The 72089-nt window shown below is 38.6% G+C and overlaps 1 protein-coding gene and 1 long non-coding RNA gene across 3 annotated transcripts in view; one reads left to right on the top strand and one right to left on the bottom strand.

Moving 5' to 3' along the window:
* The window catches only part of LOC113953154, a 4798-nt gene extending 4145 nt beyond the window's left edge, over nucleotides 1–653 (top strand). Inside the window, exon 4 of the long non-coding RNA XR_003529759.1 lies at nucleotides 1–653. This exon is cut by the window's left edge and continues 361 nt beyond it. This is a non-coding gene — a long non-coding RNA (uncharacterized LOC113953154).
* A 29998-nt stretch (nucleotides 654–30651) lies between these two features.
* On the bottom strand, nucleotides 30652–47863 carry INHBA (inhibin subunit beta A). 2 transcript variants are annotated; one of them, XM_027656025.1, is made up of 3 exons: nucleotides 47782–47863; nucleotides 44643–45169; nucleotides 30652–33761 (listed from the first exon to the last, which is right to left on the bottom strand). In XM_027656025.1, the coding sequence occupies exons 2-3, from the start codon at nucleotides 45028–45030 to the stop codon at nucleotides 32875–32877; spliced, it is 1275 nt and encodes a 424-aa protein (XP_027511826.1). In that variant the 5' UTR covers nucleotides 45031–45169; nucleotides 47782–47863; the 3' UTR covers nucleotides 30652–32874. The 2 variants fall into 2 exon arrangements, with proteins under 2 accessions (XP_027511826.1, XP_027511827.1); XM_027656026.1 differs by lacking the exon at nucleotides 47782–47863 and having other exon boundaries at nucleotides 44643–45328.
* Between the last annotated feature and the right edge of the window lie 24226 nt (nucleotides 47864–72089).

The raw sequence follows: 72089 nt of genomic DNA, 5'->3' as shown, positions 1-72089 counted from the left end.
AAAAGAGTAAGTCTTTCCTTTATCAGAAAATCTCACTTTGTGCTGGTATGAGTGTTGTTTTGTTTGGGAGGGGGTGAGATTGGTGTTTTTGGATCTTTTTAGTTACCAGTTACTTATAGTGAGTATTCTTGCTCTGTTATCATATGCAGTAGGGTTTAGAACAGTGAATGTTATTCGTCTCAATATTTATAAAAATTGCTTTCGATTTTAAGGTTACACAGGCAGAACATATCATACAGCTGGGCTGAATATAATATCCACTGAACTGCTTGTGAGATACAGGATCAGAATCTCACTGAATTATTGACATGGGTCAGAACCAACTCGCTGTCAGTGTGTGTGTGCGTGTGGGGAAGGGCTGGGCCCAGATCTGCAGGTCTGTGGTAAGGCCTGCGCATCAGGCCTGCTGAGGGCACAGGGTACAGCTGGAAGGTCCTGCAGCCCACATGGTGGTTCAGCCCATGAAGAGCCCATGGCATCACTGAAGGTGGTGCAGCCGGGCTGTCAGTCAAGGCAGACCTGCCTGGTAGCCCACCCACACCACGCCCCTGGAGCCTGTGACTGCCTGCAGCACACCTCACTCTGGCCTGGAAGGCACTGACTGGATATCCTGCCTGGGAGGGAAAACTGAACTCAGTAAATACATGAGACTCCATGTGAGCTCTGTCTCTCTCTTTTCTCCTGCTGCCTGCACCACGTGAAACATCAGATCTTGTCTATAACCATTTTTCCTGTCCTCTCTCTCCTTCTGTCTTTCATCTCTCTTTCTTTACTCTTTTATCTGTGTTCTTCTTTTACTCTTCCTTCCCTTGTGGGTAACTTAAACCAAATGAACTGTGTTTTACTAAAGCTGGTATATTGATTATTTGTAGCGGGTTTTTTCTGTGGAATGGGTTTTTTGTGATTAGTGTTTTAGTGAAATATTTTTTGTTGCTTGTATTTTACTCCTGTAAAACCTTTTGCCAAAATATCTTATTTTTCTCACTAAATTAAAAGAATTTCCCTTAGAGAAGTATGTGACTCTTTTTCCAGATGGAAATTCGAGGTTATAATGAATCAAAAGGCTTTTAATAAGTCTTAAATAAAATGTAACCACTCTGGGAAGGTAATGGCTTAAAATCTGGAGTGTAACACATATGTTTAGGAAGTATATGTCTATGTGGTCTCTAGATCTCTACTCTTTCTCCATCTTTCCTCTTCCTACGGTCACCAACTCACCTCTCCTAGTTTTGGTTTTAATGAATCATTTCTATAATTTCAGAGATTCACAGAATGTTCTGAATTGGAAGGGACCCACAAGGGACCCATTGAGTCCAACTTTTAAGTAAATTGCCCATAAAGGGATCAAACCCATGAGCTTGGTGTTATTAGTACTATGCTCTAACCAACTGAGCTAATCTCAAGGTCCTCTTGAAGATAAAATTTTGGACTAATTTTTTTCCTTTTTTATTTTTGTAATTTAAAAAAAATCCTAGCTTTTGTGCTTTTGAGACAGGTATCTATTTATAGCCATCTACTTAATTTCATATGCTTTAAATTAAATCCATCCTGCACAGCTACACAGGATTATACAGCATTTATGACATTTTGACTTACTGAGATCATAAACAGTAACAGAAATAGCAGAAGAATCACAGCTCAAATAAAAACAACTGAAAATGAGAGCAAAAATATGCAGCAAACTGAACAACTGACTGCAGCCCCCATTCCCTGTCCCTGACTTGAACTAAAGGAGAGCCAGAGCTAATTCAAAACTGCAGTTGAACAAATAATCCGTGAAAGATAAAAAGCAGCCCTTTGAAGTTATACAATATAACTCTTGTTTTCCTTCCTGACTATCTTGGGGGCAATTCTCCTGTCAGTTCATTAGAAATGGCTAATCTGCATATTTTGGTATATGAATTGCTGGCAACTATGTTTTGCATAGTTATTTAAATGAGAAAAAGGTTAGCTGAGTAATTGAATGTAATAAGATTCTCCATTGATGATAAACACAGTGGGCCATAGGCCCAAGCTGAGAGGAAGAACTGACCTTAGCAGTTTTACAGTGCTAGTATTAATGTGTAGTGTAGCAAACACCAACTGGGCTCTGCTTCTCATATTCAGAGAAGGAGAAACAATGTAGCATCATGTTATCTGGTGTGAAAATACTATGCTCCAATTTAACTTTGATTAGTATGATCCTAGTGAACAGAAGTCAGGTCAGATCAATTTGAGACCAAAATTGTTTCTCAAGTCCACCTCAAAATGTTAAAGCTGCCTTTGCCCTCACAAGGGTATTTTGAGGATTAATGTCCTGTCAGCACTTTGAAAATGTAAAGTGTTAAGTATATATTATTATAACCCTTTCCATTTATTACTTTTATTGATGGTCTCGTGGTTTCCATGACACTATGTTGATTTGAACGGGATTTTCCTGCAGTGTGCATTTCATCCCATGAAGAGTAAAAAAACAAATAGTTCTTTTTAGGCCTTGTGCCTTGTTGGATAATATCCAGTTACTGGGGGACTTGTTTATGACCCACTATCTCTGTGCTGTGAAAGCCTTACTGCAATACATTATGCAGCTGTTTGTTTTCAACTTTGTTTTCTCAACTGTATAAGCTCTCTGCTGCTACTGAGACCTATGTGCTGCTCCTAACTGACTCCTAAGGGGTTCCTGAGTGAAAAGCAAACTCACCACCCACTGAACTTCTGTATTTTTTACAGTAGGTGCCTTTTTCTCATAGCTGTTCTAGTGTGTTCAAGGAGTGGAGCTGAAGCCAGGCTTGTCAATCACTGGCAATCAGGGAATATCTTGCTTGTTGAAGTTCAGTCTAGTTTTTACTGCATCCTCTGGCATTGGCATTACAACCAGACCTCCTGGTAGCCAAGCTTTTCTCAGGAAAATCCCAAACTTTATTTCAAAATTTTAGATTTACACTTTGGATCTGTAACATGTCTGTCTAACTCCCAGCCAAGTCCCCAGGTGGCATTTACTTTTGGAGCAGTTTGCCTCCCCAGCTCTGCTTTCCTGCAGGCTTCAGGGATCAAGTTAGTCCAAGAAAAGCCACAGGCGTATGAGCCATATGTGCCTTTTGCTTCCTCCTCTGTTGAGAGTCTCAGCAGGAAGGTTGGCCCTGATCTGTCAACAGTGTTCCCTTGGCCTACAGCCTCAACCAGGTAGGTTTTCCTTGGCCCTCATGTCCCCTTAAGAAAAGACATAAAGAGAGTTGGAAGCCACAGCTGCAGGACTGCCAGGCCCCCTCTTACAACAGGCCGTGTGGCAGGGCAAAAGTGCAGCAGGTTGTGCTCGAATGTATGGATGATTTGCTATACAATGCAGACACAAAAGCTATCTAAGTCTGTGTTGTTGTCACGCCTCTGACATCTTTAGGGCCTGCATGAGCTGACATGCTTTTGACTATATCTCTCCACACCTTTCTCCTCAGAGGTCCAGGATGTTTGGTGGTGGACAAAGCCAGAATGTGTTGCAAAGAGTCTTGGACCTACCACCTCTTTAACCTGTCATGTACCTTGCTGAATCATTTCACAGACTGATATTTTCAGGAGAAACACAGATCCACCTTTCTTCTCTGAAATACGGGGGGGGTTTGTATCACATAGAACAGCAGAAAAATGTAGGTTGGAAGGGACCTTAGAGGCTCATCTAGTCCATTCTCCTATTTAAGTCCAAGAAAGGCCCATTAGTTAGTATTCAGCCATGTGGAACATACAATATGGGTTCTTTACCAAAAATCTATCCTCAAAATTTTTTAGACTGTTTTCTTAGCTTAGTTTTGCTCTCTTGTTTAACCTAAGGAGAGAATAGAGTACAGAGAGAAGAGGGGAGGGGAGGGAAAGCTGATAATGCAATCAAGAATGTTTTGTTTAGCACCTTTTGGAATAAAGCAGGAGTGATCAATATTGAAACAGCAAAACCTCAAACGTGATGATTCCTCTAGACCTACAGCTCTCCAGCTCTGTCAAAGCAATTTCACTAAGGCACATGCAGAAGAATTGCATGTAGAGGTAGCTTTCTTGCACAGCTTCAAGGGCCAGCAGCTGACATCTTTGGCTATCGGGACAGTCAACAAAAAGCACATGTAACCCATCTGTATCTTGTGACCTCACCTGTGAGTTGATAAATGATGTAAAGTTCAGAAAGTTCCTTGATCTGTGTGTTCATAGTCCATGTTTTCCATTGTTCCTCAAACTGATGCTGAGATAGCAAAGAAACCCAGGCGCGATGCATGCCACGCTGTCTCTGGGATTATGACTGTCAGATCAGGTGAAAAAAACCCAGATCTTTAATCTTAGACTTGCCAAAGAAGAGAAAAGGATTCCTATTCCCTCCAGGACCAGATAGAATTACAGTACTGTGTAAAGGAAGTAACATTATTCTATGGATCCCAATAGTTAAAAAAAAAAAAAAAAAAAAAAAAGAAAGGAAAAATATAGAAGTAGAAGAACTTTGAGGCTTTTTGGTTTGTTTTATTTTCTGTGTAACTCTAAGGCCATTGTTTAAGTAATATATTCTAACCAGTGGCATGAATTCTCCACAAACAAACACAAATGTTTAGGCAGAAGGTTTGAATCTCTTTCAAGAAAATGAAACTATCTACAACTTGGAATATTAAAGACAATATCCTTAGGATATTGTTCATGTGTGTCAAATCCTGAAATGTCACAAAAGAGAACATTTAACCTTCTTTACTACCTAGAGTAAACCTTACAGTGGGTAACTCTATATTTCTTGTGCTGTAAGAATACCTTCTCTAACAGGACTCTGTCATGTACTGTTAACTCTGACACCTAATCTTCAGAATTGTCATAGTATTCATTCTTAAGACACAGGAGAAATATTTCTTGAACTTACTTAAATATCCAACTAAGTGTTTTACAGTAGTATGGGTTTTGGTATCTGTGGTAATAGAACCACGTCCCACAACCTGATATGTACTGGGCAGTCAGCTGGCCATTGACACATTAAATACCTCTGATGCTGTAAGGTGGTCAAGATCATATTGTATTTTTTTCAGTTTCTTTTTTTCTTACTTTCATATTTTTTTTCTCCCCTGATAGATTTTCATAAAATCTACATTGTTTGAATATACATACATAAAAATTGTTTTCCACCCTTCCACTTCTTTAGATATCCATATGAATCCAGTTCTTACAAACTGTACATGCTAGTGTGAAGGAGAATGAGGTTATTTACCCATGCACATTTTGGCATTTTGTTATTTTAAGAAGTAAGATTCTAAAATCTCACTTTTCACTGGAAAGAAGTATAATCCTGAACAGAAATAAACATCGGTGTCCAAGGATTGAAGTTTGTTCTGGAGTAGAAGCAGTTCTTAGTACTTTTTCCTGAAGTATAGTTAACAAGATTCATGATCCGGGAAAAGATGTCTGAGTTAGTCCAGCCGTACAGATTACATCAGAGAGAATGTTGGAAGGCAGGGGATCCTCTGGTGTCAATGTTGTGAATGGTCAACTTTTGTGCTCATGCACCCAGCACATTGAAACAACACCCCATGGAATGGACTTCTATGTTGTGTTACTTAATTGCAATACATTTGCAGTTGACCAAAGATTAATATTCCTGTGTTTTTGTTTTGCAGAAAGACTGAGATGACGTTTATGTTGTCCCAAATCACTCAGCAACAGTCATTGTAACCATGTAAACCCTTTGATTTTATGTCAGTAAAATATGTTTCTGCCAAATGTTGAATTGGGTCTTTAAAAAAGTTTTTCCACGCTCTGGTCTTTCAGTTAAATAGAAGGCTTTGAATGGACCCCATTTCTGTGTATTTTTAAGTTCTTGCAGTATCAGAGAAGAGACTGTAGATTTCTGTCTTAGCCTTTAAGTATAGAATAAAACAAAGGGATAAATGCAAATCTGACTTTCTGCTTTATGACTATGTAAAAACATTGGGTACAGACAATGAGAGTGATGTATGACAAATGTGAGGAAGATTACAAATCACCATGTGCAATGCAACTTAGTTTGCTCTTTCTTTTTCAAGGAAATCCAGGCAGTTCAGCAAGACTGTCAAGTCTGGATTATAAAATAAATAGTATTAAAAGGAGAAGGTAACACTTGCCATTGTTTCTGTGTTCACTATATTTGTCCAGTCTCTGGAGAATGATCAAATCTCCTTCCAAATAGTAAAATATTTAAAACGAAATAGCTTTAATATATATGTCTGTATATGCCAAGATGGGTCAAATGCTTTATGAAAGAGATGTAGAAGTTCAATATATCTTTCCTTTTACCTTACTTGTTGGAACAACCCCAAGTTATAGTATCACAGAGATGGAAAAGACCTATTAAATTATGCATTTCCTTGCCACTGAAAGTGTACTCTCAGTATATAGTATTTTCTATCTCAGGCTCTTAGGTATCTACCCTTTCACTTGAAGACTGAATTTCACAGCACAATAAAATCAGTGTTGGAAATTTTCCCTACTGCCCCTCCTAAAAATAGGTTTGTTCATTTGTATTGCCTTATTCACACCTGTAAGCCACACTTTTCTGTCCTTCCTTCTTGAGAATTCAACTACCAAACTCCTGCAAATTGTCATGATATATACACCAGACTCTGTGAAGTGAGAAAGTGTAAAAGAAAAATGGGAAATCTGTTTCTAAGCTGAATTTATGGACAAATGGTTACATTTTATTACATGTGAAATATTTTACTCCTCTTTCACAAAATTTCTCATTTGTGTCCATTTATAACTCTTTGGACCAATTGTTATCTTTCTCAGTGTCTTCCCAAATGTTTAAATGACTCAGAAATTAGAAGGGCAATTTCGCTGGTACAGTTCTACACTTGAAATTGTTACAACAGTAGTGCAAATTTGACTTTAGAAATTGCTCAAGATGTGTGTTTCTTTCATGGAAGTGTGCTACCTTGTTTAACACGAGCTCTACTTCCTCGGATCATGGAAAGAGTTAACTTAGCAAGCAGAAGCCCTAGTGAGCATGCTGTATGCGGAGCTGGAAGAGGTTCCCTCACAACTCCATACAGTAAATGTAGTTTTGTGGGCTTTATAACTTGCCTTCGATCACTGCTCTATTCTTTCTTTTCATACTTGAACTTAATAATTTTGATTGTTTCCCTTAAACCCTTCATGGTACATAATGTGAATTGTATATGAATAGTTAAAAAAGACATTTGAAAGGCACAAAGAAGTTAGATGCAAACATTCTAAATCTTGTTGTTGGAGAAGGGCTGTATAGTTAATTAAAAAAAAAAAAAAGGAGGAAGCCTCCACCAGTTTGCATGGGAATTTGTGGGACGGCTGCCCGTTGTTAAATTAAGTTCATCTATTAATTTCCAAGTATTTTCACCAGACTACTTACTCTACTTTTTGCAGTGGATACCAGCCAGGTTAAGGATTTATAGCCTTCTATGGCTACTCTTACCAACACATAGCTCTTGAGGAGGTGTTCAGTGTGTATAAAGAATCTTTAAAATAAAACTTGTTTGCTGTAGGCATTCACTGCTCTCTCTTTCCTTTCTTTCCTTTCTCTCTGCCTCTCCACTACCTTAATTTTTGTATGGACTTGGCTTCTTTGTTCTTTCATGACTAATATTACCATCTGTGACATTACATACCAAGATAGCAATGCAACATATTAAGCACAGGAAAACCCGGAATGTTTGAGCTCATCCAAGCATTTGTTGCTTAAAGCTCCAGCATTACTTGTAGCCACCTGAAGCATCCCAAAGTTTCTAAAAACACATTGCAGTAAATCAGCAGGTTTCTGTGTTGTTATTGAAATAGAGATATAAGACCTTATTGGACCTGCCTTCTTGAAAACAATCTCGGCAACTTATTTGCAGTTTTATTTCTCACTAAAGGCTCGTAAAAAGAGCTTTCATTTTTATGGCATTAGCCTAACTACCACCTAGGGCAACTCACTTTGGGAACTCCTCAACTCACTTTTTTCAAGATCTCTTACTCTACAAGAAACGTACCACTCCTAGATCATATGACCTATGACCATAGCCTGTGTGGACTATGCTCTCATGTATCAGGGGTCCAACAACCAGGCTCCTAAATAAGTGCTCATCTGCCAACTTCTACCCTTCTAAGGATGGGGAAGGGACAGCAGGTGTGAAATGTATCAAGACAAAAAATCATGACATGGACAGGTCTCAAGATGCAAGATCAAAATCAGAATGAAGGTCTCTCCTTGTACTGCTTCTCTTATACTTCTAGACAGATCCAAATCTTATTTACCTAATAGGCATTGCAGTAACCACCAAGATCTGATATTCTGAGAGACAGCTCTTTCCCTCCCATTACTGATTCTTCAGACAGTGAGTTGCTTCACTGTTTATCTGAAAACCTGTAGTTATCTGCAGACATCAACCTATCCAGTTTTAATTTGCATTAATAATTTTCCGCTTCAAGTTCTAGTACTTGCATGTAGAATTCAATATTTTATAATTGTATGTTCACACTATATCTTAATTGCATTATTGCATTCTACTTATTAAAATAAAAGGGATATATATAGAGCGCATAGTAATAATAAAATAATGAATAATAAAGGCCAATGAAAAGTTAGGAGTGTTTCTGTGTTTTAAGTCTGTTATCTCCTTTCTGATTTGTCCAAATTGCCCACTAGCACACGTGAGGTGGGAACAGGCTTCCTCCCCTTATCTGCTCTGCCTGTAGTACCCACAACTCCTAAGGGCCAAGGAGTTTATGAATCTACTCCTCATAGTGCCATGAAGGTAGGTTGACATTATGCAGGAGTCATAATGTCAACATTATGAACAACTCAGGGAACAACTGAGATTAGTTCCATTGGATAGAACATGGTGCTAATGACACTAAGGTCATGGTTTTGATCCCTGTATGGGCCATTCACTTAAGAGGTGGACTTGATTCTTGTGGGTCCCTTCCAACTCAGAATAAATACTCTGTGATTCTGTGAAACATACAACTTCTGTAATTAAGGTGGATCCAAAGCTGCAGTTTTTTTCTCTCTTACTAAGTTAAATAGGAAACCAGAAAGGAAGACTTGACTTTTACAGTAACTTAATTAACTTTGATTTGATACTAGGCTAGGCAAGCACAGAGATGCAATGGCAAGTTGCAAGCTAACCTTGCTAAAACACCTTTCCTGTGTTTTGATATACAAAATATGTGTGGGTATGTGTGTTATAACACAATATTTGTATATTATTTTTAATTGTCCTCTGTCTGGACATTTACAAGCCTTTCTTGTCTTACATGACAAATAATCTAGTAGTTTCCTGTTGAAAAAAAGCAAATAAATGTAAATATTATTTCTGTGTAAGTCATAGAAATGAGAGAAATACTAGAGAAGAGAGATATAAAAAGAACTATGGTAATGCTACTATAAGGATTTGTCAATTTGATTAGGCATTATACACTTGGAAAAATATGTAATAGTTGTATTACTCAGAAGCAGGAAAAAGTGAGCTGGAGCAAGGAGAACTGGAAGGGCAAAACAAAAGGGAAGAATAGAGAACAGGGAAGGAGAGAAAGTGTGCTTCAACAGAAATCCTCTCAGCTTTTGCCCTGGGTCTGCAATCAACCTTACAGGGCCAAAATGTTTGATAGTAGTGATATCACTGGCCTGTGTTTTGTATGGATACTTGGTCATTTATGACGACTGTGTTGATACATCATATGGTATGTGATTTATAACAACTGTAGGGTAACTGATATTCCTCTAAGCAGGAATTTAAGGATAACCGATGTGCACATTAGATAAATGTGTGCAGACTCACACGTGCTCAGAGTGCACCCATAGGACTGTATATGAAAATCTGTCTCTATAGAAATTGACAGAAATATAGGTGATGACCCAAGTGTGGATACATTTTCAGTCTGTAGCACACATGTATTAAAATATGTGTGTAACTTACTATAGTTCTTTGCATTACAGTAAGAGATATAGAGTGATACAGAAAGTGCATTCAGTATTCAGTTTGTGTATGTTTTTCAGTCCTATCTATTTCTTGTAGCTTATAGCTTTAAACATTTGCTGTAAGGGAAATACTGATGTTATAGCTATAGATGACTCAAAAAGACAAGTGGCTAACTTCTGCTGTCCACCTGTGTGACCCAAAACCACCTTTGGGCACAGTTAAAGATGATAGTAGCTTCTGTTTGTGTACTGTCTTTCTGGTTCAGGTCTTCGGTACCCCACCAGCTGAGATCTTACCCAAGGAGATGGGGGTAGATGCTTTGCATGGCGGAGTTGTAGAAAAACCTTCAGCAATGAACCACATTGCTCACCACACATCAGATGTTTCTCACCCCACTGCTACCCCCTCCCTGTGGACCCCAGAGCAGGGCAGATGAAGCACAGGAGGCTTTCCCCTTGCTGTAGTCGTTTCTGGCCCTACATGCCCGTGGGGAAGCAGCAGCAGCCCCTGTGGAGATGGGGCTGGGAAAGGCAGGTGTTGTTCCCACAACCAGAACCCGGCTCCCAGGGGTAGAAAGTGGGGGTCAGGAAGTTAAGAAAGGTCGGCCAAGTCCCACTGGCTCTTCCTAATCCTTTTTTCCACACACAGCCCCTTGAAACTCCCTTGATTCCTCCCAGTGCAGTGTCTGGGGGAGTTGCTCTACTGCTGCAGGATTCAATTTATTTTTCTCGCTTCCAAACTATGCTTCTGCAGAGTCTCAAGCCAGTTTTGTTTCAGCTTGTGTCAAGCAACACACAGGAGAGATGTGGCTCTATTACACTGATTTGTTTTTCTTTTCCTTCCTTTTTTTAACCTTTTTTTTATTATTATTATTTTGACAGGAAATCTTGCTTCTTTTTCTCTTGCATAAGTATGATGTAACCCTGTGAAAACAAATACAGTTACTTGTTGTTTACATGTGTAAAACTGAAAGGAGAGTTTTGCTGATGAAGTTATATCTGAAGGCTAGAGTTGTATAAAAAATTTATTTATTTGTATTTGTTTGCTAGCCAAACCAAAAAATCAACAACAATAAAAAAAAAAATCTTTTGGTCCACCCAGAATTAAAATTTGTCTGTTTTCTTGCCAAACAGCAACACACAAATTTGAAAGAAATGTCATTTCAGGTCAGAAGACGTTTCATGTAGGCTTTTTAACATTCATTAAAGATGAATATAGGTAAATTTCAAAAGAAACCCTTAATGCAAAATGAGAACTGGAAAGTTTCTGTTTGAAAACAATCAATATACTCTTTTCTGATGTTTCAAAATGTTTCTTTTAACACAAAAATTTCATTCTGCAGTTATAAAGATTATTCCTTGCAAGGAAATTAGAACAAACTTTTTGATACTGATGATGCTTCCTTACATAGGAATGGAAAGTTTAAAAAGTGGTTAACTAACAATCTTCTTATGTATAGCTGGAGACTATACTTTTTTGTTGTGGTTTTATGCAAAGCATGCAGGCAGTAAACCAAATTAAAATAGATAGACTATAGTGTCAAGGGAAAGTTTTATCCAAACAAAATTTAAATAAATTCATGCATTTCATTAAGTTAAAAAATCAAAAAAAAAAAAATTTTGCACATATGTAATGGTCTCAAGATTTTGCCATTTCTCTTCCACTTTTAAAACAATAAGACCCAAATGTGGATAAAATCATCTTACTCTTCCCACTCAAAGCAAGCAACTTTTTCCAAGTTCTTATGCTGAGAAAATGTGTTTCTTAGGAATTAATGTTTAAAACTATATAGAATAAGTGTTTTAGTACTCTAGTTAAGGAAAAATAAACAACTGCATTAGCTAATCTAAGTTCAAATAAACAGATGCATAAGCTGGTCTATTTCAAAGCAATACAGAACTGAACAGAGACCATTAACACTCAAAACACTTGGTAAGGTTCAGAGATTGTTAACCTCTTCAAAGCAAAATGTGCTTAGGTCTTGTATAGCTGCACTGAGGGAGTGAGTAATAACACCCCTATGTAGTGGTAAGCTGTAACTGCAAATTTTCTGTGCGTGTATGCTAGTGCAGAAGGCAGCTCACATGAACTTAATTTTAAAGATGAAGAGAGCAAAAAATGTGGTCTCATTTATTTTTCACTGCAGCCAGCAAATTTGACCAAACATAGTGATGTCCAATGCTCTTTAAATCTTAGCAAAAGAATCTAAATTTTCAGGAGCTTTAAATCCCATGTGCCAGAGAAAGACCCTTTGAGATATTGCCCAAATATTGTGACATGGTATTGACCCTTGCTTATTCAGCTCTCTGTATAAATGATTTGTGGATCATGAAAAAAACTTTCATGAAGGAAAATCCTGGCTACCTGCACAGCTTAGTCACAGAGATGGAAAGCACAAAATCTGTGCTTTGGTGCATTGTGAATTTTTAAACAGATCTCTCCAGTTTGTCCCAAGTCTACAGACTGTTTCCACACAACACTCTCACCCAACAACAACAAAACAAACTGCCCCCCCCCAAAACCCCCAAACCAATAAAAGTCAAACAACCACAAAAAAGGAGACTAGTATTCTAAAATAAGTGTGTGTGTGTTAAATACAGAGCCATTTGAAGTAGCAGAGACTGAAATAATTGTATATAGGTCTCAGAAAACATAAGAAATAAAAGGGCCTCATTAGGTACAATAGTGTTGATATCCTGATGGGAAACAAAAAACCTGCCAAAGTCTTCTTTCAGGCATTGTTTTGCAAATGTTCTAAATGCAAACCAGCATGGCTTACTTTATATAAAATTTTGATTCAATAATTTTTCTTTATAGTTCTATAAAATAATACAGAGTATTGCTCAACTTTTTAGTTTCTTGAGGGGAAGGGGAGACATTTAACACTTTCTGAGAAGCACCCAAACAAGATTTGTTTTTTCCTTAGGAGTCCAGCCCAGGTTTTACTCAGATTTCAGTACAAGCCAGGCTAGGATTTAGGTGTTTCAGCCAGCACTAAGTGACTATACATACAAATGTAGGCATGATCAATAAGGTTTCTAGTTACAGAGATCACTATTAAAACCTTTACAATTAGCATTTGAACATAATTAACATTATTACATGATTTACAGTATCCCCACACTATGAACACCGCAGTAGATAATAAGGGAAAAGGTTGAATTGTAAAAATTTGAATTTTGTATTCCTTAATAGGGAGTCTCGGTGCTGTGATTTAAGAAACTCCCAATAAGTGCAGAAGTTGCAGGAGGCTTTACATGGGAAATGAAGAATAGTATTTCTTTTTAGAGTCTCTTAAAACTTTGTTCCACTTATGAAATCTTCTACAGTCTGTACTACTATAACTTAAATAATCTATACTATAACTCCAAATTTACATATTTTAATTACTTTCTTTTTTTTTTTCTCACATAGAAGCAACTGTTTCTCCTGTTGGAAGAATTCCCCTTGGAAATTTCAATTTCAAGAATCAATAAAAATGCTGTAAGAACTCCTGACAGGTTTGAGGTCAAAGCTTTTAAACAGGTTTCCACATTTGCCAGGTTTTACAGCCCATTTTAAAAATATGTGCTAAAATCAAAGAAGCCCAGCTGCGCTGAAATGATAAACATGACTGGGGATGCTTCAGACTGTGGATGACCTCTTCAAAACAGAGGAATGAGGCTTGACTTTTCAGGGAAGGGAGAGCAGCAATTCTGGCACCCTAGGGACTTCCTGCGTTGTTTTAGGTGGGTACGCACCTTTTTCCAAAATGTGGGCCCAGGGAATGACCACTTTACACTAGGAAGCCATAAGCTACTTCAGCTGAGATATGGTATCTCTGTGTCACCCCACAGCTTGCAGTGTAGACAAGTCCTGAGTGTTTTTGAGCTGTATGAATATAACCACAAGCTGAACAGTTTTGTTGTTCAATACAGTTTTGTGCTGTACTTGGAAATTGAATTTATAAATACCTTTCCATAAAAGCATCCTAAGGGTAACAGATGCCTAAAATACATTGGTTCCATTATCAAGGAGTAGATTATTCAAGCTGAATACACAGTATCAGAGTTTACTGATTTGTATATAATCTACATTCTTAACATTTTCCCGGAGTGCTGTTAGTTTGGGTTAGTGGGACTTACTGTACTCTCAGTGCTGAAAGATGAATAAGCCTGTCAACTGAACAGCATAATAAATTTGTTAGGCTGCACATGTTGTGCTCCACCTCTCCCTCATTCTCCATCATGTATAATGTAGCCTAATGCAATATGGCAGCTGTTAGCAGAAAAATGATGCAGCAGCCATAAAAAAGTGATTTATGTCTTACTACCAAAGCAGCTAAAATTAAGAAGCTGGTGTTTGGGAGGGCAGCAAACAAGTGAAATGTGAAACACAACACACACACACACATATATATATATAAATAAATAAATAGATATATTTGTATGTATTAATGAAACATAGGAAGCTGTGAAATGTTAGACTGACAGTGAAATTCTCCCTGGGTATCCACTGCAAGGTCAAATTAATAAAGGGGTAATTGATGGTGATGGTTGTGGATGTTCAGAGTTGCCTGCATGTCACAGTTGCTTATGCTGGAGTATTGGAAGCATGTTAAATGTATCTCCTGACATGAACCCAAAGATCCTTACTACCAAATTGCACAAGAAAAGCTAATTTAAGGTGGCAGCTGGCAGAAAGAAAACATATCGAGCTGAAAAGTTGTTCTTAGCAGCCATAATGTAAAGAGGAAACAGTGGGATGGGAGAAATTACGTGGGCCTCATTCCTCTGCTTCGCTTTTCTGCTGGTATAAATTCACCAGTTTAAGGCTGCAGGCACGGACTAGGGGTTTCATCCCTGGATGCTGAAACTCTGAGCATCAGAGAAAATTCTTTATTTGGTTTACAACATACCCAGTGTGACTAAACATGATCGTGTAACATCTTGTCAGTTTTGCCACTGAACGATGTAACACATTAATCTAAGACACAGTGAATTATAACTACCACATCAGATTACTCCTTGGTTTCTGTTCAACATACACTGTGTGTATATATACTATAAACACACATATGTCTATGTACGTATATACTCAGGCTGCTGCTAAGTGTGATATTTTTGCTTTAGTGGGTGGCACTATTCCTTCTCAGTCAGTACTAAACTAGTTCTTCCCCCCATGGTGCTTAATGAATAGTGGAATATGGTCAGGTCAGAGAGGTTAATAGCCCTACTTTTGTGAAAAGTGCCAGTGGATCTTTCTTAGCAAGCAGTGAGAACCTCACATTAAATACCATCTGAAAGACAGCCTGTGACTTGCTCAGAATCACAGACTGGGGTGTAGCTGTAATGCAGAAATAGGGGGAACCATGCTACATATTTAAGTGACTGAGTCATCCTGCCCCCACAGATATTTACCAGGTGCAGTGAAACTTTGCTTAAACAGAGTTACAAAATAATAACCAAAGGGAGTATAGGCAGAAAAGAGCTTCTCTTGAGCACATTTATTTTTTTAAGAAATATGAGAGAAACTTTTACCCGATTGTGTTTAGTTGTAAATAATCTGGATAGGGATCTCTCAGACCCTTTGCTGTCTTATTCTGGGTGCAATAAGTACTGAATAAATTGGAGCAAGCAAGACCTGCGGCAAAAATGGGCACATTTTTTGTTGTTACTAGAGGCCTCATCTTGGACGATTCCAGTCCTTTTAGGAAAGGGCTATGGAATCCTAGTTCCTATGCATTAGATCCTGAGTCACTTTCTATCTACCAGGATAGAGATTATTTTAACAGGATGTTTTATGTTTTGATCATATCCATGATAAAGTGCAACAGCTAGGAGGACTCCATTTTGTGAAACTCTTTTGAGCTTTTGCCCAGTCTTAATATTGCACTATAGGGGGATACTGTAACTACAGATCATTTCTGTACCTAAAGACTTGTTAGGTCACTGCTACCATACTGAACTTTTCAATCACGGTTCAAATCACATCGAGGTCCTTAAATAACCATTTCCCAGGAACATCAATGCATTAATGACACATTATCTTCTACCATACTGGTGACTAGTTTCCTCAGGATTCAGCTTCATACGTGGCTCCTCTCCCCTCCCCAACCTTTCAGTCCAATTCTTCATGTGCAAAGGAGCCCAATCTGTGCTAGCCCACTGGCAGTGACTCCTATCTCCACAAGCCACTTGAGGATTAAAATACCAATCTTTGATACATGGTCCCATTTTAGAAAAGCATATATGGTTTGGGTTTATTTTTGCAGCACTGCTTTATGCCGGGGGGAAGGAGCATGCCTTGCATTGCCATCACAGGAATAGGCTGGCTCTCTGCAGCAACATACCAAGGAGTTCATGCTGCTTCTGCACTCGGGACTGGCTTTGTCTTTGCCCTGAGCACCATGTGTAGGGAACCTGTAGCTCCTAAACATTGTAAAACAGCTTTGGAACAATCCTGTTGCACTGAAGCAATGGGCCAGAGAAACATGTGCCTAGCTCAATGGTATTCTTAGGAAAAAGACTTAGCAAGGACAGCAGGATTCGTCTCACTACCTATGTGGGATTGAGATGCCTCATAACTGTGTCTCACCATAACTGTTTTCACACCTTTGTGGTTAAATTCTACTGTGTAATTACAGTATGATACTATTAAACATAAACTTTCTCACCAGTTTCTCTGCAATCTCTCTATTGGAGGATACGAAATAGTATCTTTACATTTCTGGTAAAAAAAAATTCATAAATCCCTTTGTTAGCCAATATTGAAATAGTGGGTTTATATTTGTTATAAACGCTGTTTGCTTACTACTTGTCTCTGGAAAATTGTGATTGTTTCAGATGTCCAAACTAGATGTTCAGAGTAATTCCAAGTGCACAGCAATCAGTCAGACACTGGTATGGCCTGTTACCTGAATAGATTCCAGAAACCAAGCACGAATCATTTTAGGAATTACTTCAGTTGTCATTGCTTAGTGGTATTAAAGGTGAAATGAGGAAATTTTAAAATAGCGAGAAGCAAGATTGCATAATAATTTAGGTCAAAAAGTGAGTAACACGGCACATAGCTGAGATGTTAGATGAGCAGAATGTAGTGAGTGTAGAACAGCAACCAGCAGGCATCATTGCAATAATTCTATATTAGACTAGCCATTTCTTGAAATTCAAGTAAAGTGTTAGCATTGCTGCCAGCAACAGTTTTTACAAAGACAAAATTTGATGACAAAGGATGGTTTGTATTTCTGTGGGCACTGATTAAAACGTATTTGGAGAAAAAAGGTATAAGCAATATACACATATTGGAAAGCTGAAGAAATTGCTTTTTCATGAAGTGTAGCAGTTATTGAAACTGCAATAGAAAGAAGTGACTGCTGGCCACCACAGAAACTAAATTTTGCCCAATTAGAAATGAGTATTTGATATCAGAAACTAAAGCAGTGCAGGGAAATTGAAGCAGGCTGTACTTCTTTGCCTTTCTCTTTTGGAATGGCTGTAAAACATGTATAGACCATAGCAAAGGGCTTTTCTTGTGGCTGCAATCTCTGCCATTTCTCCTTTCTATGCCAAATAACACAAAGACATTCCAAAACTGGGCAAGTTTTTGTCAAATACTCCTAATCTTAAAGAATTATGATTACGTGGAGATTTTACTGAACCATCATTTTTTTATTATTGTTATATTTCAGTTTGGTCAAGTATGCTGCTGAGAAAGAGTATGTTTCTACCTGTTTTCTATCTTTCAGTGGCAATATATTCTTTGGTTCTGTGTCCTTCCAGCTTTGTATGAATCACTAAAGCACCAAATCCTTTACTTTTCAACAACTCCTTTAGTGGATGCAAACCTTCCTTTGACAGAAGCACCATAACTACCTTGTTTACGAGGACAAGGACTAGGGCTCCATGTAATTTTTCATCTAAACAAATAAATAAATTTATATGCAGCTTTACTTCCAAATCAGAACTCTTAAGCTGGTCTTCAAAATCTGTCTTGTTCTGCTTACTATATTTTGGAATACTTCTCTGACTTCCTGCCTATTTACTCTCTTGCCTGATAAAGTATATACAGGCATTGCCAGGATCAGCATTATAAGTAGTATAGGCTCCTTCCACCCCAGAGTTTTCTTCAATGACACCTTGAACATCCTTGCAGAGTTGTAGAGCCTCTGTTCACACTGGCTGAAAGGACCTGAGCTTGGATCAGGCATCAGAAAGCATTTCGAGAAGCTATATGCCCGTGCTTATGTACCTTTTTGCTTTATGTACCTTTTTTTTTCCTTTTTCTTTTCTTTTTTTTTTTTTGACTGTGTTCAATGAAGGATATTTCTGTGCTTGTTTATTCTTAAGTTGGCTAGATCCTGATTTCAGTCATCCTGGACTACATCAGAAGTAATACAAATGCAGTAAATCGAATCTCTTCTGGTGTCCCTGAGATCAGGTCTGACTCACTTCTCCTATACCTACTTTTTAAAATCAAATCTGTTCTTTTTTTCTTTAAAACTGTCATTATGTTCTGCTGTACTTTAAAGTGTAGTATTACTTTGAAAAAAAGAGCATAAAAATGACATTTCAGGGTTCTATATTTGTCTGACAGTTGTTTCTGTTGCAGAAGTGCTCATTTTACAAGTTAAAAAGCTGTCTTTCCTAATACGGTGTTATGATTCAAGTTATTGACACACCATCATCAGATTCTGCGACCAGTGTAGGCCATATTACATTGTAAAGCCTCTGTCTGCTTGCACCACCCTGTCTTCTTCAAATCATGCCCCTGGTAACCCCGACAGACCTTTTGCATTGCATAAGCACATTGGAGGTCTAAAAGGACACAAAATGCAAGGCAAACATACACTGCAGAAAAAAAATGCAGCTCAGGTTTTGTGTTAGAATGGCAGGGATCACTACTATTAATAACAGTAAAACTTTATATTTCCTACCAGAAACAAACATAGATCCACTCAAGGTTATTCTTTGGGGGCCAGGTTTGAGGCATAGAACTTTCAGTACAGAGATCTGGTCACCATTCTGCTAAATGTACCAGAAAAGCTTTAACTTTATCTCAGTGAGAATCTAAGAAAATCAAGACAGTACCTTTCAGTTTTTCAGAAGTGGTGATCTGTTCAGCTGCTTTGGCAGGAAATGTGTTTCTAAGGATGCATAGGCAGCACTTGGCTGGGAAAGGGGTTACCTGAAAGTGATGGATGTAGCACCAAGCAAACTTCCACATATCCTTGCAGTCAGAGGTCTGCCTTTCATTTTATTTTATAAAATATATTAACCAATTTGGCATTAAAAGTACAACCTTTGTCATATTGAGAATAACAACATGTTATACAAAGGAACTAAGACTGGAAGTTGAGGGAAATTAAAAAAAAAAAAAGGAAGAAACAAAGTAAAAGTGAAGACATGGAACAGTTATGTTTAGTGTGTGGGGGGAAAAAGAACCCAAATCTTTCCCCTCCATTTTTGTCTTCTTTTTTTTTTTTTTTTTAATATACATGAAAATGCAACATTTGGAAAAATCTACACATGTCTAAATTTAGGGTCTGTGTTACTTTACTCTGCATTTCTTTATCACACTTTAGTCATCCATATATCATTTTGTAGAAAGCGTATGTGGCAGGCTGATGCATGTCTTATTTTATAAATATTTATTACCCACTGGTGTGTTCCTGTCTTTGAAGTTACAACCACTTCTCCTTTTCAGTCCGTGTTCCCTCCTTTTCCCTGTTAAAAAAAAAGAATCTTGTCAAACAATTTTGTTTATGTGGAAATGCTATGAAGACTAGTTTAGTTTTGGTTTTTGCCTCATCTTTATTTTAGCTTGCCTTGCTCCCCCCCTCATCCCCCTTACTTTTCTTTTTAGAAAGTGTAGGCCCAGAATATTAATGTAAACAACATGATCTCTGTTGCTATTGCGTGAATACAGCAAGGCAAACCTGGCTGTTCACAGGCTCATGTGCCCATTGGACTGTCTCCCCAGGGATGCCTTGAAACAGTTTGAAGGAAATATGACTGGCCTTTGAAGAAGGCTCAAAGACAATCATCAGAGGTTGCAACTGCTCAGCAATGAGGATAATACAGTTTTGTGATTTAACAGGAAGGAATCTTAAAAACCTACCAAACAAAATAAAACTCAACAACAACCAAACAAACAAATAGTTGGCTGCATCAGAAGGATAACCAAACTGTCTGGTTTGCTGCAGCATAACTTTAATTTTGTCTTGTGACGTGGAGTGAATTCTTTCTGCACACACAGGATCAATGTTTGCTCATAAGATGATCCACCATGCTGTTCTACCAGAGAAAGTGTGGTATTATACTGAGGTAAAAGTGACATAACTAACTGAGAATCAGAAGTAATCAACTTTTCCAAGCAGAAACATGATGACCTAAAAGTTATGTCTTATTTTTCTTCCGTCCGTCTATTCCTCTAAGGAAATTCTATGTGAGGAGTTAGAGTGAGCTGTACTCTGAGAGAGCAAAGGGAGGCCCAATTGCTCTCTTGAGCTGTCTATTGAGAGTTTCTGTTTTACCCTAGTCTGCCATTCTCTTTTGATACCCAAAACCATGCCTGTGTTTTCCAGTTATACCAACCAGTCTAGCAAAGCAACAAACGCTGTCTTGACTAGCAATCCCCTAATGTTCAGTTTGCTTTTCTTACTGGTGATGAGCATTTAGCTCACACTGATCATTATAATGCTCAAGTCCCTTCTTGAGGAGTAGCTCATTTCTATGCAAGTGTTGAAGGCCAGGTTGGATGGGGCTTTGAGTAACCTGGTCTAGCGGGTGGCATACCTTCCCATGGCAGAGGCTGTGAACTAGATGACCTTTAAGGTCCCTTCCAATGTGAATCATTCCATGATTCTATGATTACTGATTTTCAGCTGTTCTTTCATTATTTTGTGAAGTTCTTCAACAACTCCATGCCATCAGCCATTTTTCATTCCTGTTTTCAGATTTTCATGCTCACAGCACAGTCCCTAATGCTGAGCCAGACACTCATAACATCTCTCCTTTCCCTTCATCTATTTTAATTAAAAATTAGGAAAAAAAAAAGAGAAATAAGTTTTTTGTGTGTGTGTTGTCTTCTTTATTGCATGATGGGTTGGTTTCTTTAGGAAGAGTTAGTCTTTGTAAATTCTTCCTGGAAAATCCAAGCTGACTATATCAGTGTGCTTTTCTTTCCATGAACTTGTTGATTCCTTCAGAGAAATGAAGCAGGTTTCCCACATAACAAGCACACATTGACCCTTATTGCACTTGTCTTCTTAACCTTTTAACTCATTCTTAGATGTTTCTGTCCCTTTCATTTTTTCCTCACTTAAATATTACTTTATCCTGCTGACCCATCATACTGGCTTTTGGGGTCTTTTCCAGTACTGTGACTGTAATACAGTATCCTTAAATAGTCTGCAAACTGCTTTGAAATATTTTGCTCTTTCAGTTCTGCCTTTCAGCTTCTTGAAGTCTTTGTAGGTTTTTGCAATTTCTCTTTCTGAAAACACGTTCTACTGTAGCAGAGGTAGGTAGAAATATGGACAAGTACAACTTACCTTCTTCCTATTTCAGAACAATGTTATGATAGTAGATTATTACATTGGGTTATGCATAGAAGTTTTCTTCTTTTCTGCATCTGTCTAGATGCTCTCTGAAGAGCTCATGAGTGATAGGAAAAAAATTAATCTCTGCATCATGACTTGATGTCAATGTTACTGCATGGGAGTAATTGGAAACACCCCCTGTTGCTGTGTTTCCCCTCTTTGCAATCCCTCTACTCTTCCTCAGATGCTGCAGACCGTCTCGGTACCTGCAGTGGGTAACTAGCAGGGCAGGTCTGGTACTGAGCTGCTTCTGTTTGGACTTGGAGATTCTATTTGTAGAGAATGTCTCTTATTTGTTGACATAATTAATTTATTTATCTGATCTTTCTTCTTCCTGTCCAGACGTGGGGGTGGCAGAAAGCTTCTATGCCTGATAGTATTTTTTTAGGCTATGGAAATAGGAATGGAGGAGCGAAGCCTGAAGCCTAAACCTAGAGATGATTTCGCCACAACAGCTGTGTACAAATGACCAGGCCGTCCACTGAAAGCGTGAGAAAGGAGTAGGATTTGCATGAAAAGGTATGTGTTTGAAAGCATGCCAAATTTGAACCTGATTCATACTAAGATAGTTTTCCATTGCTGAGAAAGGCCTGAATTGCTTCTGAGGGTTATGTCATGTGTTAGAAATTTTTTTTAAAAATTGAAATAGTGTGATATCTCAGTTGTTAGCCAATCTGTCCGCCCAGACTTCAGATACATTTGTAGCCTTCATACACTCTCATGATGGCAAAAACAATGAGTGTCTAAAGTCTGAAAGTGGTGCTGTGTCTTCTTCCTGCAGTGTGTTGTTTCTGAGGCTAACATGACCCTGGGAAGAGACGTGTCAGTGAAGAAGACAAACAGCTCAGTTGAGACCTAAGATTTCAACCTTTGAATGGATTCCTTCAGTAGAAAGACTGTGTGAAATTGCATTCTGTATCTGGGAATTTTTCTACCTCTACTCTGATTTCAGTTATCTTCACGTTTTCCAAAGGCATTCAACTCTGATCACTCTCATATGCAGTTCAGTAAAGTGCCCATGTCATCTGCCACCTTACTATTTGCTCTTTTATACTCAGTGATCTTTCTCAGAAAATAGGACTTCATTTTACTTTCATTTAAGCCATCCAGGTCTGTAATGCCCATCTGACTTCATTAAGATTGAGACAAGTGCATCTTAATTCAGCCATAAGAGGCATTCTTGTGTGTGTCTAAGTTGTGGAGGAGCGGTCTGCTCAAGAGCCCCTCTATGGGGCTAGTATCTCTTCCTAACTTTGCTCTGAATGATTTTTGTTTGTTTGAATTAAGCTGTTACGTTGGTTTTGTCTGCTGTTATACGACATTCTGGAAGCCAAAACTCTCTTGATACACGTATCTATCTTCTCAGAAACAGAGTAATTTTTTCATGTAATAGAAACTATATGATTCATATCTATAAATATTGATATGAATATATAAATATGTAAATAATATCAATAATTCATAGAATCATAGAATAATAGAATGGCCTGGGTTAGAAGGGACATTAAAGATCATCTAGTTCCAAACCCTCCAGCATGGTCAAGGACACCTTTCACTAGACCAGATTGCTGAGAACTCCATCCAACCTGACCTTGAACACTTCCAAGGATGGGGCAGCCACAAGTTTTCTAGGCAACCTGTGCCAGTGTTTCACCACCCTCACAGTGAAGAATTAATTTCTATCACCTAATCTACATCTACCCTGTTGCAGCCACTCCCCCTTGTCCTATCACTACATGTCCTTGTAAAAAGTCCCTTTTCAGTGTCCTTGTAGGCCCCCTTCCGGTGACGGTTGCCCTGAGGTCTTCCTGGAGCCTTCTCTTCTCCAGGCTGAACAACCCCAGCTCTCTCAGCCTGTCTTTGTAGGAGACATACTCCATCCCTCTGATGATCCTGGTGGCTCTCCTCTGGACTCACTCCAGTAGGTCATGTTTTTCTTATGTTGAGACCCAAGATCTGAATGCAGTACTCCACGTGGGGTCTCACAGGAGCGGATTGAATTTGCCCCTGTGTCCACGAACTGCAGTGTCACTGTTCAAAGGCAAAATAAACCCATTTCCTCTCACAGTCTTTACAAGACAAAGATACATAGATACTGTCTAGTCATGTGGACTTTTCTTTCAAACCTTTGACTTCAGGTGCTCGGAGTTGCTGGCTGTCTGATGGGAATGGGAAATCTCACTGTTCATTTAACTCTGTCCTGCAGAGAGTATTTGGGACTCTATTGTAGATGATGACTTTCTACACTATTTTTCCAGCCAATGCAATTCTAGCAAAGCTGATGAGAAACAGTAGCAGACAGGAGAGATGAGATCAAATGGTGGCATTGTGTGATAGAGCTCTTTTGAAACCAGGAACCACACAGAGGTCATAGAAGCTGGGCAGCAGATATTTGCAAGCCATGGATTTGATCACGGTGCTATATTTCTATCAGCAGCACAGGGGAGGACAGTCAATCTGATACCTAGGCAGGACTTAAAATCAGTCTGTGTATCTCCAGGAAACAGAAAAACTTAGGTAAGAAATGAATCGCTGAGGACAGCCATAGAACTACCAAAACTTTGACTCTGTTAACCCTATGACAAGCATACAAAGAATCATGATATGCACTGAAACTAACCCAGTGACTCAATAGCTCAAGTAGCAGTGTGAAGATGCTCCTCTAAGGGAGGAAATCCACACTAAGTAGACACAATCTGTGTATCTGTTTTGAAAAATCATGAGATGTTATCTGCTGTTGTCTGTATATTATTAACTTGGTCTAATTCGTTTAGAATAGGTTTTTTTCAGTATTAGCAGATTGTTCTACTTGTGCAAAAGGCAGTTCTTAGTTCTCCACTGTTCTTTTCAGATGGAGCATTTCAATGAGCTTGTACAATAGCAGCAGTTCTCAATAGCATTCTTAAAATAAAAAGGAAATAAAATGGCTTCAGAAAATGAAAAAGAAACTGTGCACTATCTAGTACTGCATTCTATGTCATGACAGAAAAAGGATAGCTCCCTATTTTACATTTGAAATGTAAGCTTCATTTGTACTAGGTTATACAGTTGGAATACAGTTGGAAGTTTACGCAGTTGGAATCAAGTTACCTTTATGATTTTATTCTCTTAGAACAACTTCCAAATCCAGCTGGATTAATCTTTGCTGGCAGTAATAATTATAGAATCATTTAGGTTGGAAAAGACCTTTAAGATCATTGAGTTCAAGTGCTTAGTGATCATAACAAAGGAAAGAAAGCAAATATTCAAACATGTCTTAGTTCTAACCAAAACAAAGGCTTTCTCTAGTTCTACAGGCCTGTCAGCCTGACCTCAGTGCCTGGCAAGGTTATGGAGCATCCTAAGTGCAATCACACAGCACCTACAAGATGGACAAGGCATCAGACCCAACCAGCAGGAGTTTAGGAAGGGCAGGTCCTGTCTGACCAACCTGATCTCCTTTTATGATCAGGTGACCCACCTGGTGGATGAGGGGAAGGCTGTGGATGTGTCTACCTGACTTCAGCACCATCTTTGACACCATCTCCCACAGCATTCTCCTGAAAATGCTGGCAGCCCACGGCTTGGACAGGGGCACTCTGTGCTGGGTTAAGAACTGGCTGGAGGGCCGGGACCAGAGAGTGGTGGGAACGGTGCTGCATCCCACTGGCAGCCAGTCATTAGTGGTGTCCCCCAGGGATCAATGTTGGGCCCAGTTCTGTTTAATATCTTTATTGATGATCTGGATGAGGGGGCCAAGTGTACCATTAGCAAATTTGCAAACTACACCAAGTTGGGGGAGTGTTGATCTGCTGGAAGGGCTCTTCGGAGGGCTGGACAAGCTGGAGGGATGGTCTGATTCCAACAGGATGAGGTTCAACAAGGCCAAGTGCCAGGTCCTGCACTTTGGCCACAACAACCCACTTCAGCACTACAGGCTGGGTACAGAGTGGCAGGAGAGCAACCAGGTAGAAAGGGACCTGGGACTTTGGATTGACAGGAAGCTGAATACGAGCCAGCAGTGTGCCCAGGTGGCCAAGAAGGCCAATGGCATCCTGGCCTGTATCAGGAACAGTGTGGCTAGTAGGACCAGAGAAGTGATTCTACCCCTGGACTCAGCACTGGTGAGGCCATACCTTGAGTACTGTGTCCAGTTCTGAGCCCCTCAGTTCAGGAAGGATATTGAGATGCTGGAGCAGGTCCAGAGAAGAGCAACAAGGCTGGGGAAGGGACTCGAGCACAAGTCCTATGAGGAGAGGCTGAGGGAGCTGGGGTTGTTTAGCCTGGAGAAGAGGAGACTCAGGGGAGACCTAATCACTCTTTACAACTACCTGAAAGGAGGTTGTACCCAGGTGGGGGTTGGTCTCTTCTCCCAGGCAACTATCAGTAAGACAAGAGGGCACGATTTTAAGCTCTGTCAGGGGAAGTATAGGTTGGATATTAGGGTGAAATTTTTTATGGAGAGAGTAATCAGACATTGGAATGGGCTGCCCAGAGAGGTGGTGGATTCTCCGTCCCTGGAGGTTTTTAAGATGAGACTGGATGTGGTACTTAGTGCCATGGTCTAGTAACCACGGTGCTGTTGGATCAAGGGTTGGACTTGATGATCTCAGAGGTCTTTTCCAGCCCAGTTGATTCTATGATTTGTTGAAAATATATTTTCAGTGACCGGAAACCAATTCAGTTGTCTAGCTTTTGTAGAAAGTGTATGATTTCAGTGCATGATCATTTAAAGCTCTGCTTATAGCTGTGGTGGGCTATGCTTGAGCATTGTGCAAATAATCCATTTAAAGATCAACCTCAGAATTCTTGTTACTTGATTCTCACCCCACTGGAATGTAGCACTAGTCCATTTATCATCATAGGAATGCAATGACTGGTGAAAACCCTTCATAAATTCACTTTACTTTCAAATATGAGAGTGTTCAAATAATTTCCCACTCAGAGCAGAGATCAGCTACTTGTGATCAGGCCTCTTTGATCATTTCATCTGACTACCAATCAATTTATAAGCTAGTTCATGTGAGCTGACAGCCTTGCAATTGTGTCTCAATGATGAGAATTCTCCTTTTATCTGTGTGAGCATCTAATTCTGGATTATTCAAGGGAATTATGGTGATGGTAGTTGAAGACCTAACAGCCTGCAGGCAAGGGAAAGCTGCAGCTGGCTTTAACTTTTGTACTCCATGTGTTTCAGAAGTAGTGAACAACATAAAATTCCATCATTTGAATTCAAATGTCCATTTAACAAAGCCACACCAAAGAGAAAGTTATCACACTGTTCATTCCAAAGAGGCATCCATGTGTTTCACCTTTAAGGTGAATTTTTTCTGTTATTTCCCAAGTTCCCGTTAATTTCCCAACAAGGAAAGCATATTAAGGGACGATTACACAATGCTTGGTGAAACTCCCTTTATTTATTTCACTTGTGTTGTTGCTGCTGTTGTATAAGAAAGAGCAAAATAACAAAAAGAACAAAGTAAAATAAAATAATAGCTGATCCAAACATTTTCAACACGCTGAAATCCCATTCCAAATGCAAAGACTCTTTCTTTCTGCCTTTTCTTTGCATTGATTTGCACAAGCATTTTCTCTGTGAGCCAAATACATCTCTGGTATAACTTCACTGAAGTCATTGGACTTACACCAGAGGTGGTTTTTGGTCCTCTGTCCTGGGTAAATACAGTAGGAATAAATTGGTCACACAGGCAGAGTGTCTGGCAATAAGTGCACTGAGTGGTCCTGGCAAACCAATAGGAAAGATCTAAAATAAAAAGCCCAAATAGGTCTTTTGCTTAACAGAGGGCCTAAAAATCTACTGGGAGCTGCTGAATACTGCCCACTAACTGTACAAAGTATAGGTAGCATGCCTTCCAAATATCAAAATACCAGACGGAATGCCGTGAAAATAAATAACTTCTAATATAAACAAATGAGAACATATCAAACTGTTAACTCTTTAAACATAATGTAAATAAAAAAAATACCAGTCCTTCTACACAATAAATATTAAGAAACCATTGACATAGTTGAAATGTACTCATATAAATTAACAACTTTAATTACATTAGCCAAACAGACATTGGTTAAAGCACTGCATGTAGTATGCAAAATAATAATAATAACAATAATAATAATATCAACAACAAAACACAAAATGATAAAAACAAAATAGGCTTCATAATATCTTGGCTTTCATAATTTATATATATGTATATACATATATATAGTTGTGTGTATATATATACTGTAGATATATATATAAGATGTATGTATACATACATATATATATATCTCTTCAACCCATTGTCAATGTATTGTTTTTGAAAGTATTTAAATACAAAGAAACCCACTGAGAATTAACAGAGATTCACTATATCTCAAAAAATAAATAGCTATATAACCCAGAAGTGCTGCTTGTTTCTGCCCATGAAAACCTTGCTTATAGTTGTTCACAAAAGGTCAGATTATGACTTTATTTACTCATACTGAAAACTGTTTACTCCACGAGTAGTGTAGCGAGAGCAGATGGGGAGTAAAGCTTTTTTTCAGTGTAAGAAAAGTGATTAGCATCTGATTCTTTTACTGATGCACAGTATTGACATGAGGTTTAACTTTAAGAACTTAACCATTTCCATCACATCTACCTATGCCTCAGAAATAGATTTTGCTCACTTTTGATGCTGACTGGTAACTTTCTAGGAAAGGAGACCCTCTGAAAATCAACCCCATTGCTTACAGAGTAAGGCACAATTCCACATGAATAATAGTCCATAAAAAATTTAATCTTGCACATAGACTTTACAGATGCCTGAACTTCTCTACCTTAAGAGATATTGCTGCTAGCCTCTATATGATCTTGTGGCGTCACAGTTAAATGAACTTGACGGCTTAAATCTCAATGAAATACAAAAAGAAGGAGGTATATATAATGGAGTCCTACTTTGCAGTGATTTGGTAAGAGGCTGTTTCTATTGAAGTCAATGACAAAACTCCCGTTTCATTCAGTTCTAGAGTTTTGGGCCCTAGATCAGTATTCTGCTGTGAGATAAGAGTGCACAATAATTATAAGCATTTTTAAGCATTTTCTTTTGCTAAATCTGAAGAATACAAATACATTCAGCCCTCCCAAAGAAACACCTTAATATGCACTTCTGTCAGTTTTGTAGGCTTTGTATCCAGTGAGCATCTGACTTGGAGATGGGGAAAGTTAACCAACTGTAGTCAACAGTGAAGCAATAAGATTGTGGATGTACTAAACAAATATATTTCTATAATTAAGCATATACTGAAAATGTATTTTCAATTAAACAGAAAATAGGTTATATGGAAATGAATGTGCTAGTAGTTAAGGGCTTCTCTCTTTTTTTGGTATAGTCGCACCTGAAAGGAGAAGTAATTTTTGAGGCTACGTGCCATAGGACAACTGCTTAAATATGGTATTTTTAATGCTATTATAAGTACATGCAGATTTAATTAAATCAAATTATCAGGGATGGGGTGTTTCGCTGGGATCAGTCAGTTTTGATTAAAATCCCAGCTTCTTATTTTACTTTATCATACATTTTTTCATTTCCCCCAACTTTAAATAACTCTGACCACAAATCAAAACCCCATGACTGAATCTAGAGACTGAAGGGAGAAATCTTTAAAATTTGTGACCAATATACACATACAAATGAAAGCTAAAAAGGAGGGCTTAGGAACAGTTACTTCTTGATTTAAAAATCTTTTTCTGTTTTAGATGTATCTATCATGAAACATACTCACAACATCTAAAATCTTATTTTCTTTCCTCACTTGGAAGTTGTCTCAGGCTAGTTTCATATTTTCCAGGGCCAGTCAACATTCATCACATAAAAGCTGGTATCAAACTCAGAATCAGACCTCTTTTAAAAGGGTATTTCTCCTTTGGCCAGGAAAACCATGGGCCTAAACCTACTATGCTTGCAGTCAATGGGAGTTTTGCCATTCTCATCTAGGGAAAGGTTGTGGGATATCAGATGTCTGATACTCTCTAAATAATCACTGTAGAAAATAATTTTTATCAACGTGAGCCATCTCACCTGCTTCCCCTGGCCACTATGTTCAGAGATGAAGCATGATGCAAGCAGCCTGGTTTAAATAATTGAATTAAACAATGTTGACTATGGTGCCATTCATTCAAAATCCTTTCTCTCCCTTCACAATGTCCACAGCAAAAGGAACCTGTGATTCACCCTCGCGTACCTTTACTCATGTAAGTAGTGTTACTGCTCTTGCACAGAGACCAGTAGACATCAAAGAGCCTGCTGACATGAGTAATGGTTCTGGGACATCCAATTATATGAATAAGGGTTCTGGAGCACCCAATTTTAAGGCAAAGTCCAAAGTCTAGTGAACTAAAAGGACCTCTCTAACGACTCTCACAGACTGTGTCCCTGCTCCTGCTGTTTCAAAGCCTGGCTCTACTTTTAGAAAAATCAACTGAAATTCTGCTACTTGCTTTAAATAAGTGGGATCAGGAACTTGGTTTAAGTTATAAAGATAAATTAGCTGTGCATCTTTGTTGTTTGCCTTTTTATTTTATTTTATTTTAAATAATTTCCCTACTAGCATTTGGTATCCCTCCCTTTCCCCAGGAAGAAAACACAAAAAACCCAAAAAACTTCTGCAAATAATTTAAATTAGAAAGCCTTGATATTTTACAGAATACTTTAGTAAATTTAGAGTTTAACCAATTGTTATATTTTTCAATTTTTTTTTTTTTGCAAATTGCAAACAAGTCTGTAAAAAAATGCATTGTATAAAAAGTACATAAATGTATAACCCATTAGCTGTATTATGCAATCTAAATATTGTGGAATAAATTAGATAGAAAACGTAGCTATAAGCACGTATGTTGATAGCTATTCAACAGAGGAAAGGGCTTTTTAAAAATTTTTCTTTCTTTTTTTTTTTCCTTTTTTTTATTCTCTATCAATACATACAAATATGGACATACGCCCATGTGCACATACATAAGCACACACACAGAACACACACGCACACATGCACACTCAAACAGTTTTGGCTGACAAAAATGAAGGCCCTGATTACACTGTTTAAAAATGGTTCTTGCGATGAAGGTGCTAACACACTATCCCTAGCCAATGTGACTGGGTTATACTGTGCTATCTTTTTTCTTCTTTTTTTTTTTTTTTCTTTTTCTTTTTTTTTTTTTTTTTTAACAGACTGTGCTCTTAACAAGCTGGGGAGCCACGTTAGTGCTTCTTTCCGTGAGAGGTATTTTGAAGCCTGTCCCGTCAGAAGGCAGCTAACAGGGTCTTGGTTCAGCAAACTTATGAGAGTCTGAAGCTTCAGGCTCAGGGTTATCAAACTCAGTGTAAACAGGGCCTAAAGGTTTCTCCCATTCGCTCTTATCATCTCCCCCTACCCAAAGACAAATGTTGTAAGTTTAACATTCTTTTAAATATGACAGCGAAAAAATTTAAAAACCCAACAACTATCTACCTATGCCCTACGGGTTGGACCCTTCAGGTTAGGTGTTGACACTGAACATTAGGTCTCACAGGTGATGTGCAAACCCATTAAGAGTTGTCATGCTAGAGGGTGGTGGTTGAGACACCAGTCTTTTGGCAAAGACTGCATTTCAAACAGAAATCCTACCACAACTGCCTTTTTCTGTATATTTGCAGGGGCAATGGTGGAAAGGGCCCAAAGCTGCTTGCAACTTTACATCAACACTTTCTAAGTGTATACCAGTACTTTAGGTTTCTCTCACACAAGTACCAATTTTGAACATGTAGCCTCCCACTTGGCAGTAAGAAACAATCTTATAACATACTGTGCTTTGCACACAAACATTCATTGTTTTAGGAGCAGTAAAATGAAGCCAGAAGTGCTTATACCTTGTGTATACATACATATGTACATACAGAAATGTCTATCTCTATATATATGTATATCCCTTGGACAAAGTTGTTTCCCAACAATGCGCAGTTGCTGTGCATCTGGGCCAAGTTTAGTGTTGTACGTACAAAAGAGTACAGTTATGCTTAGATGTACCTCAGCTTTGAGCACGTTGGATCCAAATCTCAGAGATTTTCTGGGCTTACTTTACATGGCAATTTTCTGCTGAGGGTACTATTTGAATTTAACTGATTAACAGAGATTCTAGCCTGAATGTAATCAACCCACTGACCCCTAATTCAAACCCTAACTTATTACAAGTGAATGGTACCAACCACAAACAGACTTTTCAGAGGCTCGCACAAATGTCTTTGGTGTATGTGTCTATTCATTTTAAGGTACAAAATAATAATAATTATTATAATAATAAAAATAGCTATTTTGTGTGCTGTAGCAGTTCTTGTATAGCTCACAATAAGTGCAGCTCTCAACCCCTCCCACACCCAACCACCCTCCCTTGCAAATATTTGTTAAATAAGGATTAGACAGGTCAGACACCATTGTAGTGCAAATAGTAAACGATTAAAAATTTTTTTTACAAAATATAGAAATGTTTGACTCCAGTAACTGGACAAACATGTTCCTTTCAAGTATCTCTCACCAAAGAATTTTTTTTAAAACAAGTTACTTCCATTTAAAAAAAGTCTCTCTGATTTTTTTCTTTCTCTTGTAGGTAAACAGTTTCAAACCAACTAGGTTGCATAGTTCTAACATTGTAAGCACCTTTACAGAATGTAACTTTTATTCTTTCATTCATTTTTTATTCTGCTTTTTTTTCTTCATTTTTCTTTTTTCCTTTTTCCTTTTTTTTTTTGTAAATGTAGTGCAGAAGATGAAGGTGTATACACCTGCACATTGTTGTTCTTGATCAATGTTAAGTATATGTATGTGTATAGTGTCTGTATGTATAGAGATATGTATATAAATAGCCACACATATATACACACAAACACTACACACCTATTCAGTTTCTCTGTAAATGCGGGGGGAAAGCGCTAGTGACTGTATTGATCATACACATGGCTTTTCAATGACATTTTGGACTTAGTCCAAATTGATGCAAGTCAGATGAGCTGCTACCATGGCTTGAACTGATGGGTAACTAAGGGAGGGAACAAAACTCCCCTAGTAATAACTAATGTTTAGTATACTATGTAATAAGATAAGGAGCATACTGAAAGGAAGGGGAAATCCCCAACCCATACCGCTGTTCAGATGCATCTTATTCAAGCCCGGGTTCATGAAGCTTTCTTCCTTTTTTATATCTGAAGTCTTCTCTAATCCTTCATTAGTCTTTTTTTTTTTCCTTTTCTCTCTCTCTTTTCTCCCTCTCTTTTGTTTTTGCTTTTATTTCTGATGATTGTTTCATTCAAAAAAGGTTATACCATGTCTGGTCTTTCCTCTTCTTGGGCTTTTGATACATTTTCTTCCCAATGAGAAGGGTTTTGCGCATACACGCGTCTACGAACAGCCACACTCCTCCACAATCATATTCTGTATGTCTTTCTTAATGATATTCTGGCCATCATCATAGTAGAGCATGGACATAGGCCGCAGCTTGGTGGGCACACAACATGACTTGAGGTTGGCAAAGGGGCTATGGCCCCGCATGCGGTAATGGTTGATGACAGTGGAGTGGAAAGATAATGATGAACCAGATGTGCCTGCTATATGGCTGGGGCACTCTCCTTCGCAGTAGTTGGCATGGTAACCCGTAGGAGCAATGATCCAGTCACTCCACCCTATGTCCTTGAAGCTGACAAAGAACTGCTTCTTGCAGCAGATGTTGACTTTGCCATCGCACTCCAGGCCTCGTCTCCGCCGCCTGTGCTGGCGGTCCTCTGAGTGCCGAGCAAGCATCATCAGGAAGGGCCGATGCGATTGCTCTTTTTCCTCTTCTCCTGTGAATTCTCCAGGTTCCTTTTCTTTCCCTTCCCCATCATCTTCCTTTTTCTTCTTCTTGCCCAGTAACACCAGGCTGGCTCCAGTCTCTTGGCACAGGTCACAGGCAATCCGCACATCCAAAGAGTTCTTGCCTTGGTCCAGGAGTCTCTGGACACTGCTGGAGACAGGAAAGATGTGCCAAGTGCTCTTACGGGTGTCCACTGCCTTTTCCGAAATCAAAGTCTCACTCCTTTCACCTTTCAGCCTCCCATCCTCCGTATCTTCTGCTCCTTCAGAGTTGCCTTTTGGCTGCCACTGCTGTTGAAAGAGGCGGATGGTGACTTTTGTCCTGCTCCGGTTGGCTTTGGAGACCTTCAGGAAGAGCCACACTTCAGCATGTTCAACCAGTGATAATTCACTGCCTTCCTTTGAAATCTCAAAGTGCAACATTTTCTTGGCTGTGCCTGATTTAGTAAATGGAAATAGACAGGAAGAACTTGTTAGTATGTCTGCTTACATTCTGTTAAAGAGACTTCTGTTAACTTTTGCTACAGGCATGAAGTTTCCTAGGTTTCTACTTTCTAAATTTTTATGGTTTTTCTGTTCTAATCTTTCTTCACCTCACCCCCTCCTCAGTTTTTTATTTTGTGAAAATTCTTTGTTTTGAAAAGTTTATATTTGTCTGTTGTTTTCCAGCATAATATTTTAACCAGAGTGTTATAGCAACAATATAGTCATTATTGTAAAGCATCTTATGACAAATAAGCATGCTGCTAAGAGTTCATTTGCCTAATCTGTTTTTGTGATCACTGCTAACTGAAAGGCAAAAATGCTTTATGATGGCGGTCCATATATATCATACGCACAAAAATCTGCACTTAATAGCTGGTTAGGAAATGAGGTCCAGTCCTGCCAATTCTTTAGCAATATTTTGGAAATTTTGAGGGAAAGAGGTTTGCCCTTTCTCTGTCCATAAAAAGCCATTCTTCATATGCATCTTAAAATTAGTTTTGAATGTCAATTGCTTCAAAAACAAACAGATACTAAAATATGAGCCTCGGCTTTAAGAGTTTTGCAGAGTTATATTGTAAAGAATTGCAGAACTGCAGCAGGCAGATTCTTCATCCCGTGAGATGTTAGCTGTAGATCCTGTTCTTAATTTAACATACTGTACTTGCAGTGATTATAGTAATGGTGAATACATTGAGAAATGAGCTAAAGAACTGTATAATTATGGGGATGGTTCTCTGGCATAATTGTATCAACTTGCTGAGATGTCATGATGATGATTGTGATGGTGAGGAGGTGTTTCTCTGATACAGAGCTCATATCCCTGGCAGAAGTTGGAATGAATAATGGGGGCTGTTTAATGATTTGATCACTAGAGCATGAAAAAGTTAAGAGAGAATGAATTAGCTGGGGGATGGTCATGATATTATTTTCTTAAGAGAGGTACTTTTCTATTTTCTTGACAAAGAAAAAAGCCCTGATGACATCTTTTGTTCTTTCTTAGCATGGAGGCCAGGATGGACTGGGTTCACAGATTTTCAGTGTGGAGATACCTGAATTTAGAGGGACAGAAACAGTATTCATAATTATCAATTTGTCATTGATATTATTCTTGAGCTACCCAGAGTTGTTAACCTGATTTTCTGTTGCAGTAGTTCTACTTGCCAGTGAACTGGAATTTTGCACCCTAAAAAGAGCAGATGATGATCAAAACAGAAGTAATTGGACACATACAGGAAAAATCGCCCTCATAGTATCAAGGCTCTTCTCCTTGCTTTCCATTGCCACTGAACTTCACTAGTAGGGGCTTCTTGACTATCTCCCTGCTCACCCATTCTCAGATGAGACAGAAGTGGGGCAAAATCACAAGAGACATCTACCCTGTGTATGCTTGCTAATTCAAGAGTTGCTGATATTTGAAGTTTGTAGGTAGGCTGTGTGACATTCGAGCTACCTGTTCCTTTTCTTCTCTGTGAAGTACTGGCACTAACACATTCAGATTTCCCTCGTGGCATTCCCAGGTCAAAGAGACAGATGTTTCTGAATTACAGTGTCCAAAGAGCACAGCGTTTTGTTTTTGTTTTCCATCTGAGAGTGTGAAATTGTAGACTTTAACTGTCACTGAGATAGGGAAACACATGGTTTGTGTTAACTGCTTCTCACAAACAGCTGATGCCAGTCTCTGAAGTGAGTTACATTAATTTCTCAGGGAGCTACATGAACCAGTGGGATTGTGACTTGGAAAAAGAAGTAGCTAATAGAAAAGAAAGAGCAAGCTGACTGGTACTGTGCGACATGATGGATTTACTGTTTTTCTGTTATTTTTTAATTAAGATTTATTTGATAATGACTGAAAGTTTGCTAATCAGTTCTTACCAACTAACATAATTTTTTTTCCATTCTGGAAATCAAAATATGGCAAAGTTGCCAGCTGTGTTGGAGCAGACATCAGGTGGTAGACACTAATCCCACTCCTGACTTATTTTGAGCATGAGGAGGTGTACAATGACATTCCTCCAGTCCAAATAAAGTCTGGTTCAAAGGGCTGGTTGCCTTGTACACATGGATATTATAGGGAGTGTTCTTTATGGAATGGATACTTTTAAGGCCTGTGAGGACCAGCTGGCCCGTGGCTTCATTCCCCCCAACTCTCTCTTCTATAGCAAGCTTCTAACTTTAGTTTATCCCTTTCCTTAGCACAGTCCTGATAAACCCTTTCTGAGAGGAATCTGGGCCTTAAGTGAACCTGAAGGCAGGTGATGTGCCAGGAGTCATTCCTGCCCATCCAACCTATTCAGCTTGCTGCCTCTATCCAAGGAAACTTTGGTTGAATAAAAGACAGTTTAGACAAGGCCACAGAAGGTGTTCTGGCACCCAGTTGCTCTCTTTCCCCAGAACTCACAGACCAGTGTGTGGAATAAGGATGTATTGCTGGGAATTGCAAAACTTTTTCTGTATTCCTGAGAAACCAAGCTGGGCACAGACAGCAGTTCTGGTACTAGCAGGGATCTTGTGCATGGGCATATCAGCTGTGCTGGATATGGATACAAAAAACATACACTCTGGACAAAGCAGGCGAGGTATGCAGACCTGGCTTGCTCAACAGGGTAAGAAGCTGTATGATCCATCTAATCTGAAAAGCCAGGCAGCCCTGTGTTACAGAACAACCTAATGCTGTTAAGTGCTAATGCATGGTATTTCACGTTCTGCTGTTTCCATGCTAGTGGTAGTTGAAAATAGTTACGAATTGACATATCTGCAACAGCAAATATTCATATGACTTTATGCACTGGCCAGAAGCATAGTGATGCAAACAGTCTTTTTGACAAATATTTCATGAAAGAAACAGGATCACAAAAATCCTTTTAATTAGTTTTTCAAATGCTCATCTATGTGTTAAAGTTGAATTCTTCCTTATTACAAAAAATATTTGAACAGTTCAGTGAAAATACATGAGTATTGCCTTTTCTTTACTTGAGAGTAGTGAGCTTGAGCAAGGTTGCCTAAAACACGACCTTATACAGGGAGAACACCCTCCCTATATGTTGTTAGCTATAATTTCAGCCTCTCTGGATGTGGTTATCTACATTTTCACAAAAAATTGTGAATTAAGATCCTAAGGAAAAAACAGACAGGGAGTTTATCTGAGCCTAATATTTCTGAATGAAAGAAAATCCTGAGTCCTCAAACCTGCATAGCTAATAAAAGGTTTTATAGTGGTTAAAAAACACTTTCCCTTTCATAGGTCTTTTTAGAAGGAGACTGGGAATGGTGCAAAGTTGGGGATAAAAAGCATGCTTTCACATTAGGAAAAAACAAAGCTTTTCTGAATTCTCTTCACATTCACAACTAGTTTGTTACGATCACACAGCACAAATGGTATGAACCCTGCAGTCTTTAAGAGGTCACTATGCTCAGACAAGTTAATTTTGAAATCAGAGTTTGGCCTGTGCTAAAACTGAATTGAGACCTCTGGATTTGGATTATTATGGTCACACATTCACTTTGTAACAGGATCTTTATTTCCAAAAGGTTCGGTGCTACAATAAAACAAATTCTTCAAGTGTTCTGAGACAAAAAAACCCCACCACTGTATTTCAGTTTTTCCAGATATTGCTCACGGATTTAGCAGTCTTTCCTTTTAGGTCTCAGTTAACAGACAGGATCAAAGCTTTGGAAACACATACTGTTCATCTAACTGAAGGTAAAAGAGAGACTCCTGAAAGTTGTGGGTTGTATCACTTCCATAATTACATTTTGTTTATCCTCTTGTCCTGCCTTTATATCTGCCACAGCTAATTTGCAAGGGTCTTTTTCCATTTCTAATCATCCTGCTCCTCCTGTCTGACTACTGTGGAAAGACCCACAGCCCAACACTGGTAATGCCTTCATCACTTCCACGTTCTTATAAACAGCGATGTCAACAGCCTGGATTGTTATCATAGCAGAAAGCAGCTCAAAAAGGAGACAAGGGATTACTTTGAGCCCCCTTTGATTTCCTCATCTCCCTTTCCTAAAAGTTTGGAGAGGCCACCTCCCTGCTTTATTGCTGAATGAAGTCCCTTCCAGGATAAGAGCTGTGATGCCAAAGGAGCAGTTTAGCAGCACAAGTGACACCAGCAAATGGTGTGAGAAATGGTTAAAAATACAAGACCTAAGTAGTAGTGCATATATGGTAAAAGGTTTAAGGGAAGGAGTTACTGAATGGAAAGAAAGCATAGCATCAGTATATATAGCATGGGAGTTTGCTCATATCTGTTTTTCTCTTCACTAGTGCTCACACACATTTTTAGGAGAGAAACCTGAACATGCAAGCAGAGAGGAGAGCCTGCACAGGTACCCTCCTCTCCACCTCTGGAAGGGCTATTCAGGGCTTACGCACAGGACTCGGCACTCAGTACCTGCTCCCAAGCAGCCCTTGGTGACGGGCACAGCACAGGAACCCATGGAAAGACTGACAAAACCCTTGAGGGCCTAGGCACAGGGTGACTGGAGGGGCAGCCCTGCATGGGCTCGTGCTGGGCTCACGGGAGTAATCTGCAGCTCCAGTGTGCTCTTCCTCTGAGGCTAAGGATCCTTCCTTCAGTATGGCTGGCTTTAACTGTGTAGCCAAAGTTCCTTTATTTGCAATTTGCAGCAGGATTCAAGATCAAGCCCTGTTAGTTCAAGCTATATACTTATATGTATACTAGGTAGAGTCTAAACTATACAAATAAAAGGATCTTCTTTTGAGTAAAATGCTAAGATACTTGATGAAATTTTAACCATATGCTGTTAAATAATTAAGGTTGTTTTTTTTTTTCATAATTAAGGTGATTATCCTTTCTGACATTATAGTGTGACTTACCCTTCATTTCTTTTAATACACAGTATTTAAATTTTCCTTTAACAATATACACTGTGTAAAAAGATGCTGTCACTTTAAATTTCTATGCTTCACCGGTGCTTAATTTTGAACCATTTTTGCATTAAGTGAACTGGTTTTCCATACAAAGCTAGCTTTTTTTCCTTTTTTAGTTGCTAACTTTACTACTGCCTATGTTTAGATTTGGGGGAATTTGTACTGCGTGCCAATCTGTAATTACATTCAAAAGCATCCTTCCCTTCACTTCTCATTTCCGTTCCCCAGGAGACAGAAAAAAAATAGGTTACTAGAAAGGTTCCTCTAAAGAGAGTGAAGAGAAGAGCACAGTTATTGAGAGATAATTGCTCAAAATGTTTACTAATGAGTGACCACTGGAGTCAGATGAATTGTTTGCAGTGTAGAATTTATTCAGTGAATTCAGCACTGTTATCATCTGGCAATTATCCCCTAGGCAGATTGATTATTATAAACATCCTATTACCATGATTAGACAGTGGTCATTTCTGTAAATGCCTTTCAGCCTATGGAGCACTGGTAAACTATTTATTCTTACTATTCATTATCCGGCTTATGTGACTGGTCATCCAGGCTGCAAACTTTTATTCCTGCTCCCTAAGTGTTGCCTCTTACAATGGGAGGAGAAATTACAACACAATTAACAAATACCTTATCTTTATGCTCACCTATCATTTGCTTCCAGAAAGAGGAGATTTTGTTGTAAGAGAAAAATAAACCAAAAATGAAAATCAGGAAAAAGAATTATTCCCCAAGCATTCTTGGGGGGGGGTGGGGGGTGGGGAGAGAGGGAGCGGGGAGAAAGCAGCAGCAACTTTATTTAAATACCTTTTCTTGAAAAGTTAACCCAAAGAGGCATTGACAAGGTCATTTAGAATGTGGAACAGTTCAGTTCTGGTGAACCCTGACTCTCTCCTGCTATTTTGTTAGGAGGAAAGCACTTTACATCCACAGCTTTGAGTTCTTTCCAAATTAAAAGCCCTTCCCCCACATGGCTTTAAATATTTAGAAACAAAAAAGGTGTTTGTTTGGTTGAAGTGCGTTTTTTTTTACTTGATTTTTGCATTTATGTCTGAAATAGCTGAAGTGAAGTTTAGGGTCATTTGCACCAATAACATATTCCAAGGTAAAAACAATACCAAGTCTTTGTCTTTTATAAAATAGATAGTAATTTTTTGTACATACTTGTAATAATTTGTTGTAAAATCTAAAATTAAGTGGATCAGAAGACGCCAGTGTTTTTTCACTAAAATATTTAATTTCTGTGCACTAAGGCCCAAACCTCAAGCCCACTGAAATGAATAACAGAACTTCTAGTTGCTCTCCAGTAGACTAAGCTTCAATGTTAAATCAATGTTGCAAAACTCTGTTGCATTAAATGAGATTGCCTTTTCATAGCCTTTCATTGCCTTTTCATAGACATATCTAGATATAAGAACTTCTCAGCATGAATCATTTACATGTATACAGTGTAGATATATCCTGCACACAGGAAAACGTGTGAATACACATACTTTTCCACAGAAATGTTATGTGTAAAGCTACACAGGTATATAAGCCTGTCTGCCTCAGCATACCTGTACATAAGGACATACGTGTGCCTATACACACATACAGGCAAATACACGTTCAGATATTCCTAACTGCCTTTCCATACAAATCTGTGGGCATGACTACACACAGATATGGACACATACAGTACTTTCTGTCTCTCTCAGGTATCTTTTTCTAGACTGGTTCCCACCTTCTCAGATTCATCTGTGCTTTCTCAGGTTGTTCTTAAAACAACCAACCTCCCTGAATTTTCGCATTTTAATACAATAAAAGAGATTATTACAGAATGGCTTTCCTCTTCTGGAATTAACTTGCTTTCATTTCCTAAACTTGAAATCTTTGACATAGTATACCAGAGGAAAAAAATAATCAAGGGAAAATAGGCTTGTTTTCTAAAAGCCAAGGAGACTGCATTAAAAAAAGATGTGAGCAAATTATCTCAGATGATGATTCATGGTCACATTTCTCAGTATCTTGTAAAAAATAATATTGATAATTTCTGATCTCTCTAGATTTCCAGAACTTTTAGCATCCATCAGTTTATCTTTTCCCCCTCTGTCTGTTCCCTTCCGGTATTATTTTCCTTGCAGTTTTCCAGTCCAGTGAATCTCTGCCTTTTAAATAAACTAGAAGAGAGGAACAATCTGCACTCAGAGAATCTACAGATAAGCATAAAGATCTCTGAGAGTCAGGATCCAATTAGGTAAAATAAGAGTCTGAAGGAAGGTTGCCTTGTGTGAAGCAAAAAGCCTTTGGAGTGTGCCCTCTCGTGGCCGTTCTTTAGTCAGCACGAATACCTGTACTACTAAACACGGTTCCTTTCAAAAGAAAATCGATGACATTTTTCATAGAGACATAAGCGATACATCCTTTTTTTTCTTCCCGAACTCCCAGACTGGCTGCATAGGGGTAAGTATCTTCCTAGGAAAAGGCGTGAGTATATACACACATGCATCCATCTGCACATGAAAGCGGGGATCAAGTCAGTTAACCTTGAATTCAGTATGAAGTGGTACAAAACGATAGAATTGGTCTAAATAGCTGTCAAATATCTCCTTTTTTTTCCTGGCAGTTCTCCTAACAATAAACCTTTGGATTTCAGTATTTCCATCCAGTAATTCCTTATCACCTTCTCGGGGGCTGATGTTAGCAACCCATTTCATTGGTAGTTTAGTTACCAGGATCAAATTCAGTTGGCAAAATCCCAGATCCGCCTAATAAGCTATCTACTTAAAATAATAAGTGAGCTAGTAGCCAATTATATTTTATGAGTATTGAGTATCTCTGTTATAGAACCTGTTGGATTTGCTTGTCGCAAAGTTATATGACTCCTCTCCTCAAAACACTCTTTAAAGACCTTGAAGTAACCCACAGAACTCAGGCATGGCTACCCTCATAGTACAACTAACCGAGGTTAGTAATCTTAGTTTGATACGCAAATAGAAAATAATTTTCATGTTTTACTTGTAAGAGTGCCAAAGGACAGTAGGGTGCATTTGTAAACTTTTGCCCAATACTCACGGTCATTAGTTTTGCAGAGATCTGTCTGGATTTGTTAGCTGTGATAACTACCTGCCAACTGTTTTGCTGATTTCCTGGACATAACTACACCTGTGCTTCAGACAAGTTCACTGCATTTATTTCCCCTCTAATTGTCTGAAGTCTGTGCTCATTTGAACTTTGCTATTTTAGAAAATAGTCTCAAGCCAGAGCCACATGCACAGGGCACTGTTTGTTCATTCACTCCATTTCTTTGTATGTTTGAGGATATGGCTGATGAAAGATGGAAATACTACTTTTTTATGAAGGCAAGTAGTAAATGTGGCTTCTGAAAGGTATGAGGAATGGCTGTTTTATGTCAAGCCATACCCAAAGGAACAAGAAGCCTAAAGCCTTATTTTTCTTTTCATAGACCTTTATTTGATACAACGTGAGATGTTTCCATTCATTTTCATTGATTTCTTATTGCCCTCTATTGAGACAGAGTGAGTTCCACATTAAAAGCAGAAAGAACATTAACCCAACTGTGAGAAGAACATGTTTATTCTCCTGCTTGGTGTTTAAACTTCTTCATCCTATTCCCAGTTTTCACAGAATGAAAAGTGGGGACTGTCTGTGTGGCTACATTCTATTCCTGTCTTTTTAACTCAAACTTCCCTTGTCTTTGCTTTTGCCTCACTTTCCTTAACAGGAAAAACATAGTGCTTTAATATTTGACAAGCAAAACTGCCTGTGCATGATGAGAAGAGATCCCAGGTGGAGTTTATTTAAGTTGTTGCAGCATTAGCACCTGTAAAATGTGGTAGATCCTCTGATGTTAGAAAGACACCAGATATGAATGGCTATAGATGAAGACTATGTTTCAGCAGTCTGAAGTTACTCCAGAGAGTGCAGTTATCACTTCCATTATAAGCCCAAACCAAAGTGCTTGGTTTCTAGGTTGCTAATTGCTCCTCCCTTGTCCCAAATCAAAGCCTAGCAGGTATGGGAAAAAGGTACAGACTAGCCCTCCTACCTTGGCTTCCAGGATGCCCCTGTCCTTCAGCTGTGCAACTCCTTAGCATAATTGCTCTTAAATTAATTTTGCTAGCAGCAGTAGGACAATGCTATGTAAATCAAACTGAGTGATGTGTCAGTATTGGGTAGCTGGTGGTGGGGGGGATCGGTGGCAGGATGATTGGCCAGCGTGTGGGCAATGGCATGATTTTTGCTGCTCACGTGACCCCGAGAGCCAATGGCTTCGGGAGCCGCTGTTGGAGGGTGTCTTACAGAGTAGGCATATATCAAATTCCAAATTCCTTTGTGTCAGAGCTCAGGAGAGACAATAATGTGTTTACAAATGATTGGGACTCACACAGTGAAGAGAAACCACTGTTCATGCCATATGTGTTCCACTGTGCTCAGAGCGAGCTGCTGAAAACCAGGTGGGGAATCCGACTCATAGATAGCTTAGAGATTTCCTTGCTTTTACAAATTCATTTCTAAACTAATGTTGAGCTGCCCCTGCTTCTAATGACCTCTGGCACTGACACCTTCTGCCTGCTTTCTGAAGAGGAGGGGATGGAAAATTTGAAAAGCCTGAGCTCTCATACTGAAAGAACTGATGATGTGTATATTGACAAGGACTCCGAAGGCAAGGATTCCTTGTGCAGTTGAAAATCAGACAGCTAGAAGGAATGTCTGTTCTTAAAAGCATGCACACTTCTTGTGCACGGCTTCCCTGCAATCAGAACATCTGAGTCAACAGGTTTTCAGGACTGGAAACTCTGAGTGTTGTCTTAATTGTTTATACTGCTGCAGCAAACTTTTAAACAAAAATGTTTGGAGTTCCTTTGCATACTTTGCCTACCATATGCTGTACCAAACAAAACAATGACATTCTTTTAAAACCGTCTTGGCAACAGGAAAAACGCTTTGGCTAGACAGCATCATAAAAAGTTGCTGTTAGTTAGATGATAGAGTTATTGCAAGATACTGCTACTGATGCATGCATGAACATACTCATTTATAATAACAGATATATATGCAGATGTAGATACATATACATTGAATTAAAATGGGTTCTGGTCCTATTCGTGTAGGAACAGCACAGTAAAGTACAACTTTAGAGCTGTTTCCTATAAGCAGTTGAAAGGAGTCTTAAGCCATTACTTAGTAAATATATATATTCTGAGCTCTTACTGTGTAAGTGTTAGGGGAAAAGAACTGTGAAAGAGTTCAAAATACACCATATCAAGGTTGCATTTTTTGGCTGGAATGTTTTAGGAACAGAATCTTTTTTCCAGTATGCAGAAGTCTGCATTACAAATTGGATCAGCTACAGCAACTTGTCCGGTTCTATTGCAGTCATCTGACAGTCCCTGCAACTCTTTATTGCCGAAGATGCTGTGTTAAATTAAAAAGAAAAAAAAAAAAACAAAACAAAAAACAACACAAAAAAGCCCTCTCACTTTTAACAGTTAAAGCTGCTTCATCTGATTTTATAACTTCCACTCTAATTTTTACATGAAAGGTTGTTTCTAAAGTAGTTTGCAGCTCACTTTCTGTCTTGATAAACTCTCCAAAAGGCTTCAGACTTTTCCTTCACCATCAACTCTGCAATCCAGTACTTTACTGCAAGTACTCTGGCTTCACAGACACAGTTTGGAGGACCCTGCTGCAGCCTGACTTCCCTGTGTGGCTGACTGTACTTAGCAAGTGTAAGCTGTAGCCAAGACTAAGTCAGAAAAGTCAAATTCCTTTGGAGTCCTATACCACCCCCCCCATCCCATTCCTCCTTCTCCCTTCCCCCAAGTCTCATCCTACAATCTTTCAGAAAACATTACTGCTGAGGAGAAGAAAATAACTTAATTGCAGTTTTGGCACAAAGGATATTTTACAGTTTTTCTTTTCAAGTACTCACCTGATTCTGCAAAAGTGATGATTTCTGAGGTTTGCTCCACAACTTCATTCATTTCAGCTCTTCTTCCAACATCATCCTCTATTTCCACATAACCATCCTCTCCCACCTTTCCCACATGGAGTTTTTTGATGGCATTTAAAAGTGCTGCCTTGGGCACCGGCTGGGTGATATTAGGTCTGTCCCTCAAGTGCAACATGTTCAATATGTGCTTCTTTACTGCTTCCACCATCTCAGGCTGTGAGCTGGGCACATCCTTTGAAAGCGTGGCAAGGGCACATGATGGACAGTCAGTGACTGAACTGTGCCCCTCGGATCCTGGGGTTGGGGAACTCCTCACTATAATCCAGCAAAGCACCAACAGAAATCCTCTCTTCCAAAGCAAAGGCATCCTGGCAGCAGAAGTTGTTGTGATTCCCTTTTTGAAAGGCCCTGCTTTTCCTCCCCCTTCACGAACAGTTTTTTTTGGGGGGGGCTGGTTTAGTTTGTTTGTTTGTTTGTTTGTTTTTTCCTTCTCTTCAGCAAATTCTCTGGAACAAGAACCAAAAGTTTTCTGTGAAGTTTTGTTTGCAGGTTCCCTCTCTGAATGCAATAAGTGCTGTAGATGTTTGTGGCTGTCAGGGAGAAGAGTTCTGACTCTGTCTCAGAGTAGGAGAGAGACACAGAGAGAGGGAGAGAGAGAGAGAGGACGGATTGGCCTAAAGTGAGTGAGTGAATGAGAGAGGGAGGGAGTTTTGTCTGTGAGTAAAGGCTATGATTAGGAAGGGGGAGGAACAGGCAGGCTGGCTTCCTTATGCTCATTGCTCCCCTAACACACACCTCTCTTCAAATATCACTACTCGTGGTTCCTTCCCTCCTCCCTTTCTAAAATCTCTTCTCATTCCTGTAAATTTACTCTTTTTTTTTCTCTCTCCGTTCGACCCTCCCCCCCCCAGCTGTCATTTCTCCCCCTTTTTTTCCTTTTTTTTCCCACTTTCTTTTTGTTTTGTTTTGTTTTGTTTGTTTTATTCCTTCAACATATCACTGGCTTAACTAAACAGGGGAAACATGAATGAATGAAAAGGGTGAAATCTTTAACGAGCACCTTACTCTTGGTCCTGCCTGGTATTGTTAGGGATAGCAGGAGATGTTAAATAGCTTGTGAAAGAGATGGGGATGAGGGGAGTGGCTCCAAATATTTTGGACAGAACATTATTCTGCCCTGAGTAGAAGAAAAGATCTTTTCTGGAGGTTATTAACACTGGTAAGAGATCTGAAGGGTGCAAAATCAGACTGTTGTTTGGAGGGCTCTATAATACATGATACACTCCCCAGCTGCAATATGCAGTCAGGCACTGACAGTCTAAACATGAGTTGGTACAGCACATATCTGTGATGTGCAGGTAGTGTCCTCCCACCAAAAATACCTCTACTTTTATGCTAGTCTGTGCCTAGAAGTTCTCAGGTAGTTATATTTAGGTTTGGGTTTAATCAAGCAATGCCTGAAAAATGTTTTGAAGGTAAAAAGTGTTACATGTTATCTGGCCAAATCATACTTGGTTCTGGCTCAAGCAAATCCGTCATCGATGCCAATAATAATTCCGTCTGAGTGAAGGCTGAGTAAGATCATCTACATTTGGCCCATTGTTATTAAAAGGCATGTATTGCTTCATTCATTTAAATCATACAGAGCAATCATAATATTAGAATAATACAGTAGGAATTAAAAGAAATCTAAAGCATTACTAGGAGCAGGAGTTTCAACCAGTGCTGGTAACCCCTTGACAGTTTATGCTCTACAGTGAAAAGGCATTCCCGATGTCACTGCCATGGCTTCATGTTGCCTTCAGATTCTGTCTCCTCTCCATTCTGTTCCTTACTGAGCGAAGTTGAAGTTAGCCAACTCGCTTACATTTGAATTTGATAATTGAAAATGGAAAAATTACAGCTATAACTATAACTTTTTGGGATTCTTCCCCTTCAGATGTTAACTTAGAACAGCTTCTTCTTTTTTAGTGTTTACCCTTTTCCTTCCTTTCATTCTCTTTCTAACACAGCTCTATCTTTTCAGGTGTGCTTACCTCCTACCAAGCAAATATTTCACTTTTAGTATATTACCATCAACCATTGTATTTCACAGTGGAAAGGAATAATTTATAAATATAAGCATTTAGAAGTCTCTCATTTCCATGAGATGACTACAGGCACATGGGCTAAGAGACAGGCAAGGAATTATAGTTAGAGTAAATGAAACACACAGAAGTAATTGAACAATCAACCAAAGTTTTACAAATGTTATATATTGCAAGTCCTTTTCAATTAAGGTCTTTTATAAGTCTTTTACTGTTATAAGGCATCCACAGTACACCCTCATCTGTGTTTTACTGACCTCAGTTGCTATACAGTTATATACTGTTACACTTACAGGTCTGTCAGCATTATAAACCCTGCAGCCATTCTTATAAACACATCTTTGTAACACAAACCTCACTATAATACATTGAAATTTCTTGGATCTTGTGAACAGCCCAAAGTCTGTTGTAATTATACGAAGTCTGAAAGTCAGCTTGAAATAGAACTAAAAGTTTAATTGGACGAAAAAATAATTTCAGATGAAAATATGCATTCATGATTAGATGTACTAACAGATGACATAATTAAAGGAGTTATTTATAGTTCTAGTATAGCACCTATCCCAATAGTGTCTGATGAAAAGGAAAAGATAGGCATAAACCAATATAAAATACAGACAAGTATATTTGGATTCTTGCTGTGGGGTATACGTTGCTTGCCATCTACTAGAGGTACACTTATCGCATACAATCTCTATTACATATAGGGATAGCATATTTCACTTGCATGCCATGATGATGACAGATTTAACATTAAAGCACAACTTTCTAAAAACCACTGTTTTCTAGAAGAGTCTGTCAATACCGCTGATTCCAGTTCATTTGTACTTACATGCATATACATATGTGTACAAAAATACATAGCATTTGAATACATACAGAAATGGTGGTTCAGACTCTTTCTATAAAATTACCTGAGCTGCAAAGGTCTGCATATGTATTCATTCAATATAATCCTAGCAATATGCAACAGCATGCACAGGAATTAAAAGTTTCGGTTTTAAAAGAAAAAAGCCGATTTAAAGTTTTACCTCTCTAGTCCTGACTCTCAGAAGGAGACTGCTGTATTGTGCACTAAGAACTGCTGAAGTTCCTCTTTGTGGTATTTATAATGCGAAGCTTTGTACTGTACTTCTCATGTGTACACTCACATATAACGTCTGTCAAAAGTAAGTGGGCCGGATCACTGTGCTGGATTGGTTAATCCTGTTACATCAGCATTGACTGTTTTTCCTGTATGAGACATACTTCTGGTAATTATCTAATGGAAACTCCTAATTGTCTAGCATGACAAAATATCGTGGATTCAACTTGTAGTGGTGATCTCCATTTAAAGGATAGAACTTAACATCAGACTGAAAGCAAACATTATGAGTCAGGAAGACACACTCCAGCTTGTTTCATTGCATAGCTATATAGATATTATTAGATGTAGATTTCACTGATTTAGTTTAAATATAGTATTTGCCAGATATTTAATTACCAGCTTGCAAATTGTCTTCTTCTTCTTTCATACTTCAGGATATATCAGATACTCTTTCTGCAAATTTGGATCCTTTTCAAATTCAGGAAAATGCATTTTAGTAAGAATTCTTTTGCTGTGGATGATTTTTTTTAATTCAATCTCTGAATAAATACGTCCTTCTGTTTAACTTAGGGATCCCTTTAAAGCTCTTAAAAAATGAATCATGTTGCTCCTGCCCAAGTCTCCTGGCTTTTTGACATGCAGATTGCATCACACTATTAAAAACGGCTTAGACATCTAAAAATAAAATACAATGAATGACAAGTCACATTTTTTGCAAGTGTGATATTAACACTTGTGGAATAAAATAAAAAGCAATTTTCATTTCATTTTACCTTAATGAAAATCAGAAATAACTATGCCAATTAGGCAGTACAGAAGTAATATATATATATAATATATGTATATATTATATATATACACACACATATATGTGTATACATATATATGTATAAGGTCAAAAGTAAATCTAAAATCCATCTCCTTTCTTAAACACACATAATAACTGGCTTTATGTGGTACCATTTATGACAAATGGCATGATCATGCAGTCTTTACTCATTCAAAACACCCACTGATTACCAGAAAATCCCCATCCTTCAGATTTTTTTTTGGCCTGAATCGTACTTATAATTGTATTTTTATGTCCTGTTGGTAATGTCAGTTTAATCTGTCTTGGAATATGGCTTATCTGGATCAGAGAAGAAAGATTTAAAACTTTCAGTTTACAGTGATACCAGAGAGTCCTTAAAGCACTGTTGATCCCAACTAGTGTATGTGCTGTATTCACACAACAGCTTTGGTAGAATGAGCAAAAAATCAGAAGTTAATGGGAAACATATGACCAGATAGGTTGTTTTGTTTCCCATTTTTAATATGCATATAAGAAATTTTCAGGCTGTAACATGATGTGGATCGAAGCCTCTTGAAACAGGTTTCAGTAGCTTTCCTGCAGTCTGATTTTGGTGGTTCCAGTTGTTACAAAGAACAGCTTTTTTATGGTTTCTTTTTCCTTTTTTTTTTTCTTCTATAGCAGTGAGAGACTTGCTTCAAGAAACAGATAATGAGCATGCATATACCTAGCTATTCACAGTTATTTTTAATGGGGATCCTAAACCGCATTTTGGCAAAAGACTTTTCCAGTTTGCAATTCTGTTTCTCTCGGGACCAGAGTGAGTTTGGTTTTAACTGTCATCCTAAAACTCCTGAAATTAGTTACATACTGGTAGTGCAAAGACTGTTGCAATTTGGCAGCAGACGTGCTCAGCAAGGGATCTTGTATTGCACTGGTTTTACAGAGAATGGAAGATTTGCCCTGAAAGTAACAGAGCTATCTTCTCCTTGGACTCACAGTAGTGTGGTGCTCTACTTGCAGCAGCTGGTGTGAAGGCTGCTGACCATCTACTGATGCAGCACCCAGCCAGTCCGGAACTTCTCCCACAACGGCAGCGAGTCAGAGAATTCCTGATGAGAAAGCGTGTGGTCTGTGACAAAAAGAGAAAGCTACCTAGTGAAGTACAGCAAGCATGTATGTGATTTATAGTGCAGGATAACTTCTGAAAGGAGTTTAGGAGAAGTGAAAAGCATTATTCATTTCAGAGCATGCTCCTTATTGCCTCAGGGAGTTTGTGTATAGCTTTACCAAAGGCCTAATGAAAGCTTTACTCAGTGACTAATTTTTTTCGCACCTATTTCTCTCTTTATAAATATTTTTCTCCCCATCCCCCCCGCACTTCTTTTCATTTTGTAGAACACAGCAACACCTGCTGGCAGTGGTCCGGGAGTACTGCTGGAAAGACCCACTGATCTAACTCTTCAGACCAGCTGCCATTAAGCACTGCCAAGCCATATTAATGAGCTGCCTCTATTTTTACCCCTTCCTGCCAGAAAGGGCAATTGCTCTTGGGAAAGACTGTAGCTGGGTTTTTTGGTTTTGTTTTTGGTTTTGGGGGGGTTTTTTTGTTTGGTTTTTTTTTTCTGATATTTTTTTTCCTGTCAGCTTCAGAGTCCAGATAATCATTGTTCATTTAGTGAAGCTGGGATTTCTAGTTCAAATTCCAATACCACTGATTGAGTCTACATAAAACATTAGAGTGATGCTGAGCTCACATGCATATTTTAGTTCTATGCTGCATCAGAAATAACTAAAGGAATGGGACTGAGAAAGAAAGGTTAGTATTCCGGCAAGCTGTCTCCTTTTTCCTCAGTTGTGGATTTTATCTTACAAACCATAAAAAAGTGGTCCAATGCCACTTCATTATTCACTCAGTGGATATTGTGTGATTTACTGACTACTTTGGAATCTCGAACTGCATACAATGTATTTTTCCATGTCCATTCCTGCTTTGAAGAGCAGCCGTTAGAAAACATATTGGCACAGATTTCTTTGCAAATCAGCTGGAATTTCACTCTGTTATACCTTATTTTCCTGTAATAGCAAGAAAAGATGTGCCAGAAACTTATATTTAGAAGGTTTATGTTTCTACTTTTATGTAAGTGGACCAATTAAGGCTGATCTTGCTGTTGCTAGTAACTCAAATGCTTATGTGCTCTTTAGAGGGGCCAGTGATTTCAATAATAATTAGTGAGCTGGTCAAAAAATAAAGTTCATCTGAGGATAAGAACTCGGTCTAGAGCGTAGGGTAGATAGTAGCTTTCAATTTCTCACTTTTTTTTTTTTTTTGATATTGATGGATGACACTTTTTGTAGGGGGGTAGGATAAGTATAAATGTTCTGTTTTACAAAAATCTTATGTGAAATCAATCTGACTAACAAAAGCAAGTATGTTAATTTTCTTTCTAAACTACCTATGTCTTCTGACCTGACATTCATTGATCTCTTTTCTTGCCAACTCATGGAACAGTGAGCTTTAACAAGGATATTTCATGTCCATGATATTTTAGCATTTGTGTTGCTTTCTTATACTTAAAATAAAAACCAAGACATATCAATACATAAGGTGGGTGACACAGATGATGTTATTAGCATGATGGGATATCACTTAAATATGTGTCATAATCAGAACTTGCTCAAAACTTCCCATTTGGGGGCAAACCTATTTACAAAGGGAATTTTCTTGAATTTATAGAAAGAGTATGTAGTTAAGTTGTAACTGCAGAGAGTAGTCCAAGGAACCAAAGTTTTTCACACAGCTTGTTCATTTGACAGGAGATTTTTCAGTACATTACTGGAAAAGTAATCTTTTTTTCCTTGAGAAACAGCTCTGTAATGTGTAAAATGTCTTCATTGGTGCTGTCCTCAAAGATATTTTGAGGTTATGATTAAAGTCACATCAATGATTCAAACCACACAGGGAAGGACCACCAGGTGATAGATTCTGTTTGGCTCCATGTAGGGTGAAAAATTTTTGGCTAAAGTTGGAGCGGTATTTAACATTTATATGTGAATTTAAGCTACTATTGAAAGTCCACTAAGTTAATTTGCATGCTGTTGAAAACAGATCGCTGCACAAAGCATACATTGGAATAATTCCTTGTGTAATTGTACTTCAGTCAGCATAGTTTTATCAAGGATGTCTTTGGACCAAGTTCAAAATAATGGGAAATAGCATTATTTCTCTGACAAGCGCTGAAGTCTCTGCTCTGTGTCCCTTTTAGTACAGTTAGTCAAATCACAGCACAGACAACAGTGTAAGTACAGACTACTGTTATCTTTTGGCTTCTAGGACCAAATCCTGCTGCCACTGAAGTTAGTGCTGACTGTGGGAGCAAAAATCAATTGAATCAAGCTTTGACTCTAAGGATAAGTATTAACCATCGGTGGATGGAAAGAGAAACAAGAAATCAGGCCTTAGACAAAAGCTGTTCAGATGATTATTCATTGATGTAATACCCAAAGTAACATTGTCTGTGGATTTCAGAAAGATTTACAACTGTTTTTGCAACAGGAGCATTGGACCCTTAGTAATGTAAATGAAGGTACCTCTTCTGACTTCAGAAAGTGGGTTGCATCAGTAGAAGATCTGATGTAAAGTCTATTTGTTTAATTTAACTTCTACGTATTAATGTCTTGGTTTTAGCTTTTCCTTTTAAAAACAGATCCTAGTTTTTGTCTTGTATGAAAGGTCCAATTTCATCTTGTTTTAGGTCCCTCAGTAATGGGGATACATTTTGTCTATTATGTTTTGATTACTTCTAAATCTGCTGATGTATGGAAGGGAATTGAATGAAGCTCATAAGATCGCCCCTTTTGTTGAGCTGAACTCAACCAGAGACTACACCCGAAAATCTTCCAAGGTAGTCATCATGCACAGGTCATTGGGAAAAGTTGCAGTGCCACACATCAACAGATATTCCCATCTGTGAGAGTGGCCAGCAGAGAATTGCCATGAGTGAAATACTGAGGACACGAACAAGTGACTTAAAAAGGATATAGATCTTCTGCATTGTTGCTGCTTTGTCATTGTAAATCCTCTGTAGAGCAAATCACTGTAGATAAAGTGAATACATCCTGCAGTGAAAATGGTAAGAGGACTCCTGACTGCTTATAACTGTTTAGTGAACAGAGTTTTAAACGGGGACAAGAAAATCTGGATTCTATGGCTCTGTTCTTGACTGCAGAGGACAAGCACCTCATGTCCCCTTCTGTAAAGTTGAAAGAATCAATATCTGTTCTGAGATCTGTGGGGCAAAAATATCAAACAAGCCCTTGTTACTGTTTTGTTTCTCATGGCCTCTGGTTTCCATGAGGGTTATTTAAAATAATGTTTGGACTCATGTCCAATACACACACAGGTTAAGTCTGAGAGATGGGTTGGGCTTCAATGATCATTTTCATGGAAGTACAGGAAATTACTGAGAGCACTTCACATGTGGGGAAGTGAGGGGAGTGAAATGAACAGTTATCAATTACTGAGGTAATGAAGGTGCCCGCCTTCCCCATACATAGTCTCCCACCTCCCTCCTCTGTTTTAACAAGCACTAGAGATTACCCTGAGATTCCAGGTTCAAATGTAAACCCGCCTAAGTTTTGAGAATTTATCTCAGATTTTTCCTCAAATCTGGGGATTTAACACTTAAGATTTGATTTGGTAGCAGGAAACTGAACCTTTGGAGTGGATATGGGATTACCAAATCTGGATTTAATTCACTAATCCACTTCCGTTAATTTTTCTCATGTGACTTCACATTTTATGGTCGAAATTTTATACTTGTGGTTCAGTGCAGGTGGGACGTGTAACACGTAGTCAGTTAAATACCTACTTGCCTGGTGTCTGCTTACAGACTGCAATGTGCATGAACTATTAGGTTTAAGTCTGTTTATTGGTGAGCACAAAATAATACCCGCCAAGCTCAGAGGTCTTGGAGAAGTGCTTTTAAAATGAGCTTTATAACACCCAGTAACAGTTAGGGGAACAGAGGGTTGATAGGCAGCAGTGATGGCCAGTTGCCTAGAATATCAGTTCCTCTTCAATAACTTTTGTATGCCAACTATGAACTTATAAACAGTTATTTTCTTTATTCATTGTGTGCTTATTGGTGTCATGCCCTCATGATGACTCCTGCTAAAAGGGGTGACATAAGGTAGCTCAGAATAAAGTTTTTGTGTGCAAACAGGGCTCAACTGTGTGTCTATGCACACATTTTTTAATTGCTCCTTTGAAGCTGCCCATTCAGGGACAGTAACCAAGCATCTAGGAAGTATAAAAACAACAAAGAAGTGTTCAGATGTTTCTCATAAAGTAGATTCTTTGGGGGGGGGGGGGGTTAGTTCTGGTTCTTTTTTTCCCCCCTTAAACTGAATTTAGGTCACGTGATCAGAGTCAAATTGACAGCTTTGAACAATAACTTAATCTGCTTGCTCACAGGAGAGAATACCAGGGACAGCCACAAGACAGTGTTCCTCCCTCACCCATGTTCTTGGGTACACAGAGACTAGTTCATGCCCTTGGCTCAACAAGTTCTTGAGATGCTCAACAGAGTTGCCTGTTGTAGTGTTTTGCTTTGAGTGGGAGCTGAGCTGAAAGAAGTGAATGCTTTCATACAAATCATAAAATAGCCAATCTAGAAGTGGCATTCAGGGAAATATTCATGAGGGATATCTGCAGACTAGGGAGAGAGGAATCTTGGATGTATTATTTAGAGGTCTCCAAACTTAAAAGTGTAATGTGAAGTGGCAGTTCAAAAAGGCAACAAAATGTTGGATGTTGTCAGGAAGAGTGTGAGAGTAAGACAGAGGGTACCATTTTGCCACTATATATATTTGGTGCACCCACAAAGTGAATGCTGTCTGCAGTTCTGGTCTCTGCATCTCAAGCAGGATATATTAGAGTTAGAAAAAAGACATTAAAATTATTAAGGTTTTGGAGCAGCTGCTTAATAGGAAGAAAGGGAAGAGCAGCTTGGAGAAGAGAAGGCTGAAAAACCATATGCTTGGAGTTTAGAAAATCATGAAGATGGCAGATAAGGTGAATGCTGAACTGTTATTCCACCAAATCCTGCAGTACTAGGGGGAACTCGTTGAAACTAGTAGGAGAAGATTTAAAACAGATACAGTGCTTACACAATGAAAAGGGAGCTTCAGGGATTTGTTGCCACAGGAGGCTGTGGAGGCAGACAGTATCAGAAGACTCAAAAAGGTCCATTAAAAACTACCAGAGGGAATAGGCAGGGACATATCTTTTAACATCCTTAATACAACAATTGCAGATGCTGGGGAGCTTGAAGGGACGGGCCCACAGAAAGCAGTCAGGCTCACATTCTCTCTCCAAATAGCATCTACTATTGCCACTGCTGGAATGAAAAAGGGGGTTAGATAGACCACCAGCACAACCACTCAGGGAGCGTCCTTATGTAGTAGTGAGGCACTCCTTTCTCCATGCTGTGGAAAGAAAAAAGCTCCTGAAGGTGATTCAGAGTAAGATCTAACTGTTCCTGCCCTGAATCACCCTCAGGAAAGCCCATCACTCACCACCAATTTCAAAGGAAATCTACTCTAGACAAAAGGAAGTCTTGTGAATAACCATGTTAATCACAACAGACACAAGCTGAGTTTGAACTCTTGCTCTAGAACAGAACAAAGTGTCATATATAAAAACTCAATCCAGGCACTTCACAGTCATTTTGGTGAATGCTTTTAAGAGCAAAAACACTGTATCAGATTATTGGTTAACTTTGATCACCAGCAATTGGAAACATTTCCTCAGCCAGTGATGTTGAAGCAGTATGTCAAGCTCTGGTTAAGATGAAAAGTTAAGAAAACATTTTTTGTATACATTAGACTGCTTTCTCATAGTCTCAAAGCTGAATCACTAGGAAAGACTGCCTCTGCTGTCTAGCTGCAAAGCTGGTCTGAATCGCCCAGGTATGACCAGATGTCCTAACATTTATGGGAAGTCTGCTGCATGTTAGCATCTGGAAATGAAACAGGCTGTGAGGTTGGAATAGCAGGATGACTTCTGACTCAGAAAGAAGGGTGAAAGTCAGGATGTGATTCTTTTATGTAAAAGCTACCCCAGTAGATTCATTTGAGTACTCCAGCTCAGAGACATGAAATAACTTCTTAAGGGACAATTAAGTATTTCATGACCTGATTTCTACATACAGTGAGCTATTTGGATGTGCAAATATAGACATATTTGGACATAAATTACTAGAGTTACACATGTGAGACATTTTTAGGCATCTGCTGAAAACCTGGTCACTCCAGAAAAAAAATTAGTTATTCCCAAGCATATTCTGAGATTCAAGAAAAGGCTAAAATACAGTACAAACTGCACAGAATCTAAACTTACCTTTTAAATGTTTTCTAACTGTGAAGTTCAGTATAAGGGATAAAATGACTGATCTCTGGTAGCACAAATACTTGGTATATAAATTTTCTTCAGAAATCAGATGATTAATCACCACTAAATCCTTTGAAATAGCTATATGTCTTATTTAACTTTGAAGATATGAGGTGGGAGCTTGCTCACAGTACTTAATTTGCTGTTCAGGGCTACCAAAGATGTCTGTGGTCAGGATGGAAATGGGAACCTACCATGATTCTCAAGCTTTTTTCCTACTTGCTAAAATTTGTTTCTACCTACTTATGAACTGTAAAACCACACAAAGCTGCACAAAGCCTCTAACAGAAATGTTTAGAATACAGTTAACTGGTCTGCAGTTGACCATTTCAGTATCTGTAGTACTCCTCAGCTCATCTTCTGGCTGAGTTTCCAGATATTACCATTGGGACCATTATTCACTGGTTCAGGTTAGAAAATTCTGTTTGTTTCACTCACAAGAAGTCTTTTGTGAAAGTGAGAAGTACAATGTTACTAGTGTTTGGACAAGTAAACAGTTAGCTTGCACACTCTATCTTTTGTTTAATTGATTTTCAGAAAGGGCATTTGAATTTCCCAGCTCAGAGAAAATTTTGGTAATACAACATCCAACCTCTGCAGCTCCAATTTGGAACTGTTTTCTTAGTGCTTGTGGGACAGAGAAGTTGAAAGTAGTTTCATATGGCCTTTATATTATCAGTGCAACTGCTGTACACCTCGCACAAAGAAGTTAGTTTGATGGAAAGAGCCCAAAGTATCTGACCTTCTCTCAGAGCACCCCCTACTTATAGTCTGGGCTGCACAATGTAAATGCTGTTACTCCACAGGGGTAAGAATTCAATTTACACTGGTAGTGCTTTCATAAGAGCATTTCAGTTCAGTAGGTAAATATTTCCAGGTGTCCAAGTCTAATTTTAAGGAGGACAAATTTGCAGAGGTTAAATAGCAAACAGGATTGTTGTAAGTCTCTATCAATTTGAAAAAAAGAAAATGTAATTTAATACAGCATTCTTCCAAAGATTAACCAGAGGCTTGGCACAGTACATAGCATGTCTGACTGTGTTGTTGCTATTAAAATCCATGTTCCAAACATTTGTAAGCTTCTTTTGTAAAGATATTCTGGAATTAGCATTGAAGAAAAAAGATATCACAATACCAGTAGATGAAGCAGAAGATGTGGATCATACAGCTTTATGTTGGAAAGGTCATTAGGGGAGTTTTTTACTGGTTCTGAGTCTGAGTGTGTGTGCGTTGAATGAGAGAAAGGGAATAGCCTGCTTCAGGCCAACAGAAATATCTTGCAACTGTAAAATGAAGCAGAAGAGTTTAAATGGTGGCTCCTATTCAGAAGTTCCACCAGAAGTGTCCTTCCAGTTTCAAGGGCCCTTTGTGATGTCAGATGCTGTTAGCCCCTTGTTAGTCATTGCTAGAGGAAAAAAACCAAACCTCAGCAACACACAACGAAATTTGGTCAGTTTGCTCAGCTGCTGTTGATGTCACCCAGTTCTTGCTTTCTACAAAGTTATGATTAATAAAAGGGGAGGATTGTTACAGTAACTTACTCTTAGTGGGCAAGGGGTGACATCTTTATTGAAGAGGACTGGGTCAGCTTTAGTCAGCTTTGCTATAACATCTCTTGTGTGTCACATGAAAATAATTACCAGCTCTCACTTTCCATGTCTGACCAATCATCCCCGTTTTTCCCCTTTATGAGGCTACAAGCCTGGGTCAACTTCAAACACCTGCTGAAGGTGTAATATATTTAGAGGTGAAAGAGACTATCTTTAACTGGAAGTTAGGACATTCCAGGGGATCCATATAATATGAAGCCACTTGCCATATAAAACATTAATGGTATTTATTATAGTAAAAGCATCATCTTCCATAGTATAACATATTAAAGTGCCTCAGATACAGGCTATCTCATACTCTGAATGTGATTTCAGCATTGTTATATTCCAGTATGTTTTTGCTGCTCTGCTTTTGTTTTGGATAACATAAAATGTTTGTCTCCTTGAACAACTATCTATATAAAAAAAGACAAGCTAAATTTCAAGGGCATTTTTTTCATTGTTGATTTTTTGAAAGATATTTAATTAGTTATTTGTTAAGAAGTCAATGCCTTTTTGTTTGCTGACCTATTGCTTAAGACTGAAGAAGAGACAGACTCTACCCTTCACTTTTGACTCCATATTTCAGTCATTTTCAGGACAAAAATACCTTCTTACTTCAAGAGAAATGCAGTTGAGAAGAGGAATTAAGACAGTAACAGAAGGTTATTTCATTAGGGCAAGTGATTCTTTCACACCAGGGAAGGAAATACAGGAGTTTGAGTTAGACAGTCTGTCATGTCTCTGTCTTCTAGTTGAGATGTTTTCACTATCTGATACCTTCTCTTGCTGTAGAGACTTGAAAACTGTCATTAAAGTTACATATTAACATTCTCTTTGGAAAGTTAGTTGTTTGAGATTCATAAGTTTTTCACTGATGAACAGTCTCCTCAGGTGAAGTTATTCTTGTATTTTTTCCAAAACCTTTATGATTTTGTGCCCCTGCTTCAAAACCTCTTTTTTTAAAACAAAAACAAAACCAAACCAAACAGGAAAAAAAAAACCAAAAACCCCAAACAAACAAACAAACTTTGTAGTTTAATGAACAGGGGAATAATAATACCAGTTTGTTACTTCTTTGCAATACAATTCAAGGAGCTTTGCTAATTTTGTTTATTTACTGTGACCTTTTAAGGTTTTCCCCTGGGGCAAAATGCCACCTGCTGTATGACAGGTATTCTCTGTTGGAAGGTGTATTGCATTGGTCTCCATGGTACTAAGAAATCTGTAGCACACTTGAGAAGAACTTAAAGAAGTTTGGTCAGCATGTAAGATAGGTCACCTATACAGATCCACTGTCAACTAAGCACTCTGCATAAGTGATCTATATTATTATTATTATTAATAATAATAATAATACTTTGACACCAAACTTGCATTGCCTTTAGGAGTTTCCAGCAATGATTTAATATTATATTCTATGCCGTGTATTCAGATTGGAATACTGAGACATTAGAAGGTTCAGTGGAATTAAAATGATTTGCACTGTTCTAAGCAGTTCCCAGTGTGCAATAGAAATTCTTACCCTGTGTACCTGTTCTAAACTTAGGAAACTCTGAATTTTCAGGAATCAGATAGATTGTAATGAAACTAAGTCTTTTTTTCTAATAAACTGAATTTTTACTTTATTTTAATTGCTATAAAAATATTAAAATAATTTTAAATATTTCACTATATTTTATAATATTTATAGATAAATATTTAATTTACATAATGCATTTTACACTTGAAAAAATGCATTTGATCTGGGTTTTGTTAACATAAACACATTATGGCAAACAACATCTGTAGTTATTGCTAAACTTGAAAGTAATCCATTATAAAACATGCATGCAGTCTCCCATTTTCTTTTTTACAGAAAAAAACCATGGAACAGAAATATTTATCATTCATGTTTGCTCTTTTTCCTTCATTACTGCTGACATAAAAATTCCAAATAGAATTTCACTTGATATATTGGAGGTGTTCCATTTATGCCTGATTTATAAACTAGTTGGGACAGGAGGTATTTATTTTTGCAATTAACATGTATTGATCATAGAGTTTCATTAATACTTTAAGTATTTCTCTGCATCTAATTTATATTCATTGAAATATCATGCTGTTCAATATTTCAGCAGAATCTATAATTTTAATGGGTTATCAAGAGCTTTAGGAGAAAAAGAAAATCATATCACTCAAGAACACCCATAAAATAAGATGATTTGGAGAAATACACATTACTACAGATAAGAGACACTTAATCTGATGTCAACTGATCAGGTTTAATCTTCCAGTCCACTTAGGTTAACCATAAGTTGCCATAATGTTTAAATTATCCACCTTTCTCAAGGCTGTCTGATTTATATTTAACATCATGATATTTGTCATATATACCATTTTGCCTGATTTTCTACTTCAGTCTGTCTTGAAATGATTCGGTGTGATTCTGTGAAATATGCTATAACCTTTAAAAAAAAGTTGACCATGTCAAGTTTGAACAGTGTTACTGGAAGAATGAAGGAAACTTGCACTGCTTCTGGCTGTAAGATACTGTATTTCGTGCATAAAGGGGATTTTGGTCCCCAGGCCATTAATCTGGCACCTTTCATGAACACTAGATTCACAGCCAAAAAGGTTTAGCCTAGGAAATAAAGAATTCTGTATCCTTTTCAAATCTCAAGGAAAATATAGGCAGTTGGAAGTTAATTAGAAGCTTAGAATTTGGCTAGAATTAATGTGCTTATTCATGAAATTCAATGTGCCTAGATTTGCTAACTTGCCCCATACGACCTCACTCCAGTATTTGCATTTTCACATGATAATTCATTTGAATGTGTATTAGCATCACACTGTAAAACATAATGCTCTACCAAGCAACATTATAAACTTAAATTATAAAAAATTTTATGTTGTGTAGTATTGGCTTGATTAAGTGAGTTTCTGTATGTTCATGTATGATTGCATCTACCTATGTATATATATAGACATGAATAGGTGAGTATGATTTTTATGTGTGTGAAGCCAAGTGCTTCACTAGCCAATTTTCGGCAATAATAGGAAGGAGGTAGACTTTTAAAGTATTTCTATATGGATTGTCCTGTCAGTTTATGTTTTTTAAGCACAATTTCTTTGGCCTGTATATGCACCACAAATATCAACCTCATTCCCTCAGAACAAAGAGCAAGGGCAGATTTAGGCACTGCACATCTTCCTAATGGTTGTGACAGTAGGGCTGAGCATTGTAAACACTGCATTGTGGCATTCAAGTAGATGAAGCCCACTGTTAATTTCTTAACTGCATTTAGTTATCTTATGCAGTTATAGATGACTGAGGCTTCCCTTTTTCACACCAAGGTGCACCAGGCCAGTTAAGCAGCTCTCAGTTCATATGGTGTCTTGCCAAATGTTTTCTCGACACTTTTCTTGTGAAAGCCTTCTTGTCAAGGGCTTTGCATCTTATTTCAGTTTCAGACTGTGACATTCATTTATTATATTTGAGGGAGTAGGACTTGTGGAGTCTCATCTCCAGAGATTCCTCTTTGAAAGCAGGTTTCTGCTCTTCTAGAAGCTAATCTTTCTTTTTCTAGTACAAGGCAGAGATTGCACAATAGGAACATCATGCTTATAATTGCTCACAAGGTGACCCAGGCTGTTATGACTCCTAACACCTCAGGGAGACAAGTGAACAGAGCACTGGAAAGACTGGATGCTGGTCACCATCCCTCATGCCAGTCAAGAAGGGGTCAAAGTACTTCTGAGTTTACCACAGGCACTGATGCTAAGCATGGCTGTCACCATAGGTCTGTGAGATCCACCAGCTGTAGTCCCATCTCACATATTTCCATTTCAGTTGTTGTGTGCTTATTGGCATAAGATGTGGCAAGTTTGGTACTGTAGAATAGATTGATAACTCTTCTACCTGTCAAACTTATCTTTCAGGGCAGAGTTCTCCAACTCTCGTGCATTTATAATGCTTGCCAAGCTGAGTGTCACTCCTGATTGGCATCTTTGTCCTTGGATATTTCTTCTTTATACACAAGATTTAAAGTCTCTTCCAATGACAGCCCAGATTGCCAGTAATATAAATGTCATTGCAACCATTATCTCTGGTCTTTGTAGCTGTCTTTCAAAGTTTTTTTACTAGCAGTCCTATTAGTCCTACCTAATTACAGGTCCCATTTTCAACCATCATTCTCTTGGAGTTCCTGAAGACTTTAATTAAAATATCCAGATTATTTTCCTCAGAAAATCACTGGGAAAGTTCTACTCAATATAGAGGAGAATTTTTGAAAATATCAAAAGTTCTCCATGTTTTGGGACATGACTGAACTTTAAAGCACAATACCTCTTAAAGTTCCTAATAATTTCTGTTGGAGTATTATAACAAATGTTTTCTTGAAATACAAACTGTCTTACTTTTCTAGGAAGTTGCTGTTAATACCAAAGAAAGATTTGTGGATGTTCTGGCACACATTATCTCTGATGAAACCCTGTTCACTTTTTAGTATTCAGCTGCATGTAGCTACATGCCCTCAATTACCCTTTTCTTTAAAGCCCTCATGAGATCAGTCAAAAGTCCTTTTTTTGCCTGGATCACATTTCCCCCCAATATCTCTGGCAGCCACATTCAAAATTTGCCAGTAATTCAGTGCTCCCACAGCTTGACAGATTGATTAACAGATTGTTACCAGGCTTACTGTTTAACAGGCCAATTTTTTTAAAAAAGAATTGAGGATGGCAGTTACCTTGTGATTTGAGCATGCTTAGCTGTTTCAGTTTTGGTTTTGCTTCAGATGTGTCCATTGCAAAATCTCATTTACATTCACTCTATAACCTTCTCCTTTAGGCTCAACAGCTGCATCTTTGCTTGAAAACTGAGGGAACGCAATTAGATCATTGTTGAAGCCACACCTTGAGTCCTATCTGACCCTTTCTACACAGCAGTAATTCTTGTTATTTTATTATTTGTATTGAACAAAGGACCTTTTCCTGTTTTCTTTCAGAAGTGTCAGGAAAGCCATGAAGTCTGTGTGACTCAGTATAACTTCACACTTCTTGACCTCCAAAATGCAGTCCTGTTCATGCATACTTAGTTCCTTTTCTATAAAAGCATCTCTACATAATCCTAGTTTTCTTCTTGTATCCTTGTGTGCCCTGTTAGATCTAGAGCCTTTTTCAAATGACTTCTTGTATTTTATGAAATACAAGTCTTTTATGAAATACAAGGTAAAAGAAAAGTAACATTTGAGTCTACTGAAGTCCTCAGAACTGGCAGAAAAGAATAAGGCATGAAAGCTGTTAGAATATTTTAAAATTTCCCAAGCTGCAAATTTCCCAAGCTGCAACAGAATAATAATAAAAAAAAAATCTGAATAAAACATTCAGTTTATGACATTTTCTATCTACTTCAACCATTTTTATTTTTTCCACATGTTCATACTATAATTATTTGAGAATGCAATTTGAAAAGTGTTTTCAAACCCCATTTGTCAATTTCTGAATGATTGGCACTTCTGCTGGGACAGAAATTGAAGGTACGTTTTCTGTCTTTATTTCCCAGGGAAGATATAAAGGAAAACTTCCCTTTTCCATTAAGCTTCAGCTTAGCCAAGTTAACATTTTTTCTGGAAAAAAAGTTGCATATGATGGAACATTTTCCATCCAAATAAATTCATTTAAATTTTATTATCCAGAACTGCATTATAATGCAGTGTCATATTAAGCCACTACCTTCTGTCACTTGGCTGTCCCTTTCATTTTACAAGATGCAAGTTCATTATATGCTGTAGTATTCTGATTCCAAGGGATTTAATCATACAAGTTAGGGTATAAAATGTGTAGCAATTTGCCTTCTGCCAGGTCCCATCATTTTTTACTGTATCAAGTTAAAATTATATGGATGGATCAGCATTAGATGAAAGATATCTGTGTGAATGGAGGAGGCTGACGAAAAAGAGGGTTTTTTTCTCTTTAAAGAACAAGTATGTCAGAAGCTGAAATGATTAATACTGGGATAGAGATAATGCCTTTGGGAGCATAAGCAAGGCCAAATTTCTGCCCACTTGCTGTCATTAAGTGTCCCAGGCTAAAGGAACTTTCAACAAATTATCTTCTTCAGTCTTGCCTCTTTGACCAGTTCTTACTTGACAGTTACATCCTGTTGCTCTAACTTTCCATCACAGTTCTACCTGCATGGTATCCTTCTCAAAGTCTTTCTTCACAGCAAAGCTATAATGTTTAGAAGTTGTCATCCTTCACTTCTGAGCTATTTGTGCTCAGCTACCAGGGAGAAGATCATGCAATCCTAGAATCATAGAATATGCTGAGTTGGAAAGGACCCAAAAGGATCATAGAATATGCTGAGTTGTAAGGGACTCATCAGGATCATCGAATCCAACTCCTGGTCCTATACAGGACACCCCAAGAACCATTGAGTCCAACCCCTGGCTCTGCATAGGACAGCACCAAGATCACACCATCTGCCTGAGAGTATTGTCCAAACACTTCTTTAACTCTGTCAGGCTTGGTGCTGTGACCACTTCCCTGGGGACCCTGTTGCAGTGCCCAACCACCTTCTAGGTAAAGAATCTTTTCCTAATATCCAACATAAACCTCCTCTGACACAGCTTCATACTGTTCCCTTGAGTCCTATCAGTGGTCACCAGAGAGCAGAGCTCAGCACCTGCCTCTCTGCTTCCACTGTAAGGAAGCTGTAGACCATGATGAAGTCTACCCTGTGCCTCCTCTTCTCCAGGCTGAACAAACCAAGCAACCTCAGCCTCATGCAAATTCCTCTCAGGAACTTTCACCATCTTTGTGGCCCATCTTTGGATACTTTCTAATAGTTTTATATCTTTCTTGCATAGTGGTGCCCAACACTGCATACAGTACCTGAGGTGGGCCCACAACACAGGTGCAGAGTAGAGTGGGACAATCACCTCCCTTGACTGGCTGGCGATGCTTTGCCTGATGCCCTCCAGGAAAAGGTTGGCCCTTCTGGCTGCCAGGGCACACCGATGATTTATGTTCAAGTTGCTATCAACCAGGACCCCAAGATTCCAGTGTCTCATTCCCCAATCTGTATGTACATCCAAGGTTGCCCCATCCCAGATGCAGAATCTGGCACTTGTCTTCATGAAGCTTCCTATGGTTGGTGATTGCCCAGTCCACTAGTTTGTCAAGACCTCTCTGCAAGGCCTCTCTGCCTTCAAGGGAGTCAACAGCTCCTCCCAGTTTACTATCATCACCAAACTTACTGTGTATAACTTTGACTCCTACATGCAAGTCATTTATGAAGAGCCTTGAGCCTAAGATGGAGGCCTGTGGAATCTCACTAGTGACAGGTCACCAGTCTGATGTTACCCCATTCACTGTTACCCTCTGTGCTTGACCTGTGAGACAATTGCTCACCCACCACATGATCTTTATCCAGCTGTGTGCTGGACATTTTGTCCAGAAGGATGCTGTGAGAAACAGTATAATAAGGTTTACTGAGATCCAAAAAGATTATAAGTGGCTTACCTTGGTCAGCTTGGTGGGTAACCTGGTTATAAAAGGACATTAAGTTTAACACATTTTCTTCTCTTGAAGCCATGCTGGATGTGACCCATTACTTCAGGTGTTTTTCAACAACTCCCAGAATAATTTTCTCCATAATTTTACCAGGCACTGAAGTGAGGCTTGACAGGCTTATAGTTACAAGGGCCATCCCTCTTGGCCTTCTTGAAAATTACGGCATTTACCAGCTTGCAATTCCCTGAGATGTCTCCAGATTCCCAAGACCACTGAAAAATCATTGAGAAATGTCTTGCAGTGACATCAGCCAGCTCTTTGAGTACCCTGGGATAAATACCATCAGGCCCCATAAACTATAAGGATCCAGTTAGTGAAGTGCATAATGCTCATTTTCATTTGTGACTGTAGAAAGATCAGACAGCTTCAAAACTGTCGTAGTAGCTTCCACAGATCTGATTTCTACCACTTGTGTGCTTAATTTCACCTTTTGCTCTATAGACAAAAAAGTATGTGTATTTCAGTGAAATTTAAAATGTGTTCATTCTTTTTATGCTCCACAGATCAAAAGTACAAAAGTTATATTACAGTGTGGAGTCAATATAACAAGATTCCTCTTTTTCAGACTTTCTCAGTGGAAACTGGAAGTCTTCTGAGAACAGTGGGTTACCAGATAGTGTATTCTTCTTTTTACCATTGTTCAACTCGAAATAAAATTAATTTATAGCTCTGTCTTCCTGATAGACAGTAATTTGTATCTTGAAACCTAAGACCACTAACTCATAATTTGCAGAACTTGACCATTTCTGATCAGGAAAGTCTCAAGTGTGAACTCACACAGAGACTGAATTATCTCTGTCCCCATGAGAAATAGTCCCTCCAGGTCATGGTTGAGGTAATTATTAGAATGTTTTCTAAAGGCTTGTCAGTATTCAGAGCATACTGTTTGCTTGTTCTTGGGGGATTTAACCCTGCAAATTGCTGAGCATTTCTGATAGATACTGAGCACCATCAGCTTTCATTAGGATTAAGATAAAATTGAGGACACTCAATCTGTCTTGAAAATGTTTAGTATTTCATAAGATTGAACCTTGACTGATTTTTTTTTTCACTTTACAGTCCCTAAAGAATCTTAAATTTAATTACAAAAATTCTACTGAAGCTTAGGCAGAATGGACGCTAGTAGTGCCAATAGTATTTGAAACTGTCTGTCAATGGAGTATTGAATTGCTCAGTCTGGGTTTTAATAGTTTGTACTTTCTAAATGAGTACAAAAATATTATTTAAATCCTATGTAATGTAAAAGTAAGTAAAATGTACTTTTAATGCAAGACAGTACTTGTAGAAATTGTTGGATATCTCTCCTGTACTTAGGGGGGAAAAAAAGACATTGGGCTTAGGAGCTCTTTTTAAAAGTCTAGTGAGGGCTTAACATTTTTCTATGCACTCCTTCAAATAAGAGATAACTAAATGATGAGATAAGTGGGTAGCTCTTTTTTTGTTGTTTTTAATTCAGTGAAGGCCTCCCAGTGCATATTCCTGTTGGAGTTGATGAATAGCTCCTTTGGGGTACTGTAAGCTCCACTCAATGTATTTATGGAATATCTTCCATTTACACAGACCACATTTTTCTTGATTGGCCCATAAGGATGAGGAGAGACAAAAGGAAGCTGTAGGCTTCTTTTCTTTTTTTTTTTTTCCTTTCTTGTCACTATTTTATGCTCTCAAATTCCATCTGACCTTAACCTTAGAAGATATCCTCTCAAACCCTAAAGTCATCCAGTTAAAGGGTCCATTAGCCATTACACTTCCTTTAAACAGTTGCACTCTACTTACTTACTTACTTATTTACTTACTTACTTACTGGGAATGAATGGTAAGAAAGGTCTGTTCTTCACCCAGCTCATGAAACAGCAGCATTTTTGATGCACTGTCTTTTTCAGTTATACCTTTAACACAGCCTCAAATGTTTCTTATATTTCCCTTACAGTGCCACTGGCAGCAGATCAGTCAGTGTACTGCAACAACATCCTTAGAGTTTTACAGTACGTATCAGGTCATGTGAGTTGGCCCAAGGTTGCACGCCTCCTCCGTGGGCTTCTCTAGTTTTTCAGACCTGCCTGATGGCTAAAATACAGTGACTGTAGCACTGTTGATGGGGGGAAATGAAAAGGAGATGAATTACAGACGATAACACATGCTTCCATCATGAACTCCTCTCCTATAAGTGAGTGGGAGGTGAATCTGATTCACACACTCCAAGCTAAATGGATTGAAAAGTTTTAGGTAAAGAAAAAATATTCCTCTGTATCAGTGTAGTGTATGCTGGGATGTTTCTGGTTCTGCCTTTTTACAGCAAAAGTCATGCTTTATGTCTCAAATTCATTCTACCCTGAAATGATGATAGTTCCTAGTACTTAAATGCTGATGATGCTTGATGCTGTATTCTTGTTATGGCACATTACAGTTCTGGATGCTCATTATTATTCATCATCTTTCTTAATTGTGTTACATAGGAACTGTTTCATGGCCTGTGACATGTGGAGTAGATGTTCTGTGCACTGTTTATAATTAAACATCTAATTCATAGTAGCCTACAGTGCAAGGAATGGTTCACAGATGGTTCCAGATGGTCCTTTCCAGTTCTGTGTTCTCACATTTTTATTACAGTTAAAGGGTAGCACCAGCAAAAGGTAACTGGCAATCTCTGTAACTTCTCTTCTGTGGATTTAAAATGCTGTTTGATCTCCATTTCCTTTGAAAGAAATAAGGAAAAATATGTTACTTAAAATCAAATGCAGAAATGAAGAGTGAAATGCAAAGTTAAAATGTAATAACACGAGAAATTATTTTGCTGTAGTTAGTTAGAAGGTTCTCACAACTGTATTTTATTCATTTTGTGTTGAATGGCAGTGAAGCTACCAAACCAAGAGCTCACCAAATGTTTTCATCCCTCAAACAACATCTAAGAACATCTTGCCTCTTCTCTGTTATTAGTAGATCTAAAATGCCCATGTGTAGGAAAGCATCAAGACTTTCCAAAACCATACAGATACTTATCTATATCTGTGCCTTTGTCTGTACTTATATCTTGCTAATAACTTGCACATGAAACACTTCATATCTTTTGCTGCTGCATAAATATTCCATGCTAATGTTCCCACATGCTTTACGTAACACATACATGCATTCTGACACAGGGGAATGAAGCAACCTGGTGGGGGAAGCTGCAGACCAAAGAGGTCACTGAAATGCAGAAGTGGGAGAACAACAGATCTGCTACAGGAAAGGTTCCAGACCTCCTCTGCAGCAAGTAACTCATGAAGAATTACCACAGTAATCCATTCCACTGAGTGTACAGCTTGTCCATGTCAGACAGGCATACACACAAAATATACCCTAGTTAGCAAGGCCAGGGTAGTACTGAAGAGCTCATTTTACACATAGTCTGTAACACTGAGTTTCATGCTCCTTCAGTCATTAGTTATGGGGATAAGGATTCAATTAAGCCGATATGTGTTTGAAAGTTCCCACTTAGGGAAGTGCATGTGTCTATGTTTCTGTGATTGTGTCGGTGACTGTGGCTCTTTGTGTTAGAACTGTGGGTGAACAAAACTCTAAATCCAGAATTAGGGAGACACAGGGTAGACTTTGAATTCAGACCATAATCTTGTAGTTCAGATCCATCCCTGTTGTAAGAGTTTGTGTGGCTCTGGATGAGTGGTAGTGCTTATCAGTGTCTGTATAAGCAATTGCGTAACTAAGACTGACACAAGAGAGTGAGATGGCAATAGGACTAGTCTTGCCCCTTTGCTGAATCAAAATTTCTTTTCAATTGAAAGACTCTGCTTGTCTCACTCTAGCATATTTTAAAACAAGAATTTTTTTTTTTTAAATTCTGTTTTCTAAAAATTCTGGCTGTGGGCCAGCACTTGGAAGGAAAATCTCTAGTTGGCCAATCTTTGAACTAGACCAGGATCTCAAAACTGAGAAGGAGAGGGTAAATCATGAGACAGTTGTCTCCTGACACTGTAGCAATTTATGGGAAATGAGAGGTTGCAGTGCTTTTAATATTAACCGATATTCTGGACCAAATCTATGCCCCAGAGATGTTCCTTAAAGCATTTGAGAAATGATAGATTTGGTTTGCTATGTATGAACCCATTTTTGGTGTTTCAGCCTGAAGGGGTATTCAGCTGGAGGTAAAACACTGGATTTAATTCTCCATTTGAATAAGTAATGGGGAAAGAAGCTTAATCTGATATCTTTTTTCATCATGGTTTTCATACATTTGATTTTTTTGTTTTCTCTTCAGTCTGTTGAAGTCCCAAAAGTGACCTTGACAAGTGATTTCTCTCACTTCTTCTCAGTGTGAATAATCCAAATTATTTCTGTGCTTATGGATTTCCTTGAGACTAAAAAGCTTGAAATAGCAGCATTTATCTTAAAATGTTTAAACTTGATTGAGTCACAATAAGTCTCTAGCTGTCTGGATATGTAGATAGATATCTGTTTTTGGCACCTATATGGCCTTCATTGATGTAGTCTTCAAGCATCTAGAAATCCTAGCAGGGTTTTAGTCCCACTACCCCTGCCAATGGAAAACTAAAATGTGGCACACAGGGAGGAGGTCTGTCCAGGGGCTCCTGGGAGGTCCAAATGCAAGTTCACAGCAGCATCCACTAGATCAAGCCTATCTTCTCACCATATTATCAGAACAGTTGTGGGAAAAAAGGAAAAAGAGCCTTCTTTATCATATGTTAACACACTTTCAGGCTAAATTCGCCCCTTCATAACAGTCATAATGGTTTAAAAATAAGTTTAAACATGGAGAATGTTGCTTTTAAAAAATACACTTATACAAGCAAATCAAATGGATACCTAAGGGCAAGTTCTTTTACCAGGCTGTAATAAAAGCAGACTGATTAAGACTCAGGGACTTCAATAAACCAGTTCTGGATTTGTGGTGAAACTTGAAGAAGTGAGTGAGCCAGCAGAGTCAATACTAGTGAGCATCTGTAATGACAAAAAGTGACAACCCTTCACCTGCTATCATTGAAAGAAACTTCTTGATCATTTCAGATCACTTCTTGATCATTTCTCTGGTTGGTCCATCAGAAAAATGCTATATTTTCCTTCAGGATTGATATACACCATCAATTAAATTGATGTTCATATATACAGTGAATCCAGGAGTGTAACTGATATGTAATCTAATGTAACCCATCCCACACTGTTTACAGAGTTTGTAAAAGAAATGTGAACATGGCAGCGTAGAGAGGAAGGCAGTGGTTTGCTGAGGCTATCAGCTTACAGGTTCTGCTATGGCTGGCTTCACCTGAAGCTTTTTTAGTCCTTAAAATTGACTTACCCATCTAGACCTTTTGCTTCTGCAGTGTGAAATGGGAATAAGGATGTACTTATCCAGAACCAAGAATCACAGAACCATTTGATTTGGAAGGGAACTTTGGAGGTCACTGCCCAAATTCCTGTGCAGAATAAGGCTAACGTGAAGCTATACCTGGCTTCAGGGTTGGATCAGGGGTCCCAGGGATGTCACTGTTTCTGCCTGGTATGTGAGACCTCATGCATCAGATTATGGGTTAGGGAGAGGGGGGCAGAGGGACCCCTTGGGGCAAGGTCTTCTGAACATTATTTCCTGATGCAGGTACTAGAGGGATGCTTCTGGCTTTCTGAACATCACAGGAGGCCAAGGCTTGACACGGCAGGTGGGTGGGATGTGGGGTCTTCACTCCAGAAGCCCCTTGGTTGTCTCCTCACCATGCAGGACACATGCCAGGCCCAATAGAGAGGTAGGACATGACAGAGTAGCAAGAGGACAGAAGCCGGCATGCCATAACTCTTGCAGGAGCAGCTGTGGCTTCCCTGTGTGTCCATCCCTGCATCTGCTGTAGGCTGGGAAAGGGGCAGCAGTAGATTGAATGAGGAATCTCACAATCCCCAGGTATAACACAGGGTACAGAATAACCTTGTTGCTCCCCTGCCTTGGGGAAGAATTTGGTGAGTGTAGTGAAACAGGAAAGTAAAAAGAGAAGCTTCTGCAGATGAACTGCGGTCGCTGCTCTCCAGCAAGCCTGTGACCTGCGCCCTGGCCACCGCTGTTCTGCTTGCACCCTCCTCTGCATGCGAGCGAGCTAATCCCGCGGAACGGGAGCCTGCAGCCGGAGCGGTAATTAGCCGCGAGTGCTCATTAGTGTAACTCCCGCGCTTGGTTGGTGTTCGGGCGCCCTCTCCTGGTGCGGACCGGCCGTGCGGGGGGCAGTGTCCAACGTCAGGGAAGGGAAATGGGAAGGGAGACTATCCTACGCCTTGCTACCTGTATGTAAAATCCTGTACCGCGTGTAGGACGTTGCTGAGCACTCAAAACTTGGTCTGGTTAAGCTTCCCAGACGCCCTCCTTTCCCCCTTCCCTACCCACTAAAATTCTTCCCTTTTGCTTCCCTTTCCCGTGTTTTTTAGTGTCTGTGAGAAAGGTTGAATTATCTTGCATTTTTTATGTCACTGGCTTCTCTGATGGTCTATAGACACAGGCATTAACACAGGTTTGCCCCTTAGTCTTGTTCTGTCCCTGACATAATTTTGAACTATCATCTCTTCCAAACATCTGAGTCTGTGTTGCTGCAGAGAGGCCCTGGACCAGTTAATCTGAGGAACTTACTGCTGGTTGCATATTGGCATATATGAAAGATTCTTCAAGAACAGCCTTATAATTGATTGTATGCATCTTACTGTTTTGACACCATGACGCATAATTTAAAAAGGCACAGTAGCTAGAGTAATGATCTTACAGTGAAAGTAATTATCCTGCAGAACAGTCTGGATATAAGTATAATTTTCATTCATTTAAGTAACTTCTGCTACATTCAATGAGCTATAATCCAGTGTAGACTTTTTTTCTTCCTTCA

The sequence above is a fragment of the Corapipo altera genome, unplaced genomic scaffold (assembly GCF_003945725.1).
Source record: "Corapipo altera isolate COAL_440 unplaced genomic scaffold, ASM394572v1 59, whole genome shotgun sequence".
In the NCBI taxonomy this organism is placed as follows: domain Eukaryota; kingdom Metazoa; phylum Chordata; class Aves; order Passeriformes; family Pipridae; genus Corapipo; species Corapipo altera.
The sequence above is the reverse complement of the archived record's forward strand: the minus strand, read 5'-3'. Positions and strand labels throughout refer to the sequence as shown.

Coding starts and splice junctions, on each gene's coding strand:
- INHBA (XM_027656025.1), bottom strand. CDS start 45,030: ATGCCTTTGCTTTGGAAGAGAGGATTTCTGTTGGTGCTTTGCTGGATT. Junction 33,762..44,642: donor CATCACTTTTGCAGAATCAG/GTGAGTACTTGA, acceptor TTACTAAATCAG/GCACAGCCAAGAAAATGTTG.